This window comes from Prionailurus bengalensis, chromosome E2 (genome assembly GCF_016509475.1).
Source record: "Prionailurus bengalensis isolate Pbe53 chromosome E2, Fcat_Pben_1.1_paternal_pri, whole genome shotgun sequence".
Lineage (NCBI taxonomy): Eukaryota > Metazoa > Chordata > Mammalia > Carnivora > Felidae > Prionailurus > Prionailurus bengalensis.
Window position 1 is genome coordinate 20,897,691 of NC_057352.1, and position 72,089 is coordinate 20,969,779.

The window sequence follows — 72,089 nt, forward strand, 5'->3', positions numbered from 1 at the left end:
AAGCCTTCAAAACGGTCGTGCATTGTATACTCACCGCATGCCAGTCGTATTTCAAGTGCTCACTGGAAACAGCGGCTAACCAACTGCAGCCGATGTTCTAGAAGTTCCATGATGGGATTTCTACAACTAACCTGGAGTTTAGTGACAAAGTGTTGGCATTTGGGTCTTAAAAGATAGGGGGTATAATTACGTTGCCTCTAGGGAGACAGGACAGCGGATTATAGCTGTTGGGAAGAAACACTTGGCCTCTCGACTCTAAGCTGAGGTGGCCCAGGATAACCAGACCAATGACACAGTGAGACGATGTCAGCTTTACCTCTCAATGCAGCCAACAAAGCTAACTGGAGAACGTATCTGATGTAGACCACAAAACGATCCGGTGTGAACACATGATTGTCGTTTCGGGCCTTCCATAAAGAATGCTAATTGTCATGAATACAGCTAGTCTCCAGCACTGTCACTGTAGTAGAACTGAGAGCACAGAAAAATGCAATTCGGGAGAGAAAATGAAGAACCGAGTAGTAAGGGCAAAAAAGCTTCAAAACCAGAGTGAATGTTTACAGTGATTAAAACAATCTAAATACTTTTTCAGTCATCTCTGTGTCACAGAGTTGCATGCTAGCCAGCAATAGCTGAAGAAGTCACCAAAGGGTAATCAGAAGCCATAATCGTAAGTTCAACCCTTGGGAGGCTCTTCAGTATTTAAACCCCACTTTCCAAGTGACCAAATCAACATTTCCAAGATAAAAATGATAAAAACCTTTGGTGATAAAACTTCAGAGGCGAGTGTTTTTAACAAAAAATTTATTACCAAAATACAATATTAAAGTCAATACATGACAAACTCCTGTAAAGCAAAATAAATTATTCTAACATTGTACAGTATTTCCAAAGGTAGTTAAAGAAGCACTATAGACCTTGCTTCACTGTTTGTTGAACAGATGAACTGTTCTACCATGAACACGATCCTAGAGTTTTAGGCTTTAAGGCATGCAGCTCGATGTGCAGGATAATTTTACAAAATGCAAATCATCCTATTTTAATAAGATACAGTGTCAGAATTAACTGTAGTCTTTACATGTCAGTGTTCCAGAAATTTTTAGACTTTGGCTATAGAAGCAATGCCATAGTGTTACACAATACTTATTTCTTAAAAAAATACATGTATTCATGTCCATGAATATCAAACTCAAATTTCTATTAAATATATTTTATAGAATATTACTTAGAGCACCTTGCTGTACAATAAAAAAAGATTAAATAAGTGTCTATGAAAACTAAAAATATAATAAGTCTCAATAGAGAAGCCTGCTTGTCTTTGTCAAGCCAAGTACATTGTGGGAAGATACAATGTAAACATGGGTGCCCACCATCTGCTTTGTGAGAAAAGACAGAAAATAATAATGAAGCCACCAACAGCTACCTCGAATAGGATGAGAGGATCTAGAACAAAAGCTTCTGCCAGTGTCGTTGCAACGCACTGGCTGCACACAGAACTAACGTCTAGGGATCCACTGGAGTACAGGCATGGGACTGTTAGAACGCTGGGGACACCAACCACATTCTGGACTAGTAGTGAGTGAGAGAAAATGTTGACCCTTGGAAAGTATTACTTGTGATGATCAGAACGCAATGCACCGTCTTCCGCCCTCCCCGCCTTTGCCTTATCCAGTCAGTTTCTTTTAAAAACTAGTTTTACTATCAAATCTTACAACTGGTAGGTGTTCAGAGTGGGAAACAAATACTATGATCTTTATATGGCAAAAGATCTAGTACCACTAACTAGTTATTCCTATGAAGGGAGTTCCTGATGATTATTCTAATACCTATCTCTTTTACAATTAACATTGCATACTCAGCCTTCATTATTACTTTTAGAAACACTCAATTGTTCTTGGTGGAGACACTGTTAACTTCAAGCTCGCCACAAAATGGTCACAGGAAGGTACAGAACACCCATGGTATATGGTTCTTCCCAAAGCCCCACAGAAAGCTTTTGAGGGCATTTTAGGCCAGAGTCAGATGAGCGTTGAAAGGTTTGGAACTTCTGGGTGAATTTTTTCCCACAAGCTAGGGAAATTTTAAATTCATGATTCCAAATGGAAAGTTTAAGTAACAATCAACAGAAATGGGTTAGGGAACTGAAGGTTATTTAAAAACTCACTATGAATGCTTTTGGGATTTTTTTTTTTTTTTTTTTTTTGGTTATTAGTATTTTCCAAATGATTACATGAAATTAAAACCAAGGAACCTTTATAAAACAAAATTCTGCTAATAAGGGTTGTTAATTTTCAGAATGAGCGGTAAGAATGGAACCATTTAAAATATTTACTTAAACATGAAATGAAATAGAATTTTCTTTTAATTCTGAAAACAGGAGAAAATGAACATAAATCCACATGCAGTGAATTTGGATAATATATATAATTGGTATATATAAATTCATTTTATGTTTTTAAAAACCACCTATCAGAAACGGATTAACTCTCATAAATAAAGCTACCTAAATCAAACAGCTGGCAATTACAATCGATTGTTTAAATATCATCATCAAAATAAGATGTAGAAAAAACTGAACAATGTTTCAAGATGGCCTGGCCCCACGTAATAGTTCCTGATGCTATCTTAAAAATATGAATTCGTTCAGTCCATACCTGGACTTGGGGAAGGGAATTCTTTCCTAAAATGTGTCTACAGAGTAATCAATGTCTTCTAAACTTATCAGACTCACAGCCTCAGCTCTAGAACATGTTAGAGATCAAGTTCAGAAAGAGCACCATGAAGATAGTGCACTGCTCGGTGCACCAGCCTTTGACTTGTGTGCAGAATTTACTTCAACAAAACAACACAAAAATAAATGATCAGTACTACAGAAGCAAAACCAAAACCACCCCTGTTCTCTTCACTTTGAAATACATTATAATACAAAATGTGTAATTAATGAGATTACATGTATTTGATGGCGAGTTTTAATGCAAAAGCACTTGTAGTTGGTTGTCCATATGTCCTATTGCACACTAACAAAATGGAACATCCTAGATAGGAGAAACCCTGTAGACTTGCGCCAAATCGCCTGTTATTAAAAGTTTTATAAACAACCTGAATTTTTACTATAGTTTAGCCACATTTGATTATACCTCTTATGCTAAGTATAACTAGATTAATAAACTCCAGGCAGTAAAATCTCAATATAGCAGTACTCATTTTAAGGGGCCTCTGAATTTCACCTCTTGTCCCTCAAATGATTTTTATTTAAGAGTTCCAAAGATTTCCGAGGTCTGATGATCAACTGCCAATCTTCACACTTGGCTGCTTGAACAGACCTTTGAGATGAGACACTTGGTCTAGTTCAGAAGAGAGGGTCAGCCTGTGTAACTACGGAGAAAAGTGCGGTGTTCCGTCAAACCTGGAAAGGGCCTCTGGGAAGGGTGCTGTGCTAAATGAGTCCCCGTTTTCACACACCTTGCGATTTGGTTTGAGGCTGGTGGGAATTCACCTATTTTCTCCTTTGCCCACAAGACATTCACTGTAAATTTAAGACAACAATTTACTTCTTAAATGCCTATTTACAATCTAGATCTGGATTCAGAGGTCTCTTTCTGTTTTAGGGAGAAATATATCCTAGATTGAGTATATGATTCATTCCTATCGATTTGGGAAAAGATTTGGGTAGATCATTTCACAGCCCTCTGGTGATCTTTTCCTTGTTGACTCTGCTGGTCACAGTGAAAAGCCCTCAGAGAGCTGCCTCCCGCCCCTCATGAGAGGCCCGGCCCTCCACAGCTGGCGTGTCCGAGTTCACAACAAAGAGAACTAAGCTCTGCTTAAGATGTGACACCTTTGGAACAAGAAGTTTTAGAAGTTCCGGAAAAGCTGTTTAACTCTTTTGTTTGCATTTCTACACTACATTAAGCTTTGAATAATAAATACACCCACCACTAAGCCGAGGTGACAGGGCAAACACAGGGTTACATTTTTGCTTCCTCCTCAACCTACCTCCCCTCACTCACGATACTTGAATAGCATTCCCACTTATCCATTTGGGATTCTTTTTATTACACTGCAAATTTGATTCCAAAGTCACATCTGTCTTTTCCTCAAAACAAACAAACAAGCAAACAAAAACCCCACACCAACTATTTCTTCTGTGTCTAGTAAGTTATCTGATAGCGCAAAGGTGAACCTGTGGTTTAAAGGGTTTCTCTTCTACTGTGTCCCTCTTCAAGGAGTTATTCAATCTAATTTGTGTTTAGAGTTGTGTTGTGGTCCTTACTTAGGATGATGTTTACGATCTCACCCTCATGCTCTTTCATATGATCCAAGAGATTTTCTTTGCTGGTAGATTCAAAACCGCAAATACAACAACAGAAGAGTAAAACACAATACTCCATGCCAGGAGGGGCCAAACTGGAGTTTTTTTCTAAACTGTATGAGGTATTACTCGTAGGGCTCAGTTTCTCGTTGTCGTTGGAACCTACAACTTCGCCGGGGGCCTGGGAAATCAGCTCTGAGGCTGACACCAAGTTTTCAGAACTTCCAGTGACAGGATCGGCTCGATCGGCTCTGTCCTCACTGCTGTTTAAGAGCATCTTTCCAGGGGACCTCCCCAGAACTCTTAAAAACAAAAACAGAACACACCACACCTTGAGTTGGTTATCATGTAAGCCTGGCAGATTCAACCCTCACTTTGGTTTACACACAGCAACAAGGAAAGGGACAGGATAAATACCTGCCGCTCTGTGAAATGGCATCATTGATAGCCTTGTTTACTTGTTCGTAGTTGTAATTCTGGTCACTTGCATGCTTCCACATGTGAGACTTCAAAGAAGGAGGATGGCTGCACACGTACCCACACAGAGAACATCTGAAAGACACGAGTGAATCAGAACCATCCCCAGCATCAGTTAAAGACAATTAAGGAATTCCTTCCCTGAAGCCTTATGAGACATGGTATTTCACTAAACCTAAGATGTTACTGATTGTAAGTGACATATTGATTTCAGAGGCTAACGTGTCCTAGAACAGATATCCTAGAATCGATAAAATTAGGGATTTTATATTGTAAAAAAATTATTAGAATCATGACAAACATCCCAGATTACTTTGGCTATTACAGTATTTGGAAAGATTTCTAATATACTAACATACAAAATCTTTGCTCTAAATTATTTAACCACACACAGAAAGAAAAATACACAAAATCGATACTCTCTATACCACTCTATTTCTCAAGAAAGCAAAAAGGAATTAGATAATTTTAACAAGAACTCTGCTTGTTTACAGATCCACACAAAATGGAAGTAGTAGTCCTGAAAAGCATCAACAATTTAAGTTTCATAAATAAAATGGATAATTAATCATCTTAAAAACGTTTTCTATTCAAAATAACATTTTTTTCCCACATAATTGGCTACGCTTGGTAAAATCTGAACTGAATGAAACATTTAAAAACAAGTAAAAAAAGGAACAGACTCTCTTTTTGAATAGACTCTTCCAGAACGCTTGTAGGTTTATGCCCCCTTTCTCCAGCACCCAGTTCCCCATCTTAGTAACGTCTTGCATCAGCGTGGAGTATTTGATACAAATGGTGAACCAATATGGGAACATCATCCATCATTAACAAGTCTACAGTTTACACTAGGGTTCACTGTTTGTGTTACACGGTTCTCTGTGTTCTGACAAGTGCATAATGTCACGTATCCACCATGATAAATCATGAAGAGTAATTTCTCTGCTTGAAATATCTTCGGCGCTCTGCGTGTTCACCCCTCCCAATCCCTGAATCCCTGGCAACCACTGATCCTTTGCCTCTTCCAGAATGTCCCATAGATGGAATCATACAGTATGTAGTTTTTCTAGACCGGTTTCTCTCATTTAACCATACACATTTAAAGTTCCTCATCTCTTTTCATGGCCCAATAGCTCTTTTCTTATCACCAAATAATACCCCACTGTCCAGATGTACCACAATTTGTTTATCCATTCACCTACTGAAGGATATCTTGGCTGCTTCCCCATTTTGGCAATTACGAATAAAGTTGCTATAAATATATACATGCAGGTTTTTGTATGGATAGGAGTTTTCATCTTTTGGGTAAATACCTAGGAACAGCACTGCTGAATTGTATGATAAAATTATATTTATCTTTTTGGACAACTGCAAATGTTTTTAAAGATCTTATTTTTAAGTAATCTCTACACCCAACTCGGGGCTCGAACTCACGACTCTGAGATCAAGAGTCTCAAGCTCTAATGAATGAGCAAGCCGGGTGCCCTGTAAATACTTAAGTAGAAGCCTAACAAATCAGGTAACTTACTCGAACCCTTCACAGTAAGAGACACGGTCACTGATAATGAAGCACAAAGAAAATAAAAAGCACAATAGGGAATAAATAAGACAACTAAATACGGCAAGGACTAAATTCTTCCTCTAACCCACCTTCCGCTTTACGGTGGGTTCAGCAGTGTTATCTTTTAATACAGGTCCTGAGACATCAGATCCAAGGCCAGGGAAGGGCCTTTTACCTCAGCAAACACCAAGCTACTTAAGGGCAATAAATGTGCATTTCTTAGAAGAATTTCCATAAATTCAAACATAAAGAAGATATACGATTTTCATTAATACGCAGACAAATGCATCACACCCATAAGCCTGAAAGATGAGTAAGCCTGATAATGCCATTTCTGTACAGGTGTGAAGAAGGGGAAACGCACAGACGGCGTGCAGAGTACAAACTCTGGAGAGCAACCTGGTAGCATCTGTTAAGGCTGAAGAGGCACACACCTGTGACCCTGGATTTTAGTTCTAGGCAGCTACGTGTTCACAAGGACACATATACAAGAAGCCTCGCTGTAGCCATGAACATTAAAAAAAAAGACAAAAAGGATGCAACTCACAACCACTGTTTTGCCACAGCACAGTGGAAATAAAATGGTTTATTTTCATATAATGGAACATCATGCTGTGCTTAAAATAAAAGAACTGGATGTACACTTATTACCATGAACTGATGTCAATAATGGTCAGTGAGAAGAAAAAGTGAAAAAAAAGATTTCTTTGGTGTATCATTTAAATAAACTGTTAAAACATCAAACCGGTATGTATTATTAATACATACATACATGTGTAAACACACACACACATAATAAAGTTTTAAAAAACGGTAGGAAATGATATATATTAGCATCAGCACAACAGGAAGGAAGGGCAGAACAAGTTTTAGCTGTCCCTGTTTTATTTCTTCAAAATGTGGTAAAATGTTTGAAATGTTTTATTATTGGAAATATTTTTAAGACTGTTATCCCATTCTCTTCAAGACTCTGTAGCCTGGGGGCGCCTGGGTGGCTCAGTCGGTTGAGTGTCTGAATTCGGCTCAGGTCATGATCTCGTGGTTTTTGAGTCCAAGCCCCACGTCGGGCTCTGTGCTGACAGCTCACACCCTGGAGCCTGCTTCGGATTCTGTTGTCTCCCTCTCTCTCTCTCTGCCCCTCCCTCATTCGTGCACATACTCTCTCTCTCGCTCCCAAAAATAACAAATAAATAAACATGAAAAAATCATTAAAAAGAAAGACTTTATAGCTTGCATACTAATTTTATTACTGGCCACACACAGAAAACTAATTTTAATTCATTTTATTTTGCCCATTTATATATATTTTTGGACCCATCCATCTCAATAAATCTGTTTCACTAACATCTAGAAAAGGGCCAGCAGTTGGTGATCATGCCCCCCTCCGTGCCATTCAGCTCAGTGTCCCTATGCGGCTGCACTAGTTACACCATGTGATGAATGTGCTGAGTCCCTGGCTCAAGCGTTTCTGCACTGGTCCCTTGAAAGCAGAGACTGCCCTTCGGGGTGCCTGGGTGGCTCAGTTGGTTGAGTGTCCGACTTTGGCTCAGGTCACGATCTTGCGGTGAGTTCGAGCCCATGTCGGGCTCTGTGCTGACAGCTCAGAGCCTGGAGCCTGCTTCAGATTCCTTGTCTCCCTCTCTCTCTCGCCCCTCCCCCACTCATGCTCTGTCTCTCTCTGTCAAAAATAAATAAACGTTAAAAAAAATTTTTTTTTTTTTAAAGAAAGTAGAGACTGCCCTGCACCACAGTGGCCTGGCACTCAGGTCTACACTGAGCAAGTAGGAGTGAATAGTCAAGGCCAACAGATGCCCATTCGTTCCTTCCCCCTCAGGACTTTCACCAAGTACAATGCCTTCATACATGTCAAACACCTACGTGGTAACTGATAATACGAACACCTTTATGTTTATATTAAAGAAAGGAGAAATATAAACTCTTGACTCTTCAGATTACTTTGGATTCAGGATCTGCCCTGAAACCTCACTGGAAAACTCTGTACCCGGAATGAACCACACAATGCTGCACATCAAAGCGTCCTCTGAATGGAAAGTCAGGCTTATGCAATGAGAATTTCATACTTCTGAGAAAAAATGGGTCAAAAAACAAATGTCAGAAATTGCAAATTTATCCCACGGAACATCTCCATTATTACCCAAAACTTTTCAAAGTAAGAGTAAATTGTTCAATTAAATAATTATCTTTTTTTTTTTTAAAGCAAACTAACTTCAGAATAGTTTTAGAGTTTTATAAAAAAGTTGAGCTTCTCCTATTATTAAAATCTTTTATTGCTAAGGTATATCTATCATAAACAAGGAGCCAAAGTTGATATGTTATTATTAACTAAAGTCCATACTTTATTCAGGTTTCCTTTGTTTTGTCCTTCAATTCTAGTCATCACATATCCTTAGGATCTTCGAGACTTTAACATTTCTCTGACTTTGTTTTTAATGACTTGACAGATTTGAAGAATACTGGCTAGGTATTTTGTAGAATGTCCCTCAATTTGGGTATGTCTGAGGTTTTTCTCATGTTTAGACTAGGGTAATGGGCTCCTGGGAGGAAGACCCCAGAGGTATAGTGCCATCCTCGAGCCTCGGCACAGAATACCGTCGCAACATGACTTAGCGCTATTGATGCTGATCTTGAGATCGAGTTTCTCCACAGGAAAGTTACACTTTCTTATCCCCTCTTTCCACACTGTATATACTTTGGAAGAAAGTTACCACCTACTGACAGTAGAGTTATCTATATAAATCACTGGGAATTCTGCATAGGGATTTCCTCTATTCTCACCCATTTATTATTCAATCATTAATGTCAGTATGGACTCCTGGATATGTATTTTACACTTTCGGATATAATTTAATACTACATTATTTATCTTATTGCTGAGGTTACTGAGGGCTCCTCCAGGTCCCATGTCCTGCTGACATACTCCCATCTTTTGTTTGTCGAGCACTTTCCTTACTTTCTGGCACCGTAAGATGTTCCAGGTTCACTTATTTACCTAGAGATCAATCATTTCTCTAAGCCATTTCTCTTGTTACTTTTATTAGCATTAGAAACCAAGATTTAGGTGCTGAATGAATTGCTTTATTTCTATAAATAATTTAGTTTCCAGATTTTAAAAATTCACTGTAGGAAATTAGAAATCTACAAAGAAAACAAAAATCACCTATAACCTAACCACTAGATGTAACCAATATTATCATTTTGATGTTTATTTCCCAGTCTTTTTTTTTAATGTTTACTTATTTATTTTGAAAGAGAGGGAGAGTGAGAGAGGGAGAGGGAGAGGGAGAGGGAGAGAGAGAGAGAGAGAGAGAGAGAGAGAGAGAGAAGACACATGCATAGGGGAGGGGCAGAGAGAAAAGGGAGAGAATCCCAAGCAGGTTCCATGCTATCTACCAACATAGAGCCTGACACGGTTCTCGATCTCACGAACTGTAAGATCACGGCCTGAACCGAAATCAGAAGTTGGACGTTTAACTGACCGAGCCAACCAGGTGCCCCTTTCCCAGTCTTAAAATGCATATATTTATAAAACTGTGATCATGCAAGTTGACTATTTTGTTAATATTCCCCAATGTAACTTAAATTTTCTATGATAAAATATTTTACAGCTGCCCACAATTCTATTCCTGGAAGCAATTGGTGACATTCAATCCACAATTCCCTATAATTTTATGCAGAAAAAAATATAATTCTAAACATGACAATCAGGAACTTCTGGTTTCTGGTTTAGCATATAAGACTGGAAACTGCTACTCAGTCCTAACAAGTAAAACACTGAACACACTGAAAAGTCAACAACCCATCTTAGATCTGTAAGAAAACCGAGGTTACAGGACACACCCCTGCACCCCAAACTGGAAAGACCTTTTACTCCTACAGGAAGTAGGGCCGGAACAGGGCGACCTGAACAGTAATTGATGATTTGCTGGCAGCTAAGTGTAGACAATTAGGGGAAGTAAACATGTGAAGGGAGGAGCACCTGGGTGCTGGCTCAGCTGGTTGAGCATCCAACTCTTGATTTTGGCCCAGGTCACGATCCCAGGATTGTGAGATCGAGCCCTGTGTTGGGCTCCACGCTGAGCATGGAACCTGCCTTAGAGTCTCATTCTCCCTCTCATTCTCTCTCTTTCTCCCTCCCTCTCCCTCCCCCTCTGCCACTCTCCCCTGCTCTAAATTAAAAAAATAAAAATTAAAAAATGTGAAGGGATGCAATCATAGAGGATCCTCCACACTTCTCTGAGTTTATCTCCTATAGTTCTACCAAATTCTTACTGAATGTTGGAGAAAAATCCAGGTGGAGGGATAAAACAACCACTTTGAAATATGCTACAGCATTCTGTCTTTAACAAGGTCTACCCCTAGGACAAACATTTAACCAGAGCCTAACCTGCTGGAGTTTATTGGAGCCTCACCGACCTGAAGAAAAGGAAATGCCCAATTCCAGCCCATTCCAGCTGTCTTGTCTCACCAAAGGGATGGGGGACTCAGTAGCACAAGTAAAGTTCAGTCTAGAGGCACAGACTCACTAAAATGCTGAGACCTACTAATCACAGGACAGTAGACTACTTGCTCTCCCCTCACAGGTTACCCACTACTAAAGTGCTACTCACAGCAGTGCCTTTTTTTAGCTAATACATCATGCCTGGCTATCAAGAAAAAATTACAAGATACATTAAAAGGTAAAAACCAAACTTTAAAGAGAGACAGCAAGCATCAGAACAAGACTCACATATGGTAGGATATTGGAATGATCAGATTGGTAATATAAAACAACTAAGATTAACAGGCAAAGAGTGCTAATGAATAAAACACACAGTGTGCAATAACAGATGGGTAATGAAAACAGAGATGGAAAGTCTAATAAAGAACCAAAAAAAATGCTAGAGATAAATATGTAACAGAAATGAAGAGTGCCTTTAATGGTCTTATTAGTAGACTGGACTTGACTGAAGAAAGAATTTCTGAGCTTGATGGTATCTCCATAGAAATCTCCAAAATTGGAAAGCAAACAGAAAAAAGACTGAAATACAAAATTTACAACCCAAAGGGGCATAACATATGTGTAACAGGAAGAAGAAAAGAGAAGGAACAGAAGAAATATTTGAAAGAACAATTACTGGAAATTTCCCCAAATTAGTGTCAGATACCAAACTACAGGTCCCGTGAAGCCCAGAAAACACCAAGCAGAATAAATGGCAGAAAAACTACACCTAGACATATCATTTTTGAACTACAAAAAATAGAAGAAAAAGAAAAAAATCCTGAAAGAAGCCAGAGGGGGAAAATACTTTAGATAATGGAGCAGAAAGAATTACATCTGACTTCTCAGAAACCAGGCAAGCAAGAAAGAGTAAAATATTTCAAGTATTTTACTTGAAGGGGAAAAGTATTTTACTTGAAGGGAAAAAAACAACCAACCTAGAATCTGCAGCCAGTAAAACTATTCTTCTAAAGTAAAGCAGAAATAAAGACTTTTTCAGACAAACAACCTGAAACAATTTATTGCCAGTAGACCTGTCTTACAAAAAATGTTAGAAGTACTTTAGAAAGAAAAATGATATAGGTCAGAAACCTGGATATACATAAAGAAAGAGCATCAGAGAAGGCATGAGAAGATTAAAAAAGAAAAACTTTCTTCTTATTCTTAACTGATCTAAGAAATACAAGTTTGTTTAAAATAACAGCAACAATGTATCCGATTACTGATTACGTATGCTCATGTATGTGTACACACACACACACACACACACACACTTATGTTTAAATGAAATTAACGGCAGAAATGATACAAGGGATGGTAGAGAAAAATTAGGATTATTTTAATATAAGGTACTTGTACTACCCACGAAGCTGGTATAATGTTACTTGAATGTGGATCTGAACTAGTTGTAAATGTACACTCCAAACTCTAGGGAAACCACCAAGAAAAGAAGTGTAACTGATCCGCTGAGAAAGGAAAGAAAATGAAATCATATAACATGCTCAATTAAAACCACAAAAGGCAGAAAAGAGCAGAAGAGAAAAACAGGAACAAAGAATGAGGGAAAGAAATAGAAAATAGTATCAAATATGGTAGATACAAATTCAACTGTATCAATAATAATTCTGAATGTCAGTAGTCTTACAACACCAATTAAAAGACCGAAGTTGAAGTGGATTAAAAACAAGAACTACATGCTATCTATAAGAAACTCATTTTAAATATAAACACACATAGAGATGAAAAGTAGATGGATGGAGATACGTACACCACACTAATATTAATCAAAAGAAAGCAAGAGTAGCTATATTAATTTTAGAGTAGGCAGACTTCAGAGTATGGAAAGTGATCAAGGAAAAAGAGGGCCATTACATAATGACAAATAGGTCAATTCTCCAAGACAGATGATACTTAACATGAATGTGTCAAACAACAAAGAATAAAACTGTATGAGGCATAAATAAACTGACAGAACTGCAAGGAGAAACAGATGAATCCATTATTGTAGTTGGAGACTTAAACACCTCTCTATCATAAATAGACAGATCCAGCAGACGTAACTGAACTCAACACCACCATCAATTAGCTGGATATAACTGACAACTGTAGACTACTTCACCCAACAACAGAATACACATGGAATGTTCACGAAGAAATACCATATTTTGGGCTGTAACACAGCTGAACAAATTTAACAGAAGAAAAACCACGCAATGTCTGTTCTCAAATCACAATGGAATTAAGGTAGAACAACACAGATAGTAGAAAATCTCAAAATACTTGGCGATTAAACAAATACTTACAAATAACACATGGGTCAAAGGAGAAATACGAAGAAAAATTTTACTGTATTTTCAACTAATGAAAAAACAACCCATCAAAATGTATGGAATGCAGCAAAAGCAGTACTTGAAGGGAAGTTTATAGAACTGAATGCATATATTAGAAAAGAAGGAATATCTAAAATCAGTCACTAAGTTTTCACCTGAGGAAAGAAACTGGGGAAAAAAAGAGCATATTAAATCCAAATAAGTAGGAAAAAAAAGAAATAAAAAGAGCAGAAATCAATGAAACTGAAATCAGGAAGTCAAGAAATCAATTGAGAATATCAAGAAAACCAAAAGCTGATTCTTTGAAAAGATGGATGATATCAATAAGCCAGTGAGTAACTAGGCTACTTCACAAGGAAGAGAGGACACCACTACAGATCTCACAGACATTAGAAGGGTATTCAAGGAATAAGTGAACCGTGCTATGCCCATAAATTTGATAACCCAGGTAAAACAGACCAATTCCTTGAAAGACACAATCTGTTAAAACTCACACAAGAACTGAAGAGGTTCTGAAGAGGTTCTGGATCTATTAAAAAATTAAATCAATAATTTGGAGCACCTGGCTGGCTCACTTAGTAGAGCACATGACTCTTAATCTCAGGGTCATGAGTTTAAGCCCTGCATTGGGCATGGAGCCTACTTAAAAATAAATAATAAAATTAAAAAAAAAAAATAAATTAAATCAATAATTAATAATAACTCTTCCAAAACAGAAAGCACCATGTACACATGGGATCACTGGTGAATTCTATCAAACATTTAGGAAGAAATTATACCAACTTTTTTCTTTTAAAACAGGTTTTTATTATTTATTTATTTATTAAAAAAATTTTTTTTAACGTTCATTCATTTTTGAGAGACAGAGAGAGACAGAGCATGAGCAGGGAAGGGGCAGAGAGAGGGAGACACAGAATCTGAAGCAGGCTTCAGGCTCCGAGCCGTCAGCACAGAGTCCGACGCGGGGCTTGAACTCACGAACTGTGAGATCATGACCGGAGCTGAAGTCGGATGCTCAACCGACTGAGCCACCCAGGCGCCCCTAAAACAGGTTTTTAATGTTTATTTATTTTTGAGAAAGACAGCATGAGTGGGAGAAGGGCAGAGAGAGAGGGAGACACAGAATCCAAAGCAGGCTTCAGGCTCTGAGCTGTCAGCACAGAGCCTGACGCGAGGCTCAAACTCATGAATTGCGAGATCACTGAGCCGAAGTTGGATGCCCAACTGACTGAGCCACCCAGGCGCCCTGAAATTATACCAATTCTTTACAATTTCTTTCAGAAGATAGAAGCAGAGCAAATACTTCCTACCTCATTCTATGAGGTCAGCATTACTCTTAATACCCAAACCAGACAAAGATATTACAAGAAAAAGCAAACAAAGCGATAGGCCGGTATCTCTCATGAACACAGATGCAACAATCCTCAACAAAGTATTAGCAAACTGAATTCAACAATGTGTAAAAAAAATATTCTAGACCACAACCAAGTGAGACTTATCCCAGCCACGCCAGCCTGATTCAGCATCTGAAAATCAATGTAATCTACCATATTAACAAGTAAAGAAAAATCTTATGATCGTATCAATAGATGCTGAAAAAGCATTTGACAAAATCCAATACTCATTCATGTTAAAAATTTTCAGCAAACTAGGAACTTCTTCAAATAAATAAAGAATATCCACAGTAAATATACAGCTAACACCATACTTGATGAGAAACTAGAAGCTTTCCTACTAAGTTTAGGAATAAGAGATGAATATCCCCTCTCACCACTCCTTTCCAACATTGTACTTGAAGTCCTAGCTAATGTAGTAAAAAAAAGAAATAAAAGATACACAGATTGGGAAAGAAAAAACCAAACTGTCTTGGCAGACGACATTATTGTCTATATAGAAAATCCAAAAGAACTGACAAAAAAATTCCTGGAACTAATAAACAATTAAAGCAAGACTGCAGGACACACAGTTAATATAAATAAAAGTCAATCACTTTTCCATATTCCTGTAATTAACATGTGGTATTTGAAATTAAAAACACAATCCCATTTACATTACCACTCTCCAAATATAATACCTAATTTTAACAATATATATATATATAATCTGTATGAGGAAAACTACAAAACTGTGACAAAAGAAGTCAAAGAAGAACTAAATAAATGGAGATATTCTATATTAAGGAGACTCAATATTGTCAAGATGTCAGTTCTTTCTAACTTGATCTATATATTCAATGTGATCCCATTAAAAATCCCAGCAAGTTATTTTGTTGTTTTTGCCTCTCAAGTTTATATGGATAGGCAAAAGATCTAGAATAGCCAACACAATACTGAAGGAGAAGAACAAAGCTGAAGAAGGGACAATACACAGCTATGGAATCAGTAAAAAGATGAGTGGTCACCGGGAGTCTGGATGTGTGTATGGGAGGGATGAACAGGTAGAGCACAGGGGGTTTTGAGGGCTGTGAAACTACTCTGCATGATACCATATTACTACAATGGTGGATACGTGCCATTATAAATTTGTCCAAACCCACAGAACGTACGGTACCCAGGTGAACCCTCATGTAAACTATGGACTTTGGGTGATAATGATTCGTCAGTGCAGGTTCATCAACTGTAATGAGTATGCCACTCTGGTGGAGAATGCTGATAACGGAAGGAGCCATAAGTGAGTGGGGTAGGGAGTATATGGGAAGTCTTTGTACTTCTGCCCAACGCTGCAATGAACCCAAACTGCTCTAAAAAAATAAAGACTGTTAAAAGTTGACAGTCATCTTATATAATAAGAATTTTAGGCACTTAAAGCTTTTGATGCAAAAAAGTCATTGAGAATACTGCCCATAAGCTCTGATGTTTGCAACAGTATATGTTCATTCTTTTGGAAGACACTTAGAGTAGAAATTAGGAAAAGAAACGAGTTATCAATGTTTTCAAAGGACTATCAGTGGAATATTTAAAGTGCATAGAAAATAGCCAGTTTCTTTGTATTCAAATTAGCTTGTATCTTCCAGTTCCAGGGAGTTTAAAAGAAAAAAAGTCGTTCTAAGTCTTTTTATGAAGTTAGAATTACACTGATACTGAAACTTGGCAAAGGCAACAGAAAAAAGAAAACTAAACACCAAATCTCAGTTACGGATATCAATGTAGATTATCCTGAATAAAATGCTGGCAAAGAGATTCCCAAGTATATTAAAGAATAATATACCATGACGAAAGGAGGCTTATTCTAGGAATACAGAGAATTCAGTGTTAGGAAATTTATCATGATGATTCACCATTTGAAAGGATCAGAGAAGTCATATTTTCACTGTTATTGCTGAAACTTAATCTAAAATTCAATATCCATTTAAACAAAGCTTTTTACTATGGCAATCTCTTTTTTTTTTTTTTTTTAAGAGAGTGTGCATGTGCAGAAGTTGGGGAGGGGCAGAGAGAAAGAGAGACAGAATCCAAAGCAGTCTCGTGCCATCAGCACAGAGCCTGACCCAGGGCTTGAACTCACAAATCGTGAGATCATGACCTGAGCTAAGATCAAGAGTTGAATGCTTAAACGACTGAGCACCCAGGCACCCCTACTATGGAAATCTTTAAACAAAGACCAAAGTAGGAAATTATAATGAAATTCCATCACCCTTCAATTATGACTGACACTTTACCAGTCTTGTTTCATGTAACCCCCACTTAAAATTTCCCTAATTTCTGCAGGAATGTTTTGTTCAAATGAGGATCAAAACAAGATCTATATATTGCATTTGGTTGGTATATATCTTAAGTCTCTTAATCTGTAACAGTTCTTTCTTTCCCCATCCCCTTCATGTGTTTATGTGCTAAAGAAACCAGGTCATCTGCCTTGTAGAATTTTTCATATCATGTGCTGCACTGATTACTTTCTGATGTTACAGTATATGTTCCTGTATCCCTCACATTTCTTATAATCTGACAGTGAGACCTAGAAAAGGCTTTCTCAACCTCAGCACTCCTGATATTTTGGGCTAGATAATTCTTCATTGTGGGAGCTGTTCTGGGCACTGTAGGATGTTTATCTGCATCACTGGCCTCTACCCACTAAGTCTTTTTTTTTTTTTTTTTTTTTTAACGTTTATTTTTGAGACAGAGAGAGACACAGCATGAACGGTGGAGGGTCAGAGAAAGGGAGACACAGAATCCGAAACAGGCTCCAGGCTCTGAGCTGTCAGCACAGAGCCCGACGCAGGGCTCGAACTCACGGACTGCGAGATCATGACCTGAGCCGAAGTCGGACGCCCAACCGACTGAGCCACCCAGGCGCCCCTACCCACTAAGTCTTAGTAGCACCTTCTCTCCCCCTTGTGACAATCAATAATGTCTCTAGACACCGTGAGATGTCCTTTGTGGGGGGATGAGGAAGAAAAGCCTTCTCCCTGGTTAAGAACTACTGACATAAAGGTTTCATTAGATTCAGGATCAAATTTTTTTCCTCACTTTTTCTTTTTTGCAAACATACTTCCTAGGGACAGCTGTGTATTCCCTACCACCGTATTTTAGGAGGCACTTACATCAGGCTGACAATACCTATACCCGATATACATTCTTTAAAAAAAAATTTTTTTTTAATGTTTATTTATTTTTGAGACAGAGAGAGACAGAGCATGAACAGGGGAGGGGCAGAGAGAGAGGGAGACACAGAATCTGAAACAGGCTCCAGGTTCTGAGCTGTCAGCACAGAGCCCGACGCGGGGCTCGAACTCACGGACCGTGAGTTCATGACCTGAGCCGAAGTCGGCCACCCAACCAACTGAGCCACCCAGGCGCCGCTACCCGATATACATTCTTAATAAAATTTCTCCACAGAATAGGGTAGGTGAAAATTCTTCATGAAAAAACATATCTATCTTAACCCCAAAACTAGTCTAAAGCTTTATGAGAAAACACCAGAAGCATATCCATTCAGCCCAAGAGCAAAATAAGGATTTTCACTATCCCCACTATTATTTAGTATGTGGCAGAAACACTAGCCAGTAGAGTTAGGTAAGAGACAGAAATAAGAGGTGTAAATATCATATAGGAAAGGTTGAGAAAATTATTTGCAGATAATATAATTATATATCTACACAAACACCAGTTAAAAACTGTTAAAAGTAATAAGAAGTTCAGTAAGAGAAAAAAAAAGAAATTCAGTAAGGGCATAAAGTGAACGTTCTGTATAGATCAACAGCTTTCCTATATAAAAACAATATTGAATTGAAAACTAGGAAAGGAAGGGAAAGACCCACATTATAGCAGCAACAGAAAAAATGAAATACATAAGCATATGCCTCACAACCAGTGTGTGCGTGTGGGGGGTGAGCAGGCAGTCCTTGCTTTGTATGGTTCTGCCATGCACGGATCCTGGTTACTATGGTTTAGTTAAATGTCACCACTCCCCCCTAACAACTGTTCAAATTTCAGTTATCAAAATATATTAACTGTGTAATTGTAGAGTACAGACTTCACTGGTAGCTTTTGAGTCCACTAGGCAAAGACATGCTTCAGGATCAGTGACCAATCATGTTATTTCTTTCATTCGGTCAGTAATTGGTCACTCACAGACAGCAAAGCATTAAGTTGTGGTGCCTCCTAATCTCCCACTGATAAAATGTCCCGTGTGCCTTTTTACAAAAATGTAGACTCCAAAAGAAGGAACTGGCCAACAAAATGGAAATACAGGAGAAACCTGTAACCCTGTAAGTGAAATCAGGCTCAAATGTAAATGCATTTATAGAACAAATAGGGGACCACAGGAATGTTGACACAGCCACCACTGAAGAAACTCTGGATATGCAGCCAGAGGATCTACATGAAGGTGAACTTGATGACATGCATGAAGAAAGTGGGTTCCCGGAAGAAGTTACTCCTGTGAAAAATATCATTACAGAAACTCTCTGTAATCAAATTGAATTGAAAGAGCAAAGGATAAAATGGTGAAAGCTGATCCATACCCAGAGAGGGAGTATAACAAATGGCCAAGACATCGAAAACATGCTCACCTATAATACTGTAAGGAGAAGCGAGCACTGAGCAGACTATTCTGGGTAAGTTTCCCACAAAAGAAGTAAAACACTTTAATTCTTAATGTTTTTAAGCATTAAGTTACAGTGTGCTATATATCTTATAGTATTTTTCATTTCCCTATACATTTATAACAGTAAGAGAGTTTTTAAATGCTTTAAGAAAAAAAATTAAGGATCACAGAACAACTGTGATTGACTACCTGCGTACTTCTATATACACAAATGTGTGTGTGGATTTACACACATATGAAAACAGGAAATGTACACAATATACAGGGACAAAACTTAAATGCTACTGAGGAACACAAGAGATGATTTTTTTTTTTTCAACGTTTATTTATTTTTTTTGGGACAGAGAGAGACAGAGCATGAACGGGGGAGGGGCAGAGAGAGAGGGAGACACAGAATCGGAAACAGGCTCCAGGCTCTGAGCCATCAGCCCAGAGCCTGACGTGGGGCTCGAACTCACGGACCGCGAGATCGTGACCTGGCTGAAGTCGGACGCTTAACCGACTGCGCCACCCAGGCGCCCCCACAAGAGATGATTTGAACAAATGAGTAAAGTCCATACCTTGTTTGTAGAAAGTTGTGAATTCTCTCTAAATTAATCTAGAAGCTTAACATGATCCCAACACAAATAAGAGAATTATTATTACTTTTAAAGTTTGAAAGTGTGCATGTGTAAGTGAGAGAGGGGTAGAGAGAAAGAGAGGGAGAGGGAGAGGGAGAGGGAGAGGGAGAGGGAGAGGGAGAGGGAGAGGGAGAGGGAGAGAGAATCCCAAGCAGACTCCACACGGTCAGGACAGAGCCTGATGTAGGGCTTCATCTCACAAACTGTGAGATCATGACCTGAGCTGAAATTAAGAGTCAGACACTTAACCGAATGAGCCACCCACGTGCCCCAAGAGAATTATTTTTATTTTATTTTATTTTTTTATTTTATTTTTTTCCAAGAGAATTATTTTTAGAGGAAACTAGATAAGCTGATTCTGAAGTTCATATGTGTTACCCAATTAAAACAACAAATAAAAAAATGAAGTACCTACAAAATCCACACACTTAACTTCATTTCCTTACTATGACTTCTCTCATAGAATGTGGTTTAATTTGTACATTCAATTGAAAAAATGTTTTTGTGTGTGTGTATGAAACTCATCACATAAAAGGAGAATAAGGTGCATACATGGAATTAAAAAAAAATGTATCCATCATACTTGCTTGAGAATGTTCCCTCTATCAAGCTCTTTGTGTGTTCCTCCAAGATCTCATCTTCCTCCCCAAAAGAAGCATCATGTTTCTGAATTTTGTAGTGTATTCCTAAATAATTGTTTATCTGCATGATTTTGAGCATATAAATAGAATCATACTTTATGTATTCTTGTGTGACTTACCGTACCTTAGTTCAGTGTTTCTGAGATTCATCCATGCTGACAGGTACAGCTCAATTACCTCACCGAGTACCTGATTTATTGTTATCTGTAAAGTTTCTTGATTTCCCTGCTAGATGAGCTATACGTTTAAACACTGACCCAGCATGTTAGTTAACTTCACTGGGAGACTTATTCAGGCTATCTAGTTCGCTGTGCTGTCTGAAATAGGGGCCCCCTGCTTAAAGATGTTTAAACTGCTATGCCAATTTCTGTCTTACTCAACTGGTGAGCAAATGCTGTTTTTATTTTAAAATTTTTCCTGATTATATAAACTATATATATATATATATATATATATATATATATACACACACACATACATATATATATATATTAATTTTATTTTATTTTATAGAAAAAGAGAGCATGAGCAGAGGAGGGGGAGAGAGAATTTCAAGCAGGCCCCATGCTTAGTGCAGAACCCAACACAGGGCTCCATCCCACGACTCTGGGATCATGACCTAAGCTGAAATCAAGATGCTCAACTGACTGAGCCACCTAGGTACCCCTATAATCTTTATTTCTCTCTTTTTAAAAATGTGTGTTTACTTTGAGAGAGAGAAAAGGAGGGAAGGAATGAGTGGGGGAGGGGCAGAGAGAAAGGGAGAGAAAGAGAATCCCAAGCAAGCTCCAGGCTGGGCATGGAGCCCAATTTGGGGTTCAGTCTCATAAACCATGAGATCATGACCTGAGCCGAGATGAAGGGTTGGAAACTTAACTGACTGAACCACCCAGGCACCCCTATAATAATCTATATTCCTTATACAAAGATGGAATTTACAGGTAAGTACAAATACAAATTCTAAAAAATTATCTGAAAAATTTCCAGTCTTTTTAATGTACGTATGTAGATCTGAAGCAAAAGTGGAATCTTATTAAAGATTTTTCATCGTATTTTTGACAGTGCTCCGTAAGTATTTTCTCAAGTTAAAAGTTATGTATTTACAGTGGGGCATGATGTTCCATCCTATGCAAGTATCATAAGTTAATCGCTGTACTATTATTATTAAGAATTAGAATATTCAAAAATAAAGTAGAACGTTTTTGTATCTTTTTAACATTTTAAACAATCTACATGCATCACTGATTATTCTGTAGGATACAGTCTATTTTCCTCCACCAGAATCTTTTAAGAGAGAAGAAAAAATAAACACTCACAGTTAAGACACAGAATATAACCAATACATCTTTGAAACTCCCTGTGTGCCTCTCGATTGCCTCTTCTTCCTCTCCCAGAGGTAAGAACATTCCTGAACTGTGGGATACAGCCATTTTTAAGGCTTTTGAACTGTCATCATTTACTACTCGAGGTAGAAATGAGGAATGATAAAGTACATTTAAATTAATAATGTATATTTATGTAAGCAGTAAATCACATATTCCAGAAGTAAATGCTAAAATTATTTTTAGAATAGTTTACAGAGGACAAGGCCACTTTGAAGAGTTTGAGAATAGCTAAAATTTACAGTGAAATATTATTCACTATCAGAAATGCTCTTTCCTTTTTTTTTTTTTAATGTTTATTTATTTTGGGGAGACAGAGAGAGAGAGCGTGAGTGGAGTTGGGGCAGACAGAGAGGGAGACAGATTTCAAAGCAGGCTACAGGCTCCGAGCTGTCAGCGCAGAGCTTGACACAGGGCTCAAACTCACAAACCAAGAGATCATGACCCGAGCTGAAGTCGGAGCTTAACCAACTGATCCACTCAGGTGTCCCAGAAATGCTCTTTCCTAATACAGTGATCTAGAAGCTCACCTAGAATCTATCACTTTCATTAGTTCTCCTATGCAAACAACACACACAGATGAAGCCTTTTTGCTTTCCTGCTCTATCTAGCCTTTTAAAATTGCTCTCTCCCATCCTATTGGACAAGAACTTACTTCTATAAATTCTGCTGATTTGGTTACTCAATATCTTTTAATATGAAGAACTCCTTAAAATCTTTCCTGACAGAGGAAGATAAAGAAAGCAAGAGCAGTATATGGAACAACTGAGCCCTAATTCTAGGAGCATCAAACTTAGCTTGGTAGAAAGGTTATTCTGAAGAGGCACTTGCAATGCAAATTATTCACTAAAAGATCTAAGTGTGAAGAGTGTGGAAAAAAATTGACAAGATTAAGCACTTATTAAAGTGATTTTCAACTGAGTAGAGGACAAGAGATACTATAAAAGAACCTCAACTTCAGAGTTATGTAAAGGCGGCTTATATGTATTTCTACTTCCTTTTTCAGAGTAAGCTTCCTTTAGCTGAAGCATTATTCTCTCACCTTCCATTCCCTCTGCATTCTCCCTTTACAATTCCATGGAGCAAACCAAATTCTCTTAGTTTAAAACGTGAGAGTGAACTATTATTGTACCGTCATCTTGTTTTATTCACCTTACTATACACTTATTTTCTGAAATTGTTGTTTGTCCATCTTCTTTCATGAAGGTATTGTTAACCTAAATAAAAAAATAAAGCTGCCAGTTATTTTATCATCAAAAAAAAAAAAAAAAGGGTTTATTGCAATCTGGGACAAGAAGTTTGGGAAAACCACTGGCAAGAGTTCCAAACAAAGATAGGAATGTTCTTTTACAGAGGAAAGCAGGAGGTTAGGAGGGCTGTTACAAACAGTCTCTGACTGGCTGAGCTGTTGGAAGCCTGTAAGCCTTTCTTTCTCCTGCAGGGATCGTTAAGTAGTATCCACCTGGTAGTGTTAGAATAGGATTAAATTTGCAGGACCCCCAGTTAGTGTCTGCTGATGACTGAGTCAACTGCTTGATGGTGGAGAAAAAACATCAGAAAACTCAGTGCTTCTCAAACAAAGAAACAAACAAACCAACAAACAACAAGAAAACCCAACGCTTTTCTTGGCTAAAAAAACCCCCTAAGACTGAATTTTTCTATAGGCTTTCTCCTACTGCTCATGGGTCAGTTACTTTATAGTCCCAGAACCCCAGAAAAATAGGAATGTGGCTCAAACACCCTATTCCCCTGACCTGGGACCTTACTTGGACCTTACTCCAGGTCTCTTCAACTGGGAATGACTGCCTTGGGGGATCAGGTAAAAGAAAGCAGAACCTGGATGTTCTGTAAGATCTGAAGTGACCTGAGAAGGATTTGAACGTGCATAAAAAGATTTCAATAAAAATTCTGCAGTAAGGTTTGTCTTACCACATTTAATTTGTTTTCTGTGCTTTCAAAGGAGTAAATAACTAAGGTCCAGAGAAATGGCCACTTCAGATTTTGTGAAGAACCCAAGAAATCTTTGTGCCACTGTGAAAAACAAACTCCTTTGGTTCATCCCTTAGAAACAACACATATTGTTTTCCTCCAAATTAAACTATCTGCTAAACTGTTTCCTTAAAATAAATTCAAGTTTTTCAAAGACTTGAGTTTTCCCCCAAGCCAAGAAAAATAACCGAAATTCAACATGACTCCAGATTGAGAGAGACTTAAGAAATCTATAACTATGGTGGAAGTGATGGTATGTGGCTTCCCAGAACAGGTCATAAGAGGTGATACAGTGCTTGCCTACTTAATTTTTTTTTTTTTTTAACATTCTTGACTACCTTTTTTTTTTAAATTTTTTAATGTTTATTTATTTTTCTGAGACAGTGAGTCCACACACACGCCCGCTCGGGGGAGGGGCAGAAAGAGAGGGAGACAGAAGATCCAAGCAAGCTCTACACTGTCAGCACAGAGCCCGCTGTGGGGCTTGAACTCACGAACCATGAGATCATGACCTGAGACAAAGTTGTACGCCTAACCGACTGAGCCACCCAGGCACCCCAGTGCTTGCCTACTTCTAATCCAAGCATTCACTTTGGGGCACTAACGTAGCTGGAAGGACCTCGTGGAGAAATGGTGTATGTGCTCCAGCTGAGATCCCCAGCTGAGGGTCCGGCCAACAGCCAGCATCAACCACCAGTCAGGCTGGTGAGGGAGCCTTCAGCCTTCAAGTCTTCCCTGTAAAGGCCCAGACCTTATGGAATAGAGACAAGCCATCCCTACAGTAGCCTTCCTCAATTCCCGATCCACAGAAACCCTGAGCTTAATAAAACTTCTGCTGCATTATAATATACCACTAAATTGGGGATAGTATGGCATGCAGTGGCAGTAGGCCTCACAAAGAGTTCTTTCTGGCATAACAGAGACACACAGCCGGTAGAAGCAAAGGTTCGAACCCTGGCTCTGCCATTTGGGAGACCTGGGGAAAGTAGTTTCATCTACCCAGTCTCTCTTTCCACATCTATGAAATTGGGATAGCAACATTCCTAAGTAACGGTTAAGTAAGCTGATACAAATCAAGTGCTTAGCACACTGTCTGGTCCATGCAGAATGTCTAAAAAATGTTAACGGTTATTATTACTTGTAATATTTTTTATATTAAACAAAGACTAGACTTTATTTAATGACTGACCACACTGAGTGGCAACCCCTGTCATTCCAAAATGTGATTCGTGCTGCTTAAAACTTTTCTGGATTTTTAACATTTTTCTCTTAGTGTTTGTGCTATATTAGAACAAAATATAGGCTCATTAACATATAAGCACACAATATTTTTGACCCAGCTGATGTGCATCCCTAAAATCAGAATCCTTACTTTATAAGCACACATTTTTACTTCGAATCATGTATCTTACAAGGGTATTTCAAAGACATCAACATCAGTTTCAGAGTATAAAGACACAAAAGCCATAATCACAAGAAAAAGATTCATAAATCTGACTACATTAAATATTAGAATTTCTGTTTGTCAGAAACATAACTGAGACAGTAGAAAGACAAACCATAGTTCAGCAGATACGTGCAATATTAATAGACAAGGAACTTGTATTCAGAACAGACTGTTGCAAGTCAGTAAGAAAAAGGCAGACAACCAATAAGGGAATGGGCAATAGTACACAAACAGGCAAAAAAGATACTCAACCTCATAAATCATCAGGAAAAGGCAAATCAGAACCACAACAACATACCTCTATACACCTACCAGAATGACCAAAATTAAAGACTGACAATATGAAGTGTTGGTCAGACTATGAGCTGGTATAGTCACTGTAAACTGGTATAACCATTTTGGATAATTGTTGAGATCTGCCAAAGCTGAATATATATGCAGGCCCTATTACCCAGATATTTCACTCCTAGGTATAAACCCAATGAAAATGGACTCAATTTCATATACGCACCAAAAACACGTAAAAGAATGTTCAAAAGGCATTATTCACAATAGCGGGAAAATCTGGCAATAATCCCAATACCTATCACTAGTAGAGTGAATGAATAAATTGCCAGTCTCGCAATGGAATACTATATGGCAATGAAAAGGACGGTGTTAGTTCTACATTACACTACACACAATGATGATGAGCCTGATATAAAAGAATATGCACCAGGGCACCAGGCTGGCTCAGTTGGAAGAACATGTGAACATGTGACTCAGTCTCAGGGTTGTGAGTTGCAGCCCTGTGCTGGGTATACAGCTTACTTAAATGAATAAACTTAAAAAAAAAAAAAAGACTATGTACTGCATGATATCATTTCTGTTAAGTCAAAAAAAAGGCAAAATCATGATGTTAGAAGTCAAGATGGTTGGAGGGGCAGAGGAGAAAGGGAGCTGGTGCCTGGGGGCCCCGAGAAGAGTGCTGCAGAGGGGCTGGCAATGGCTTATTTCATGGTCTGAGTAGTTAAGAGGAGGAGTGAATGTGACCCATTGGCCAAGCTGCACACTTATAATTTATGCAATTTTCAGGACATATACCACCTTAAATTATAAAGTATTAAAAATTTTAAAGAGAGAGAAAGGCTTAAGAGAGTTTTCAATCAAATGCAACATTTGGACCTTGTTTAGCTTCTGATATGAACAAACTAACTCTAAAAGTATATTAAAAATGTTTTTTAGGGGCGCCTGGGTGGTTCAGTCGGTTAAGTGGCCGACTTCGGCTCAGGTCATGATCTCGCAGTCCGTGAGTTCGAGCCCTGCGTCGGGCTCTGTGCTGACAGCTCAGAGCCTGGAGCCTGTTTCGGATTCTGTGTCTCCCTCTCTCTGACCCTCCCCCGTTCATGCTGTCTCTGTCTCAAAAAAAAAAAAAAAAAAAAAAAGTTAAAAAAAATAAAAAAAATGTTTTTTAATGTTTTTATTTATTTTTGAGAGAGAAAGAGAGACAGAGCACGAGCAAGGGAGGGGCAGAAAGAGGGAGACACAGAATCCAAAGCAGGCTCCAGGCTCTGAGCTGTCAGTGCAGAGCCCAATGTGGGGCTTGAACCCATGAACCACGAGATCATGATCTGAAGCAAAGTTGGACACCTAACGCACTGAGCCACCCAGGTGCCCCTAAAAGTACATTTTTGAAACATTTAGGGAAACATTGGGTATTTTTGGCCTAGGTATTAAAACAGGACTCTTAAAAAATTCAACATACTTATGTAGGTAGCTTTTCTACTTAAAGAAGAAAAAGTACAGTAACACCATTATACATTTTTTTTTCAAAGTACAAAAAACTTACAGAACCAGAGCTATTTCCTAGATAAGGCAAACTGAGGTATACAGATAAGTATCAGTGACCATTTCCTGAGCACCTAATACATGCCAGGTCATATACCAAGTGCTTTACGCCAAAGCCCATTTCCTTCTTCGTCATGTTGTCGCACCTACCCCTCACCGTGCCATGGTGGAGTTTCAGAACGGAAGTACCAACACAACTGTGTTTCTAAGGGAAAATGGTTCAATGTCATATAGTTAGAAGGAAACTCGGTAACTAAGGGAAAATGGTTCAATGTCATATAGTTAGAAGGAAACTCGGTAACTTGAGGAAAAAGTTTGTCATCCCATCTTCCATCTCCAGCCAGTCACAAAAGTGATACTGGGGGATGTAAACCAGGGGGAATTCTAGAACTGCAATATTAACACTAAACTGAGGATGATCTAATGTTTGAAAATCTTGAAAGGAACCTTTTAGTAACTGTGGGGCCAATGTCCTAAACATCAGGTATAACTATAATGGGTATGTGCTTTACATAGAACGTTCCTTACTAACGTACTGAAAAACAAAGTTTGCTGATTTGGTAGGACTGAGGCGGGATGATGCCTTTTTCATCTTTCCCTGTCCTCACACAAGAACGGAAAATAGCTCTCCTTCTGTAATGAGGACAGAGTTTCTGAGATGCCTGTACAACTGCATGAGCAGCAGGGGAAAACCAGCCCCTTTGATGCACCGGGAAATATGCTGGGTGCTTAATACACATAACCTCATCCAATCCTCACAGAGCTTCATGAGCGAGGCAGTATTCTCCCGTTTTGTATGGGAAAGGAGGCTTAGCTTGGAATAACCTCCACAAGGTCATCCAGTTGGGCAAAGGAGGTCCGTGGCCCAGGCCTGAGACTATAAAGCAGAAGTGCTACACAGGACACTAGGTTGCCTTCAAGGCAGGCAACACGGCACGGGGACCTCAGCTGTGACAATACTTCTACCTGGGGATAGCATCCCTTTTGTAAAATAAATAAGCTATGTCTGTCTGTCCAGGAACAGGATTATGCTTTGTTTTCCAAAATGAGAGGTAAACAGCATTTTTAGGGGGTTGGTGGGGGGTGGTGTTAGACAATGAATCAGTGGGAGGGGACGAGGACAGAAGCCAGGCCAATGAGTATTAGATGGCCACCACTTACTGGGTGCTTAGTTTGTGCCAGTACATCGCGTATGCTGTTTAGTTTAGTCCTCATATCTACCCTGTAAAGCAGGTGTCTTAATTATCCTCATTTTAGAAAAGACAAGACCAAGCATAGCAGGGTGAAACTGTTTGCTCAAGGTAACAAATGCCATAAGTCAGAGAGCTCAGATTCAATCCCGAGACTATCTGTCCCCAGAACCAGGGTTCTTATACATGAAAATGTACTGCCCAGATCACACCATAGGTTCTGTGAAGGATTGGAATGGCAACATAAAAAGTAAAGGCATGAGCAAAGAACAGTTATAAATATTGCAGAAAATCTATTACAAAGCAGGCACATTCAAACACACACCACACCTGTTCTGCCTTTGTGCAAAGACTACAAGTTGTGCAATAAGGCACTCTAACTCTGAGGAGTTCACCATTGCTCCCGGTGAGTATGTTCCTTAACAAAAAGTAGGTAATCAGAAATGTGTAGGGTATGGATTCTGAGAAAAATAAGCCCAAACTCTGACCAGTAAGTGTACCAGGCAGCAAAACTGAATGAAGCCTATGTGCAATAAGCCAGAAAAACTACTGTGATAACTTAGATCAAATTAGATCTCAAGAAGGCTATGCTTACTAGCTTAGCTTAAAACGAAGTTTATGACCAGGAACAGAAAATCCTAGAAGCATACTGGAATACAGTGTGTTAATTCACAGTGCTCTGTAGACTGCAAATCCTATGTGGATTTAAAGTATTTAAAAAAGGAGTCACAAGATTTGACAGTTGGAAAATAAGACTTATGAGAAAAAGCTGGTTATATTTACAGGGAAGGGGGATGTATGACATTTCTTCTGAGACATAAACACTCAGCCAAACCCAGTGACAAAGTGTAGTGTGTATAAACTTGGAAAATAACACGCTGAGACTTCTCTGCTTTAAGAGGAAAAGGGTTCTCAGAGTGCACTGCCCACTAGCAGGAAGACTTTAGGACAATTATAACCAATCCTAGGAGTCTGTGAATATTTTAAGAACATAAGAAAACACAAACCCCAGGGCACCAAAAACTGTCAAGATAAATCTTTAAGCTATAAGACTAATCTACTCAAGTAGATGTGAGACTTTCCTCTACAGACTTGGAATCAATCATTAACCTCTTTTATCCTAATTGTATTCTTGAGAGTTTACTTGTTTATTGTTTGTCTACAGGGTTCATGACAGAGGGACGATATCCCCTTTATCATGACTACAGTCTAAGAGCCTAGCACAGCTCCTGGAACACAATTATCTGCTCAATAAATTTTTCTCAATGAATCTGAATGAAGAGTCTATATCTAATTTTATTCTTGCCTGGATCACATGAATTGGCATGGTATGTCATTGAATTTAAAAATAAAGATACCCAAAATATAAAGGCAAAGCTTTCTCCTATCAGATGAACTAGCATCCCCTGTTTTCATAATGTTCTCCTAAATACTTTCTAGTGCAAATCATAAATGATACATGCAAATACCACCTATCACTCTCATATGTATTTACTGGCACTGAGTTACTGTTAATAATGGTTAATGGCCTTCATTGTACTCTGGGGAAACTAGGGATCCTAGTTTTAAAAGCGTTTGAAATAAACACAGACACACTGAGGGAAGGCCAAACACCTTCCACAGAATTATGAGTCTTTGCAAATGGACATACTGTCTGAAGAAGAGTGATTATAAACAAGTCTGCTGCTTAGGAAATTAAGCACATGTTATATATTAAAAGCCATATATAGAGAGAGATACACACTTAGAGCATCAAACAATGGCATTTTCAGGCATTGTCCGTCAAGTCTTCATTTAGCTACTAATACTGTGACTCCCCCACACCTACTTGTGTCATACCCATACCATGGCTGGGGACACAAGTTAAAATGTGAAGCAGATTTTGATAAGCAGTTCAAACAGTTCATGCCCGTGGCCTAGCACAGTTAGTCATGGTGACTATGTCAGTTTTGAGTAGGAACCTGACATTCCATCATGGCTGCAAGCGCAACAGATTGCTCTGTGGCAGCTGGACACACTTCCGCAGAAACGTCTGTACCTTTACCAGACATAAACAACACGCAGTGCATTCTCAAGAGGCAAAGTTTACTTAAGAAATGATTTCTACTTTTCTATTCGATCACCTGACAAGGCCTGTATTTCCTGAAAATATGTGTTAGAATTGGCTTTTGTGAAAAATCACGTAACAAAATTCTATTAAATGACAGTTTAATTTTCAAACACAGAGTTTTTCATAGGGAATTTTGGTTTTAAGCATCTTTTCTGAAATATTGACTACTTAACCCACCAAATTACTGAACTGAAAATCTGCTATGATAATTTATACCCAACTGAAACTGAAAACATATCTGACAGAAGCAGATATTTTCCTACATTTTAATAGACAAAATGCCTATTGTCCTAAGACCCAAGCTTAAAGTTCATGTTCCTTAACAAACACTCATGAAACCAGTAGTGAGTTTCTTTGCACACAATCTGTGTTTAAATAAGTGTTATCAATCTTTAAGTATTTCTACTTGTTTCCTTTACTATAAGATATTCTAACACAAGCATTAAAGCTCTATGACCGTCACACTTACCTGTATGGCTTGTCAGAGTTATGGATTCGCCGGTGGTTTCTGACACCAACGTAGGTTGTACTTGTATAATCGCACACGTCACATCTATACTGTTTCTGTACTGAAGACTTACTCCCTAGACAAGGGATTGGAGAGCTTTAGTGACATACTTTGATTAGATAGAAATGACAGCATCTCCACTGTAAATGAATATTTACAGCGCATTGTACCAACATTTCCAACAAGGCTTTCTCTTTTAATAAAGTTAACAAGTTTGAACATGGTTTTCCAGTTTCTCCTGCAACTGGACTATCAGCAGATACAAAGTGAACATCATCTCACCTGCAAATATAGATACACTGGCTTGGTTTCTGCATGACCTTGTACAAAATGCTACAATAAAATAAGCTGATGCCAGATGCCCTGTTGACTGTGCAGCAGCTGAATTAACCAGAGATATGCTGTTAATTTGAAAAGTGTTAGTCTAATTGATATTGGATAAACTGTCTTAAGGAAACACTGATTTGCCAACAAGCTGTGATCTAACACTGTAAGACAATATTACACAGTACGGCTACATAGCATATATAACAAACTCAACATAAAAAGCCTAAAGCTTGGGGCACCTGGGTAGCTCAATTGGTTAAGCCACCAACTCTTGATTTCGGCTCAGGTCATGATCTCATGGTTTGCGGGATCGAGACCGGTGATGGGCTCAGCATGGAGTTTGGAGCCTGCTTGGGATTCTCTCTCTCTCTCTCTCTCTCTCTCTCTCTCTCTCTCTCTGCCCCTGCCCCGCTTACACTCTCTCTCTTAAAATAAATAAAAGCTTAAAGCTTTTTCACCCTATGGGTTTCCTTTGTTTATAAAAATGTCAGGTACCAATGCAACAATGGAAGGAAAAACAACTGCAAATTATTAAGCGCTATATAATGTAGCATATGCCTGGCAAACTGACACATTACAAGGACAAATGTTATCACTAACATGAATCTGCAGCCCTCTGAAATTCAGAATATATGGATCCGATTGGAAATAGGCCATGTCACCACACTTACTCTGCACCAACAAGGCTGGGTAATTTAAATCAGGGTAAGCCTGAGACAACACAAGCTGAATGATTTGATCATGTAAAACTGTTCCTGAAGATATTCAACATCTTCTTTACTCTTCTGTAAGCACAAAGTCTGTGGGCCATTCACAGGCCGATGGCTTTACATTCAGAAACAAAGCAAGCATGGAAACCTGAAGAATAAGGCAGAGCCGCAAGGAAGCTTAGGTAGAATATTAGCGCACAGTGCATAAACGTAAAATTGGTGACAGAAGAGAATCCCACGCTGAAATTTTAACAAAGAAAATTCTTAAGTTAAATTTAAGCTTTCTAAAACTGAAATTCTCTTTCGCCTGTAACTACTTTTGTCAGGCAGAACAAAATGTCCTAATTTCCTGGTATACGTCTACAACATTAATATACACTCTAATCATAATTATAATGTAAGTATCGCTCTTAATTGCTAGGTTAAAAACTTGGACTTGATTATAAGTGGCATTGTTCCAAATACAGTTTTTTTTAAAACCCTGAAAAAAATGAGGTGTGAAATATTGGATAATGGTTTTGTGTGAGAAATATTACAGATCAATGACAACTAATAAAAATGACAGATGGAAAAACTTAATATAGCACAGAACGAGAGCCTGTGCTACTTCGAGCAACTGTTTCCAATGGAAAGAATACACGATTTAAAGTTCAACGATTTGGGCTTCGTCCTTGCTCTTCTACCTAGTACCAGGATGATTGTGGGCAAAGCATTTCACCTCCTGAAGACTCGGTTTTCTCATCTACAGGATGGAAATTCTAGAATCTCCCAGCATGGTTTATTGAGTAAGCTTTAGGAGAACTCTATTCTTCTTTCGCTGCAGTCTGTACGTCACATGCAGGTCTGTGTCAGGCCTCTGACCTGTCCCTTGCTGTAGACTCCCTGAAGACAGGGATCTGTGCGTTTTGTCTACATTGCATCCCCCGGGGTTCATGAATCGTATGTTTGCAATAACGAATGATTTCATTAATGATGTCTGCGAAGGAACATCATATGAGAATGCTTTGCCCGTGGCTCTAACACAGCACGTGTGCTCTCTGCCGACACAGCCGTCACACGGTTCTGTCTTCCTCCGGGGCTGGGTTTCTTACAGGCAGTGAGGCCTTCCCCGTACTCCCTGCACCTAGCTTGGTATCCAGCTCGGAATGGGTGCGCCATGCCTTCTGGCAGAACAATGTCTGAAGTGCTGTTACACTGGGTCTCTGAGTCAAAAACCTGTCCCAAGTTATCTGTGCCATCATAATGGGCAGTGGCTGGGGACCACTGAGGCACACTTCCCCCAACTTGTCCAGTAAGTTTACTACAAGGCTAAAAAATCTAGAGTAAAACACGAATTATTCTGACCTTTTTTGTGAGCTAGACACTTGTTTTTTGGCTCAACCAGATTTCAAAAGTGCTAATACTGAATTCATCAAGTATCGGTGTAAGTGTGCAGGCGGTAATCAGTCACCTGAATTGTTGGACCACTATGACAGAGAAAAGCAAACGGAGTGAAGTGAGAGAAAAACAGACATGGCAGCAATTTAAAACCCATACATTCAACCACAAGAAATAGCAGGACGCACAAAGAAAAGATGCCGTAAAATGGAACATGGTGGGCAGATGCCGTCGCGGTAAAGCTCAAACTGGTTACTTTAATTTTGAGCTGACATTTTAATCTTTTTTATTAAAATTGTGAGTTCTGATTTGTTAACCCATTTGGACAGTTTTATAAATTACCGCTTTTGAAGACGGTGCTAGAAAAGACACATTCCGCTGCTAGTGTTAACCGCACGCAGGTGGTGCCGCTGAGTAGTATTTACTTTATTCCTTCATTAGGGATTTATGGTCCAATGACATCAAATGTTTTAATGTCTCCTTTAAGGGGATATGGAAACATAATGAATTAAAATAAAAGGAGGCATTTAGGGCTATTTTGTAAAAAGGAAACAAAACGGTTTTAGCTCAGCCATCTCTTGCAGAAACAGATGCTATGTCATAAACTCCTTTTGTTTTGGGTAGTTTTACAGGGATGACATCTGTCTGACAAGGGAATTTTGGTGCTACAGTGGTGTCAAAATCAGTTCTTTCAGAAACATTCTTGAATCAGTTATGCTTTCTGGGGTATAATTTAATGAACCATTATGGTAAAACATTTTACTCTGCAGTTGTTTCTAACTTTAATTCTTAGGAAATCTAAAAAGGAAAGTCACCCCAATATGTTTTATTTCCCATAAACACTATGTACCGCACTTGAGACATTTAGAGTATATCAATTTAAGAGAGCTGATGCAAGGAAGCACAGCTTATTACACTTTATCCCTCATTCTCCGGATGTGGCATCCGCTTTTTCATGGAACTCTAATTAAATCTTTTGATTCTAATATTCCTATTAGCAGAAACTCAGCCGACTGGTACCTAACTAGTATACAAAAAGATCTTCTGTTTTTTTGGCTTCTTTTTTTTTTCTCAAATAATGCAGATGAAATCTGGCAGTCATACTTGGATAAGAATAAGATCACAGCAGGAAGCCTCACTTACAGTTTGAGGTGGGGGCCCTGCCATCTGCAAAAGCTGCTATATTCTCAGTGGGTCAACTGGTACTGAGAGAGGGGAGGGTTTGCTTTCCACACTGCAGCTTCCCTGGCTTGCTGGGGTGTCACCCAAGGGTTCGTGATGTACTTGGCTCTTATAGGGCAGCATAAATTTCGATGTGCTATCTACCTACACAGTTGACTACTTACTAATATAGCATTTCATTTAGTGCTCAGAATTACCTCCGGAACACAGGTAAGATTCATTCACATCCACAGTATGAAAATAGAGAACATATGCAGCTTTAGTCCTGAAAATAACCCACATGACAACTAAGGGCTTTTTAAAAAACCTAATACGCTAGTCAAAAAAATGCAGATACCTTCTTGAACACCTTTTCCATCAGCTGTATCACTGGAAATTCTTGACTCATTAGAAGCTGTTACTGACAAGGTATCTGGAAGGCTGTGTTGCTCTCTCTCATGGTTCCTCAGTTGACTCTAAAAAATTGAGAAACAGTCCCACGTAACTTTCAATAAATATACCTGCACTGTTACTAAGAGACTGCTAAAGCAGTTAATTGCTTTCATGGCCTGGTACCTAGAACACATTACCAATATTTTAAAACCAAATGTGCTAAAAGATTATCTGATTTATTTGACAGTTTATGGAAAGAAATACACTGGAGAAATCACAATCTCATCAAAAAGGCAATTCTTTTTGCATTCTCCAAAAGCAAGCCCCCTCTATCTTCAGAGGGGTTTCTGCACGGCACGTGCGTGCTTACTGAACCACTGGCAGGCCCGGAGGAGGGAAGAGCAGAGCGATTGGAATAACCCGATGCTTTCACAAAAATAAATCCAACCAGTAACTGCTGGACTCCTGCTAATTCTTGCCTTTCAACACCAGCTAACGTGTTGATGGATATCTTCTTCCTTCACCACCACCCCCACAAATCAAGAGTGCAGGAACAAAAGAAACTTCTGGAACTTGCTTTTACAGCCCATTTGGATGTGCTGCTTGTCTAGCAGCCTGAGGCCACGTCAGAACACCATGAGGGCAATCCAAGGAGGCAGTGAATCTCAGACTCAAAGGCTGAGAGAAGTCTACATCCCAGTTAGCCTTTTAGGACACTTTTTTCTTTTTTTTTTTTTTTTGCCCTCCAGACAGTCAACTGGCAACACTGGAGAAGAAAAGTTCTAAACTAATGATTCAATGAATCCTGTTTCCTTTAGGAAAACAGCATTTCATGCTGGTTGTTGGTTTTAAGGTAGTACATAGGATGAAAATCACGGTCAAAATCCTTACAGTGCCTTAAACTGCCCATTAAACACATGTGGCTCTATTTCCACTTTACTGTCTGTCATGAAGCCCAACATAGCACACTTTCCCTCTCGCAAGGACACAGATTACTGTTGGCTGGTTGTGTGGCTGAAGCGAGCAACCTGCATTTTGGGGACATGGAAGATGGAGTTTGTTTGCATCGATGTAGGATTACATCTGGGTAAATCAACTGTTAAGTCCTTCCCCTGTACATTCTCTTGAAATTACCTCGCAATTTAAAATCAACACGTTTAAAAAAAGATACACATGCTAAAACACTACAAGCGATAAACACAGACACTGTTAAGGAGGAAGCTGGCGGGAAAACAATCCTACACCAATCCTGATGACCTAGATTTCAGTCCCAATTTTAATACTAATTAGTTGGGATCCCCTGGGCAAATTGCCAAACTTTCCTAGGCCTCACCTCAGTTTCCTTATCTATAAAATGAGATGGCTGGACTCTCTGCCAAGTTCCCTCTTTGCTCTAAAAAGCCTAAGGTTCTCCGAACGATTTCACGAACCGATGCTTACCTTATAATGAAACGACTCTTCACACTGCTTGCACTGGTATATTCTTGTTTTGCAGTGGTTGATCATGTGGTTCTCCAAATCTTTGCTGTCGTCAGCTATGTGCTCACAGATAGGACACTGATAGGGCTGTCTCTGTCGATGGACCCGCAAGTGCTGCTTGATGTAGCCCTTGTTACCACTTGCGTAGTGACACAGGCGGCAGCGGTAGGGTCGATCAGCATTAGGGATGTATTCCACCACGTTGCTTCCCGATAAACCTGCGTCACTGTTGGGTTGGCACTGGGCGTTGTCCTGCAGCTCTTTCAAAATGTCATCGTCGGAAGCATTTTGGTCTGTCCTTTCCCTCAACTTTTCGATCACAGTCAGTAAGGACATGCTGATACCCGTCTTCACTTGCCCATCTGACAACTCCTGCCTACCCTCTGGGAGTGCTACCAACGTAGAGTTGCTTTGGTCAAAACCAGTTAATCCATCTGAAGAGTTTTTAAGTGGCGACATCATTTTAGAATAAGCCGCCAACGTACTGTCCACTTGCCTTTGTCCGGTATCTGGATCTAAAAGGTTTATATTCCCATAGTGCCCAAGGTTGGCCCTTGTCAGTTCTGCAGCTCTTATGGGCATTGTGACGAGGGCTTCTGCAGCTAACGAGTGTAGTCGGAGAGACTCAGAATTTGTCCTTCTACGGCCTGGTGGGGCATTCTCATCAGTAGCCAGTCCTTTGGTTATTAACTCACTGTCTTTCTTCTCTGGATTGCTCCAGCCTATGATCAGCCCCCCAATATCAACAGTACACTTATCAGCATGATAAACTCCATCTCTTCCTTCACCCCCAATCTGGGATTCTGTCGGGCTCAGGTTTTTTCCCTCTTCGATTTCAGCATTCATGAGGAAATGTTTCTGTGAAAGAGTTTCTTCAGCACTTGGCAAACGTTCTACTATCACGTTAACGTGACCTTTTTTATTGGGACTACTACTAATGATTTTCTGTGCGGATGAAAGCAGACTATCAGCGATCAGGTTCTCCTCCACATCAGATATCACCTCTAGCATCTCTTCCTCACTGGGGTCAAGGGTAACTGACTGGGTCAGATGAACTCCACCTTCTGCACTCTGTCCTAAAGGAGACGAAGAGGATAACGGTTCTGAGCTGCAAATCTGTACTTGTACTGAAGGCCCATTGTGGATACTCAGTTCGTTGTCTCCAATAGCAATGACGACTGCATCCACCCCACCAGGTTCAGCAGCCACTGAAGAATCCAGCAGGCCTAGGGGCTCATTTTCATTTTCAAAGATCGGATAGGAGCAGTCGACCTCCCCAGCATGTTTCCAAGCATGTGTTTTCAACATTCTCTGCTGGCCACAGGTGTAACTACAAAACAAGCATCGGTACATGCCATACTGTTCATACGCATACCATTTCCTCTTACCCATTTCTGCCACGGGTGCGTTTTGGGCAGTGTGCGTTTGCGCACTGTCCACACTCACTTGGACATCAGAAATGGGTTCATGGTTTCTTTCTGTGGGCCTCTGACACAAAGAGTTGGAGGGGCTTACACACTGCTGGGCTTTGGACTGAGTATGACTGTTGGCATCGTTTTCGTGGTCATTTACCACGTGAGCTTCAAGTTCCTCTTGGCTTTTAGATGTAATGTGGCACTCTGAGCACATTAATATCACTTCATTTTGCTGACCATGCTGCTTGATATGATCTTTTAACACAGAAAACGATGATGACAGAAACTTGCAAAGGCTACACTGGTAAGACATAGTCTTCCCATCGTTCTGGGCAAGAGAGCCAGGGGTAAAATGTATCTGAGACATCTCAGCCCTTCTGATCCCAGCAGGGGACTGGGTTACTTTCGCTGGAATCTCACAAAGTTCTTGGGTTTCAAGAGAGTGCGTTGCAGCACTTGAACGTGAGCGTTTTTTCCCGATCAAAAGACATTTTTGTGACTTTTCATGTTCTACTATCTTGCTTAACTTCTGGATAACATGGATCAATGGATCTGTTTTAACTTTTCTTTGTTCATCAATTTCCAGTGATGAACTGATGACAGTTTCAGCAGTCAATATAGCTTCCTGTTCCCCAATATCTGGCACCAACATGGCAACACTGCTGCTTTCTTCCATATCTAGAAAGGATAATATACAACAGAAAGAAATATCGGGTTAGAGGTATTATAAGAATGCAATTATAGGAAACCTGAGCTACTCTTAGAGTTTAAGCTAATCTCAGTTATTTTCTAACCTGGGAGCTCCATGATCAGCATACCTGTATCCCCAGCAGAGACTTAAACTGCTTGGAACTTCTCTAGAGAATGTCATCCCCTATCAAGACTGAGGATGATCTTTCCATCTATTTCTTTCTTTGGAAATGACTTTAAACAATATGCATATCCTTTTTTCTTCACTTTCTTTCCCCCAGACATCTAGCTGGACCCAATTAGTATGCCCTCTCTTTTGTGCAATGCCAAAAAAACACAAAAAACAAAAAAACAGGACTGCTATTCCTTGACTGAAGGGACACAAGCATTCCCAGGGTATGTGGAACCACCTCAAGTTACCACAAAACCAACAAACAAAACTGACACATGACTGACACAATTCTTGGGAGACAACTACTTATATCAAAAATAATTATAGTCTTATTATTAAAATCATAAATTTGTTTTTTTCACTCCAAATCTTTGGAGTTATGAAAAGATAGTCTGGTAACCTCTTGTAAATGGCAGAGTGAATTTTGAGAAGTATGATGCAAACGAAACTACATAAAAGCAATGATCCAGTTCCTTCTTTTACTTCCTTTGATTGATTTCCCTGAAGACAAACCACAAACAACGCTGTGGTTTTTTCCTAGAGGCCATATTAGTGGTCAACTATTACTCATGCACGAATATATGTAATTTCATTTTCCTGAAAGGGAAAGGGGCATCAGAGAAGGAAAAAGACCTGACATTCTAGTTGTGTTTCAGGTCTAAATATTCAGAGTCCTTAAAAGGGGTTCTCTGTAAGTTCCAGCAATGCATTACAGCCAAGGAAGTCACAAAACAAAAAATACTCACAATATCTTTCTCCCTAAATCTTGAATCCTCTATTTCCTGGCAGTACTTTCATTTCAAACATTTCCTTTGGCTCAAAGTGAGATTAATTTGTTGACTTGGATCACATTTTTCAGTTTAGGCTTTTTTCCAGCAACAAGTTTTGTTTTTCCACATTTTAGGTGCATTCTGGAGTCTTACTCACAACATTCAATAAATGCCAGCAAAATTTTTAGTGGCACCAGCTATAGACCAAAGACCATACTATTCTTAAACCTCAATCACAGGCTCTGAATTCTTATTTTAGGAGGTGAATCATGGCTTCCCTCCCCCCAGGTGGCTGAATCAACATGGAAGGGCCCTTGCGCCCCTGCCAAGATCACACCGAACTCCTGCTGGACCTACCAGCACTCTGACCAGCTGCAGTGCCAGCCCTCCCGTATCTACTCTTGGCAGCAGTTAGAGCTTTTCCTCTTATTTTCTGCTCTTTCTGGCACACAAACTTTCTATATCTAGGGCCACATCAGGCAAAAATGCAAACATTTTACTCTCGGCTTTAGTACTGCTTCTTCCCTCCTTCTTGATACTCTGTCCAATGGGATCAGCTTTCGTTTCTTTTCCGTGTCCAACTGCGCTCGTGGCAGGGAATGCACCCAACAGCCATTACAACGATGACCACTACCCCAGCTCCCACAGACCTAGAAGTCTGGGTGACTGCGGCCCTTTAGCCGCTCTCTTCTCTAAACAACCTGAGGTCATTACCTCTCAAAAGACTATGTAGTTCCTCTCCATCTTTCTCAAACAGAAAAAACAGTATTTTTAAATCTCTACACTCAATCTTAAATCACTAAAGAGGGACCAGTGTGGGAACAACATGTTTCTTTAGGAAAATCCTTTGTGACGTCTTAAGTCACCTTATTGCCTGAGAATTCCACAATTTTTCGGCCAAGGGGAGCTGTGGCTGTTTCTGTGACTAATGATTTCACTTTAGGACCATTCACTTAAGGCTTTATTTCTTTCAGTTCAATTGTTAAATGGGAATTCGTTAAATCATTGTTAATAACAGAAATCCTTGAGCATTCAATTTCTTGCCCAAGATTTGGTGGTCTACTGTAGATCTAAGGTCTCCTCCTCCACGAAATATGACATCCATATAGGCTGATTGATAGTCCGCAGGTTAACGAGTGAAGATTTGCTCAACAGACTTTGCGTACCCAGAGGGTTACAAAGGTGACTCATGTGGTCCCTCTTTTACCTAATGACAGAATAGGAAAGAGAGCAGTGCAACTACTCCCTGTGGATATTTCAGTGCACACCTTAAAAAGAGTGTGGAATGAAGAGGAGGAGGAGTTCAAGTTATCTCAAGAAAAAAACTAATACAAACGAAACTGACAAAACATTCAGATTTGAAAAGCTGTGTCTGCTCAGGCATTAAGAGCTAATGGAAATTTGCAGCAGATGCTCCAATTTTCCCCGAACATTTATGTAAGTATCTCATTTTAGAGGCTGCATACATTTGGGGATAAGTACAGAAATGGCAGCTATAAAACAGATATGACAACATAAAATACATCAAGAAACACCTGAAAAACCAGTTTGGGTCCACATGGCAGAATCGATATATGAGTTAAATCTCATTAAAACAAAAGTCTCTCTTAGAAAGGGTTAGATGAACAGTTCATAATAAAGTATACACAGGGAGGAAGGCCTGTGACCTTAAGGCCAACTCTTTAAATTTTCACAAAAATTTCTCTTAGGCCACCAATGTGCATATATACGGGATCCTATGTCAAGTGAAGTAAAATTTATTTGGAAAAAAAAAAGACAGAGAGATGAAAATAAGGGTACAAACACAATCCCAGTGGCTCAATAATGACGACAACACAGATTATGATCATCGGCATACTATCGATGGCCTTCACGTGATCAATACAAGTACATGGTCAGGGTGGGTGGAGAGGGTAGGAATAAAGCAAGAATAGCAAATTTTGTAATTAAAGTTTAGTAATAAGTATCTAGGAGTTCCTTACACTATTCTTTCTACTTGTGTAAATATTTACAACTTTTCATACTAAAAAGTTACAGAAAAAATGGTTATGTGTCAGGGTGCCTGGGTGGCTCAGCCGGTTAACTGTCGGACTTTGGTTCAGGATGTGATCTCACAGCTCATGAGTTCAAGTCCTGAGTCGGGCTCTGTGCTGACAGCTCAGAGCCTGGAGTCTGCTTCGGATTCTGTGTCTCCCTCTCTCTCTGCCCTTCCCCTGCTTGTGCTCTCTCTCTCAAAAATAGATAAACATTTTTTACAAAAACAGTATGGAAAAAAATTTTAAATCACAGTACTAATGGTTTAAAACGGAGTTGAATAGATAGGACAAACATGTTTAGAAGTTAAAAAGAAGTTAACAGCTTTTATATACTGTAACAACAGTACACAAAGTAAAACAGAAGGCAACAGTCAATGACCAAATCCTAACAAACCGAAAAGCTAGTTTTGGTCTAGGAAAGTAAGCAAAAGGTTTTTGAAGAGGTAAGACGTATACTGTATTCTAAAAGACGGCCGCGCCAGATGTCAACCATTTGTCCCTCTGGGCTCACTGCCTACTTTCCTCCACTCTGCTCTCTGCCCCAGGAGGTATATTACATCAGTAGGCTCCTATGCCCTCTGGTTTCTGATTGTGTTATGCCAATGGGGAGCCATGAGAGGAGATCAGAAGGAGGCAGCATAGTGAAATCAGGATATTCATTCCCCTAATTCCCTCCCTCTAGGTCAGCTTGGACTGGCCATGTTTCTCAATGGAAGACCATTCTCTTCAGGCAGGGGGCTCTACAAAACTCTCCTGGTTCTGATACCTCTCTTCCTTCTGATGCTGCTACCTCCAGATAACTGCATTATCCTTGTGGTTTGTCTATACACGTCCAACGCCTTTATTATGAGTATTTTTGTAAATACGTCCTCCTTGAATTATCTTAATTAGAATGCATCGTTTTCTCTTTTGGAATTCTGTCAACACAAGGGTAAGACTGACAAGGAAAAGAGCCACAACATTATCACGTTTCCAAAAGTGAGAATAAACCTTCCATCTAGCAGTTAGTGAAAAGATCAACATGGCTGAACAAGAAGGTTTACAGAAAGAGTAAAGCCTAGAGGCATTACCAAAGTAGGAAGCTTCTTATTTGGAATCTTTAGACATAACCACATTACACAAAATATATCAAACTATTACAAATAAATAAATATAAGTTGTATCCCAAACCAGAAAAGTTCTAGAATCTTTCCCACTGAGTCTTAACTCTTTCCTAGACAACAGGACAGGTTTCTCTGGCCATCTGAAAGTAGAACCTTCCTATGGAATCTTTCAGAAGCTGAAATGATGTAAAGTGAAAAAGGAATTACCATGTATTTATATGGAAAAAAAACCCCAAAATAACCTTTCTTAGGCTTTTCTGATATTTTAGAACACATCTTGCTAATAATGAGCGCACACGATAAAATGAGATAAAGCACAGATGCTCACAGACACAGTTCAAAGCTCTGGCGCCTTGGTGCAGAGATTCCGAGTACAGTTCCTGGGCAGGAAAGGAGCTTGGTGGGGCCACGCTTGCTGCTTGGGTTACGTGCTGCCTCTATTAATGGCTCGCTGCAAAACAAACATTGGAAACTATTTTTGCCTTTGGTGTAAGACTGAAATCTTTAGATTTCTTTCAGTTAGAGAAATCAGGTTCTAACGTATGTCTTTCATAAAAGCAAAGTGGCAGGGGCTACCTGGGTGGCTCAGTTGGTTGAGCGTCTGACTCTTGATTTTGGTTCAGGTCATGATCCCAGGGTTGTGAGACTGGGTCCTGTGTCAGGCTCCATGTTCAGCATGGATTCTCTCTCTCTCTTCCCCACTTCCCCTCTCGTGCTCTCTCTCCCCCACCGCCCCAAAAAAGCACAAAGTGGCAGAAGGCAAACTGTAAAAAGTGGGGGAGACCTGTATTCCAAAGGCAAAAGCTTATAATTAATGTCTTTCCCAAGAAAAGAACCAAATTATTTCAGTTGTCTTTATTTCCTGATAATTACTACTAGGTTTCTTTGTATATCTAATTAGTTCCTTTCAGTTATAGAGTATGGTTATCATAAGTAAAATCAAGTTGAACAATTCATGTGAGCCTGAGTAGGGCTGGAGAAAGGCTGTAATTTTCTGTGCATGTGCAAAGGCAGTTCAGTGTTATAAAAAACCTTTTCTTTCAGACTAAAAATTTGTTCTTTCCCAACTAGGCAAAGATATGAACTGTTATGTCCCTGAATTGTAAACTGCCTACAAAAAATCACCTTGAGATTGCTTACACATTATTTATAGATTTATCTTATTAATGTCAGCTATGATTCATTTGAATTAAAATCTCCTTAGCTTAATGTGATTAACTGCCACTAAGAAAAATATAGTGTAAATATCGCAAGAACATGAATTTTATAATCTAAAATTTCTTAGCTGGCATCTAGCCTGGGAGAATATTCTAATTTGGCAGACCACGAAGACATAAGGTCTAACTAACATTAACCAGTATTAAGATTTAACATTTATTGAGCACCTATAATGTGCCAAGCACAGTGCTGGAGACTACACAAGTAAGAAGGAATCCTTGTCCTTGAAGTGCTCCCCATCCAGGGGGCAGTGCCTATGTAGACTTTGTGTATTATTCATGAATTTCTGGTAATACTAGCCTCTTTTTTGCAGGTAAGGAACCTGAGGATCACAGATGTAAAGCAATAACTGGTTTAAGAACTGGAATCCAGGACTATCTGATTCTAAATCCCCTTTCTTAATACACCAATTTCTTTCCTATATCTCAATGAGGACAAATACATAAAATCAATACTGAAAAGAATTGGCCCCTTACAGCCCGGCTATATCAAACGTTTTAGCCTGTTTGATCTTCATAACTCTGGAACAGGCCAGGTGGGTGTTACACAATTTTACAAATAAGGAAACACTCAGTGTGGTTTCAGTGACTTACCCAAGGTTACATGGCTGTTAAGAGGCAGAGCCAATGTCTTTCAAATCAATTCCTGAAATTAACACAGTCCCTTGGACCAATCTTCAGAATTCAGCTGTGGCCAAGAATGAAAGTACATAGTATCAAACATTTCTCTTTCTTGGTGAAACAAAGTAATGATTTCTTTTGGCAGTGAAAAATTCCCCAATATTCTATGTCAAAAAGACATTCAGAGGAATGTTCATGCAACCCAATCATGTGTTGCAATTTTACATAATTTATCTAGCAAGCAGACTTTACCACTTCGTACAAGTTAGAAAAAAAATTGCTCTGGAAACTTCTCTCAATAATTGTGTTTTGTTTTAGCTCAGAATTTAATTGACTCAAAATACTACTGTTTACTGATAACACTTTCTAATGAATAAGGAACAATAAATTGCATATCGCCATTTTAATCTTAACCCAAAATGCCATCTAAAGGATGATTTTGCAAGCACAGTGGGCAGGAAAAGATAGGACACAGTAGCTTGACCTATATATCTTCCAACGCAGTTTCCTGCTCTGGTCTTACATTTCTTTGCAGTTTCCTATACTAGCTAGGATGAATCTAAAAGATCAAATAAAGCCTATTCCTTTCACCTAGAATGCAGCTATCTTATCGATTACGGTTAAGTAAACAGTTCGTTGCCAGGGCAGAAAGCACGTCTTCGGTCCTCCCTTCGAGTTAATTTCAAACGAGTTGGTAAGGTAAAGGAATGAAGGGCCAGGCTCTCTCTTTTAATCAATAACGCAATCCAAACACTGAGTCAAAGCGGAGTACTGAAGAAAGTACAAGCTCAAGCAGGTGATAAATCCAGTAATTGCCTGATAAAAGAGATGCAGACTGATAGTAAATTACAGCCCACCACAGTAACTAAAAAGATCGCCTACGGGTTGGGATGACGGCCTCCGCCTAATTAATCATCCAAGCCTTCCACACAAACCATTCCCTCCGGATGCCCGTAGGTCTGAAGAGTGGAGATTTTCCCACTGATGTCAGTGATCGAGAGACCGGTTCATCGAAAAGGTTCGCAATAGGGTCAGAAGGCTAGGATTTTCTGCACTAGCTTTTCCTACATCAAGAATTGGTTAAAGGGCTGGGGCGATCGGGGGTTGAGAAAAGTAACCAACAGATGCGGTGAGGACCTAAGCGGTTGGCCTAAGCGGTTTCACAACTGCAGAGGAGAAGGAAGCAACGCCTCGGCAGGCCCGCCTGCAGACCAGGCTGGTGACAGTATGCGGAGAGCGGCAGGTTCCCCCCACCCCCCGCGGCAGGGCAAGCCAGGGGTCTCCGCAGGCCTCGCCGTGGGCTGCGTGGGCTGCGCAGAGCACTGGAAAGGGACGCGGAACTTGGGGCAAGTGGCGAGCCCCGGGCGGTGTCGGCCCGCTGAAGAGGAAGCAGGCGCCGGTAGAGGCCTGAGGGGAGGACGCACATGGCCGGCGGCGGCGCTACCTGCGGGCGGAGGGGCGGCCCCGGGGCGCTGTACCTGCGGTCGGGCGGCGGCTGCTGCTTCCGCGAGCCTCCTTTGGCCGGCTAGGAGCCCGGCCGTGCCCTCGCCCTCGTCCTCTCCCACCTCTCTCCCGGCTCTTTTCCCTCTTTTCCCCCGCTTTTCCCCTCCTCATCCGGAGCTCCAAAATGGCGGCGCTGGGAACGGATCACGTGAGCCGCGGGCAGGTCAGGTGACCCGAGTGGCGGGCGGCGGGGCGGGGCGATGCTCAGGCCCCGCCCATGGGCATCCCGGGGCTCTCGGGCTGGGCGGGCACGAAGGTACCCCAGCGGTCCGGGCTACCCAGTCTTGGGCGGGTACGGGTCTGGGTAGACGACCTCCCAAGGCCTCTCTGCGTTGCCCTCTCAATGGTCACCTGGGCCTAGAAGTCAGTGTCTCTCCCCACGTCGCCCAAATCTTCCGTGGGCTAGCTTCTTCACCCCATCCCCTCCCTAACTGGCTTTTCACCTACAGCACTGGCATTCTTTCAGCCTTATGCTCAGGAATATGTTACTGTGCTTGTTGGGCATGTTTTTTGTGGTGTTCTTGGCTAAAATGTAGAGGTCCTAGCTAGGTTTGTGACTGGACTTCAGGTGTGACTGGTGAGGGGCAGGGCTAGCCTTGTTTACTTGAGAGCGAGAAGATTTTCAGGGAAAGAATGCATCCTAGGGGTTGTGGCCTGACACAAGCTCAGTCTTTCTGAGGGCACATCGTGTTGATCGTTTGGCTCTTGTTTTTATGGGTGGCATACACACCAGGGTTATAAGCAGCCTTGTTTGAGTTCCACTGTGAACAGAGTAAAATACAAAGGGAGGGAAGCATTTCGTCCAGCTTCACAGAGAACACTGGACTGTTTGGTACATTAAGAACTACACAGCAGGGAGTTTGGGTCTGGACTCACTAGGTGGGCCAGGAGCAGTAGGAAGGGAGCAAGCCCAATGGAGATAGCCCTTCATTGTTCATTGAGATAGCCCTTGGGGACTTCCAGATACATTTAGAGGCTTTTGCAGCAAGCTGGGCTTTCACTTATCAAGTGGGAGAAATATCTAACAAAACTTAGTCACTGTTGAGACAGGTCAGTAATTCTTACTGTGTCTCAGGATTCAAATTCACCTGAATTGGGGGGTTGGGAAACCAGCAAACTTAGCATTCTGCTATTCTACAGACTCCTTTGCTGATTGGGCCAAAGAGCTAAGGAGAAGAAAAAATAAAGCGTTGAGCAATTTTTTTTTCAATAAAAGAGATTGAATAGGAGACTACCATGGAAGGGTGAAAGAAAAAAAAAACCAAGGAAAACCAGAAATACATGAAAAGGGGAAAGCGAGAACAAGCAATTAATGTGCAAATTTCTTTCCTTTCCTTGAGCTATACATATAATCTTAGTTTATAACCATCTGAAGAGGACGTTTTCTTCAGCAATAACTGTAATGTCCATGAATCTGGAAGTGGACACAAGTCAGGGAATTATTTGATCGGGGAAGAGTTTAAACGGAGGAATTGTAATCTAGGGAAAATAAGGAACTTCTAAAGAAGGGGAAGAAGATAAACTGGTTTGTCTGAAGTTTCTGTGGTATTCTTTTCCAGTATACGCCAGTTGTTTCCCAATGTCCCTCGTGCAGAGCAAGGTTCGATAGAACTTCCTGGCTCAGAGGTGTGGCCAGTGACTGGTGCCGTCTAATGAATTGCGTGTGGTGGATGTGTCACCCCCATCCTGGAGCATTTAGTTGCCAGTGCACTCACATCCAGGGCACCATTTTCCTGCTGCCTTGATGACTGGCAATGTTCACAATGGTGGCCACCCTAGCAGCGTACGTTCTAGAGTAGCGATGATGAGCTGAGCCCCCAGCCGCCCCGCAATGGATATGTAGGGTGAGGAGGTCACTGAGGTTTGGAGCTGTTTGTTACTGCAGCATGATGTAGCCACACTGCTGACTGGCATTCTTCCTCCCTACACCGAAGTAGCAGGAAGAGGCAGAACCAATAGAAAGACACCATTACAGTCAGACGGCAATGCTGATGAAAGAATTAGAACCTTCATTCCTGAAGACAGAGAAGATATGAGACGCAGAATCCAATAGGAAAATGTGGGCAACTTCAAAAAGCCAGTGGAGCAAAACCTCAGTAGTTTTCTTTCCTGTGCGAGAGCTCTCCAGAAAATTACAGGGGACGTTTTTAAGTCAGAGGACTGCAAAGACATTCAGAGGTGGTTCCATTGAACTTGTGGTCATCCCACCCAACTCTTTTGAGCACCTTCCACTTGCCACGGGATGTTATTTATCATGATTTAATTAACCAGTCCTAGTAAGATTTGGTGTTGCAGATAGGAAATTTGCTCACTCAGTTCTCCAGCGCCTACTCACTGGAATCGGATTCTGTCTCCAGGTGAGAGATGACCCGGATAACTGGATCTTATCTCTACATATCTCATTATTCCACTTTGTGATTGTTAATTAGTGGATGAGGTTAAAGGTTTTGCTTCTAACAAGTAGCCTGGGAAGTGACCAGGGAGTCTGCTTGACAACTTACACTGGAGCACCATTTAAACTTTGGGAGAGCTAAGGGCAGTGCAGTAGTGAGTTGCCGAGGTGATGACTGGTTGTAAACTGAGTGAGACACGGAACCCATTGAAACTTGAGGAGACAGGGGCATCTGCGTGACTCAGTCGGTTAAGCATCTGACTCTTGGTTTCAGCTCAGGTCAGGATTTCACGGTTTTGTGAGTTTGAGCCCCACGTTGGGCTCTGTGCTGACAGTGCCGAGCCTGCTTGGGATTCTCTCTCTCCCCTTCTCTTTCTGTTCCTCCCCTGCTCGCGTTGTCTCTGTCTCTGTCAACAATAAATAAATAAACTTAAAAAAAAAAAAGAATTTTGAGAAGACCAACTTGTTCCCAGCCAGGATACTTACAAAGGACACCTTGTCTTTGGTGTAATAAGATTAGATTAGATTCCTTTTGACAGGATTAATCGTGTAAGTCTTTGGCACAGCATAGAAAATTGGAGGAGATGTGTTAGCCTGTATTTCTTTTAGTCGTAATTTTTATCATGACCTTAAAAAAAATTCTTTGAATATACTGCCTCAAAAAAGGAAGGATTGTGGAGGTGTGGCGGGGGGCTGAGAGGAGGAAAAATCAGAGTGGTGGCGTGAACTGAGATAAACACAAACATTTCCCCTGACTTTCTGTTTAGCTCCACTGGGACCATGGGCAGGTGGGCTCCATGTTTCTGATGTGTTCGTCCTGCCCGTAAAACAAGTTCAATTTATCTTTTTTTTTTTGAGCTTCAGATGTCTGGTATATGGAAGTATGGAGTTTAATTATAGGAGTCCTCTGGATTCAAAATGGGACTTCATCATTAAGAATAATGGCAAGGCTTGATTTTATTAATGAATGAAAGGATTGCTTGATGTAAGTCAGAAGGAATGTAAGATTAAAAGACATGATAGATTATTATATATACAGCTGTCAGTAATAAATTAACATTAGCTCTAGGTTCCTTACACTTTGCATCCTGAATATACACCTAGAAATACTTCATAATTATAGTTCAGATCTCAAGAATCATCATAAATTATCTATCTGTCATTCATTCTCTGCTAAAAGCCAACAGACCTACATTATTTCCGCAGCACATTGACATCTAAAATCTCTGGTGCTACGAGGCACACATATTAATTTATTTCTTCCTGAGGACCTGAAAAAGCCAGATGGGTACCCAGTGACCGATGGTGGCTAGGAAGGATTGGAGGTAGAGGGGGGGGCATCTGTCATGAGAGTGAGGAGTGGCTCTGGCTAACGTTGTCCACACTTTGCTTTCGGCTCGGCTGTTTGGGGTCTGAGCCGCAAACTGGTTTCGGAGAGGCCCGCTGAAGGAGCTTCAGACTGCCCCGGCATCTAAGGCAGCCATGAGGTCCCAGTGGTGGTGGTGGAATTCGGTATAGACTTCCCTTAGCCCCTGGGACTGCCTTATATGCAGGACCTGGGAAGAAGGACAAGAATCAACGGTGGTGACATCTAGTGGCTTACCTGGAATGTGCAGTCAAGCCACAGAGCCCTCCAGTGGGAATGTCGAGCTAGCCCAGGTCCCACCTCCAGGCCCCTGAATCGGTCTGTGAGTTTGGTTTCTGGCAGAGATTGCCTGAATTCATGTTGATTTATGGTTGGGATCCAGGAAAGGCCCCAGCCGGCTGGGAGTGGAGGTGGAGATGGGCTGCGTTTGAGGACGTCTGGAGGCTCCTTCCAGTCTGGTCCGCATATGCACAGGCTGGTGAGGCGGCCCGGCGGGGCTCGATGGAGCTGCCGCGGAGCAGGGAGCTCGCCTCCGCCACACTGTCTCTCTGCTTCAGCGCAGACTGGGTATTGGAACGCTCAAGCAATTTTCAGTCGTCTTTGTCAATAAAGTCAGTCTCTTTTCCACAAGGGGAATGAAAATGAGATTTTGAGGCCTCCAGAGGGCTGTCTCCTTTGGTCACTTTATCTGCCCGGGAGCCTCAGCTGAGGTGGGTGGCAGTTATTTGCTAAGTCCAAAACCCTGTTGACAGGTAATACCACCTGCTTCTGAACAAGACGATGTGATTATAATAGGATACTGTTAAATTCTTCCCAGAGAAGCGGTTTCCTTGACGCGGTGACCTTTATTGATGAGAGGGGCAGAGGAAGAAAATGAAAAGAAGGGGAAGAAGATGAAGAAAGACACTAAGAGGAAAAGCAACTGCTAATCAAACCGAGAGGGCCTGGCTAAGGGGTAATCCTGTGACCTAAAAATGTGTCGTTTGTTACTTTGACAGCTCCTCTTGAGGTGATAGACTGGGGGAGGCCACTGGCATCGTCATTAGCTGGCTGGGAGTTCCGCGTCTTGCTTCCTTAAGTCATCAGTACGTGGACGCCCATAGATAGCGAGTAGTCTACCTTCTAGGCCCTTCCAGCTCTGAGCTCCTCACGTGCTGGGCAAAACCAAGCATAAAAAACATCGTTTAGTTTTTGAACTCCTGCGATGTTTCTTTCATCGATGAAGCGACATGAGCGGGAAACCGAAGATGCACGTGGCACCCGGGGATGGTCTACGCTGCAGTTCTCATGCCCTTTCTGGCCACGAACCTCCAGCAAGTCGTAAGGTTGGGAGGGCCCGGTGGAAATCTGTTGTGAGTTCGAAGCCACACATCCAGAATCAGGCACGAGTGGGGCTTCAGTGCACGTGCCAGCTCCGTCCCTCTCTCACAGGCACCTCTCCCTCAGCTCACACGTCTGGGCCACACAAGGAGGGAGATCCCAACGACTGCCTGAATGGGGTGGGGGTGGGGGTGGGGTGGAAGCTTGAGCTAAGTCTATGAATGGATCAGCTTGGTATGTGGAAGGAGATGGACCGACGTGGATGGACGTGTGGAGTGAGAGTGGGCACTAAGCGTCTGTCTGTGTCATGGAGACAACCCTGCCTGGCATGGAGGCCTGGCCATTGAGGGGCAGGGAGAGCTTTGGCCAGAAAGGCAGGCCGGGGCTGGGGCTGGGGCTGGGGCTGGGGCTGGGGCTGGGGTTAGGGCTGGGGTGGGACTGGGCTGGGGCTGGGGTGGAGGTGGGGCTAGGGTGGGACTGGGGTGGGGGTGGGGCTGGGACTGGGGTAGGGGTGGGGCTGGGGCTATGGTGGAGGTGGGGCTGGGGTGGGGCTGGGGGTGGGGCTGCGGCTATGGTGGAGGTGGGGCTGTGGTGGGGTGGGGGTGGGACTGGGGTGGGGGTGGGGCTGGAGCGGGGGCTGGGGTAGGGGGTGGGGCTGGGGCTAGGGTGGAGGTGGGGCTGGGGTGGGGCTGGGGGTGGGGCGGGGGTGGGACTGGGGGTGGAGCTGGGACCGGAACAGTGGTGGGGGTGGGACCGGAACAGTGGTGGGGGTGGGACTGGGACTGTGGTGTGAGCGGGGCTAGGGCTTGCCCAGGCAGAGACAGGCATCCGGCAACTATGGAGGGCCCTCCTGGTGCAGGGCCCTGTGTTATGGACTCTGCTTGTCTTATTTCGCACATCTTTGTGGACTTAGCTCTCTGGTCATTAATTACATATGTAATCCCTGCCTTACCATCTGTCTAGGCTGGTGGAGAATGAGTTTCAAGAGCCCAGGGATCTTGCGAGTCTTGTTCACTGATATTCCCCCCTGGCGTCGAATAGGGCTGGGAATATAGGTACACTGAATAAGTTTTCATTGATGGGATGAAAAAGCGATTTCACTCAGCAGACACACTTCTAGGCGTGGACTTTATTTAAGGAGCTACTTGAAAGCAGTCTTTTGGGAAGATCCAACATCAGATTGAGAACGGAGGGCTAGGAGGTAGAAGAAAGATGGCATCCAGTTAAGGACCTGAGAGCTGGCCTCAGAGAAGCCCTAGGAATCCAGGCTGTAGCCTGGGTTTCACCCCAAGCTTCAAAACCCGTTAGTGTTCACTAGCTGTGTGTGTTAAGGCAAGTTACTTAGCCTCTCTGTGCCTCTCTGACTTCATCTGTAAAATGTGGGTAATGACACCGATCTCCTAGGGCTGTTGAAAAGTTTAAGGGGCATGATGTATATGAAGCACTGATACACTTGACCCATAGTAAATGATTAACAGATGATACATACTATTTATTTGCTTATTATTTTTTTAAGTTTATTTTTATTTCTATTTATTTATGTTTATTTACTTTTGAGACACACACACATACACACACAATCAGAACACACGCAGAATCTGAAGCAGGCTGCAGGCTCTGAGCTGTCAGCACAGAGCCTGATGTGGGGCTCGAACTCCCGAACTGTGAGATCATGACCTGAGCCAACGTTGGATGCTCAACCGACTGAGCCATCCAGGCGCCCAGCGAGAAATATTATTATCGCAAAGGTTCAGATTGGAATGGTACAAAATGGAAGGGAGAGAGGGAGACAGGGACACTGAGCAAAGAACATGTAGCTTGTGGGGCTAATTGGAAACAGGGTGCGAAGTGGAGGGCCCGCGAGCATCTCTGTTCATTCAGTGTGCCCTCGATGGGAGGCACAGACAGCTCTTGGCTCCAATACCAATGACAGAGGCAAGCACAGAAGTCAGGGGACACACGGAAAAGATGAGGCCAGAATCATCCAGCTACTCTAAAATCAGCTCATCAGTTGTGGAAGTTGATGTGAGCCCAGTTAGTCATGTCACATATGACTACGTGGGTTTTAAGCCTATTTTTCCTAAACGCGGATTTTCTTGGCAACTGAATGCGTGCTAACACCCTAAGTTTTAGTTACATTTTGGTTAAGAAGTCCAGAAGACTTTGGACTTGGCTTTGAAAAATTGAAAGTGAATTGAATTTGCATTATTTAAATGGCTTATTCAGATTAACACTGCTATCTCTTCAGATTTAAAATTTCAAAGACTCAAAGATTTGATATTTTAGCAGCAACAATGACATCTAGGGGTTGGTTTCTACAGGTTTAATCTTAGATATCTATCCTCTGCATTTTGAAAAAATAAGGGTGCTAACATGTTGATTCAATCCAAAATGTCTGGACTGTGTGAACTTGGTTGAGGGCTAGGGCAACATTGATGGATCAGAGAAAAGAAAAATCTGGAAGTGGTTTCTGCTGTCATCTAAGAAAGCTACTTTCCTCCTAAAATTGCAAAACCTCTCATTTTGCTTAATATACTCATCTATATATTCATTTCCCTCCCCGCCACCCCCCCCGACCTTTTCACCAGAAATATGCCATATTCCACTCTTTCTGTGGATGACAGAATTGCCTCTTTGCATGGAGAGGGGCTGGGGTCTCAGGTTCTAGCTCCTTCCAGTTTTTTCCATTTCCTTTCGTTGATGAGCCAGTGGAAAGAATTTTTGACAGTTCACCTCATCTCCACCTTATGTTTTTACCAGATTCTTTTAAATGAGGGCTACATCATTCTCTTGACTATGGCTTTGACTGTTAGATTCAGAGGCAGCCTTTTGTCTGTTGTCAGCCAGTCAGTCAGTCAGTCAGTAAACTAATGCTGTTGATTGAGCACCTTCTGGGTACGGTCTTGTGTGCACGCGCGTGTGTGTGTGTGTGTGTGTGTGTGTGTGCGCGCGTGCCCCACTGGGGTTCAGGTGGGAATGAGAGGGAACTGTAAGGCAATATACATAGGTTTAAGCCCATGAAAAGCAATTTATTTAGAGGACACCAAACATACATGTTAATAGGAAATAAATTATACATGAAAACATCTATGAACATACTGGAAAAATTCACAAATATTCAGATGATATTTAAAGTTCCTTTCAGCATGAAATTTCTGTGATTTTTGTGCAGATCAAAATTAGTACCCTGTTATACTGATGCATAATAATGTTGGTGTCAGCACAAGAATTATAGTTTTTTTTTCTTTTTTTTTATGTTCGACTGAAAGTAATGCAAATAGAACCCATTCCTTGCATGGGTACGAGTTGACCCTCAATGTTACCAAGCTGTAAGGGTCATTTCTGGTTTGCAGGATTGTACAGAGTGGCCTGAGGATAGTGAGACCTAACTGTACCCCTCTGGGGACAAATGCCCCACCATTTAACTTTCTGATCATCTTAAGATGGGCCAGGAAATCCTTTTAGTTTCCACCCCTGCTGTTGTCCTTTCCTTTTCTCTCCTTAGCATGTCTGCCCAGTTTCCTGCCTTAGCCAGCAGACTGAACAGAAGTAATGCGTCGCCAGGCTGTCAGTGTCACCTTCTGAACAGTTCTTGGATCTTTCCCTTTCTGGTGGTGTCCAAAGTCTCCAATGTCTTCTAGCAAAGATCACGGGCCTCTGTGGTCCAGCCTGACATTCCTGCATTCCTGGCCGCAGCCCCAGCCTCAGCCCCTCCCCCCCCATTCCTGGGGGTGCTTTTCGGTTTCCCAGTTGCACCAAGCCTGGTGTCCTCCTCCCTCTTCCCAGGCCTCTCTTGGTCTCCGCAGAGAGCCATTTTCTCAGGCAAGCCTTCCCTGACCTCCATGACCAAGTGAAATGCCTTTGCCCTCCCTTTGCTGACTTGTGCCCTCTGGCCACAGCTCCTACCATGGCTACAGGGTATCTGCGTGGTTATTGCATCAACGCCAACCCCCTTCCATGAATGGCACATTCTGTGAGGTCAGCTGATGCGTGGGGTCAGCGAGGTGCCTGGTGCTGGTAGATGCCGATGAGGAAACAGACAGTGGATGGATGAATGAGTGAGTGAGTGAGTGATGAATATAGGGGGGTTTGTCTTAGGTGACTGAGATCAAATCACTCTGTGACTTAGTGGTTCAGGCTGCTGTAACAGAAACCATAGACTAGGAGGCTTATAAGCATCAGACGTTTATTTCTCACGTGTCTGGAGGCTGGGATGTTCCAGATAAGGTGTTGGCGGATTCAGTGTCTGGTGAGGGCCTGCTTCCTGGTTCATAGACAGTTGTCTTCTTGCTCTGTCTTCGCATGGTAGAAGGGGCGAGGGAGCTCCCTGGTGTCTCTTCTGTAAGGGCACTAATCTCATTCACGAGGGCTCCACCCTGGTGACCTCATGACCTCCCCCAAATCGCACCTCTTAATACCATCATCTCGAGGCTAAATTTCAGCATATGAATTTGGGGGGTAACATGACGTGCGGTTTGTAGCATTGTGTCTGATTGTGTCATCTGTGTAGATGACAGACAACATGGGTTACGTTTCGGTGGGTTCTAGGACCTACTGAGGAGATTTTGATTTAGACGAATACTTCCAGTTACATTACTGGGCCCTAGTGTTGAGTATAGGAAGTTCCAGTTCTTTGAGTAGTCTCATTAGCCAGAGGTCCTCCTGCACATTAACACTGAAATGATGTACAATGAAAGATGGGGCGCCTGGGTGGCACAGTCGGTTAAGCATCCAACTTCAGCCAGGTCATGATCTCGCGGTCCGTGAGTTTGAGCCCCGCGTCAGGCTCTGGGCTGATGGCTCAGAGCCTGGAGCCTGTTTCCGATTCTGTGTCTCCCTCTCTCTCTGCCCCTCCCCCGTTCATGCTCTGTCTCTCTCTGTCCCAAAAATGAATAAACGTTGGGAAAAAAAAAAGAAAGAAAGGGCCCCTGGTGGGGCCCATTTTGCACTGATGGAGGAGTTCGTCTATGTTAGCTGTATGCTCTTATAATCCAAACCCAGGCAGAGCCCCAGAATGGGGTTGCCCTTCTCAGCTCTAGGCAGGAACTGTATTCCACTCTCCCACAGAAGGAATTTTCTGAATCATTTGCCTCACTATCCTCAGGTAAAGTATAGTCTTGATGTTTAATCTATAAGGGAAAGATTATCAAGTGACATCTTGATCTGGAGCAGAGGTTTGTAATTTGTAATCTAGTTTGAATGAAAAATAGGAATCAACTCAAGGAGACCTAGTGTTAGTGCCCAGAGACCTCTCTCGAGGTATTTTTCTAATTATTTTTTGTACTTATCCTAGATTCCAAAGTCGAGAGAAATAGCAGAACATGGAGCACAGATTCTGGGCTGGACTGTCTGTGTCTCTTTCCTGGCTCCCTCACTTACTTAGCTGTGTGACCTTGGGCTTATCACTTTACCTCTCTGTGTCCTAATTCTTGGTTGCTAACAGGCAAAGAATAACGTTCCAGACCCACAGGCCAATCGTGTGGGTTTTATGGATGAATACCCTGGAGGGTCGTTTGAATAGTGCCCCTGCAGAAAGCACTATTTCAATGCTAGCTCTGATTATTCCTTGAAAAGTGGTAGGAGATGTGCTTTTGCCTTTTCCAAGGCAGGGATTGGATTTGTGGCTTGCAACCTCTCTCATCCACTTGTGCAAGTTCTAAAGCACCTAAGGTGTATTCAGTGCTGAATAAGATGCCATGGGAAGCATCCCTGCACTTGGGGATGTTATGATCTAGTTGAGGAGAGGAGGGCCCTCTAACCACAACTGCAGAATGTACCGACTTGATTCATTCATTCAGCGAATACTTCTTGGGCGCCTACTCTGCTAGGCACCAGGAATATGGCGGTGGGAAGGGTAGACCAGGTCTCTGGCCCTGTGGACCTCAGAACTGAGTGAGGGAGACGGAAGCAGACAGGTAATCAGGCAGACCGGTAGGTAGCATGGCTGTGCTAGGAAGGAACCAGAGCGGTGAGGGGGGCGGGGCGGTGGGCAGAAGGTACGGAGGCTGGGAGTCAGTCACTGCTTTAGAGAAATGGGGTATTTAGGAGAGGCTGCCTGGCGGAAGGCGAGAAAGATAAAATCCAGGAATTGGGGGACCACAAGGTGAAAGAGCCCAGGCCGAGCTACATCCAGCTCAGGAAGGCCGAGAGGCAACCCAGAGAGTCTGGAAGAAAATGAAGGGCATGGATTGGCAGAGCGAAGGAGGAAGGCGTTCACTCCCCTCTGGGTGGGACCCAGAGGAGGGGCCTTCAGGTGGAGCAGGTCTGCTTATTGAGTGCACCCTCCCTTTCGTGAAGGGCGTGGTGGGGACCGCATAAGGTGTCTACTGCTCATGCCCTGGCACTTGCCATTTTCTGCAGCCGGTGCCATGTCAAGCTAAACCCCTGCTCTTCTCCCTCTCAGTAGTGGGAGGCTGAAGCAGGTGCGGTGACGCCAGCCGAGAGCCCAGGAGCAAATGGGATTTTAAAGTTGTTAGGGCGTTTTGGCATCCAGTTCCCCGAGATGAACAAAGTGTCTTGTCTGGTAATTGCAATTAATGGTTCTGCTATTCAAGCATATCCGTCAATAAATCTCCTCTAATAACCGATTGGGCACAGTCGTTGCCATAGTTATGTCTCTAAATTGAGCCCAGGGTAGTTGGCCACGACACTGACCTTACTGGGGTCAGGCCTGCTTCCTGACTGTATGACTCCATATCCCAGGAATTAAAGTTACCCTCCAAATGATTGGCTTTGAGCCAGCTGAAAGACAAGCTCAGCCCCTCTCCTTAACTGCCTGGAGATTTCCTGTAAATCTCTTAAATGCTGAATAAAAGTCTTCGAAGCCCCATACCGTCAACAGTTGTAGTAATTAATCCTGTCCAATCCACTTTTGTACAGTGACGGGATGTAGTCAGCAGGGGGACCACACGTCAGATCTGTGATCACTAGTGTTATTTGTGGCAGGCCTCACCTCAGATTCCCTGGCTGACGAGGTCAGTGCTTCACCCTGGAGTCCTTGACTTCCCTTCTTCCCTTCTAGAGCATTCCTTCCCCCAACTCCAAGTTCTGTCTTCAGGAGCCTTTGACTTCTCCCATGGGCCGTTATTCTGCAGCCACCAGGCTGGCTCATTGGTTAAGGGCTCGGATTCCTGAGACTCCAGCTGTTACTTCAGAAACCAGATCTGCTCCTTTTCCTCCTCAACTCATGACACACCTCATGTCCTCAGGAGATCTTGGCTTTCTAGAATGCCATCTCGAAACCAAGTTGGGAGCACCTGATGTGGTGGGGGTATTTTTAAATGTGCCTATTTATATATTCGAGTTGATTGCAGGTAATTACATAGAAGATGCAAGAAGGGATCTGGAAACAGAAACACTCCGTAAAAGGGTCTCGCTTCATTTATATCTGTGTAAAATCCCCGAGGGAAGGGGGGAGAAAACAATGGAACCTTCTTTCCTGACTCTGGCTGGGCCCAAGGCTTGACTTAAGCTTTCCAAACTCTTGTTTCCATTTCTTTCCACGTTTGCTTCCTCCCCTGCCTTCACTATTTATCTCAGAGTGAATGCTAGAGACTTTTAGAGCTGAAGGGCCTCAGAGACCTGAGGGGCAGGGAGGTGGGGCCACCGTGGGGGCTCAAAGAGCAGATGTGAGGCTCTGCACAGGTCCTGCCCCGCCTTCCTTCCTGGGGGGCTCCCTCTCACACGGCAGGCTCAGCGTGTTCACCCTCTCTCCGTGTGTCTCTGTGAGGACAAGGGAGAGGGATTTCCATATGGCATCCCTTTTTATATACCCCCTGCTTATCATTTGGCCTATAGCTTTTCCATAACCTCCGAATATAATAAAAATGATGGTGTCTTTTAAAAATGGGTGATGTTGGGGCACCTGGGTGGCACAGTCGGTTGAGCGTCCGACTTCAGCCAGGTCACGATCTCGCGGTCCGTGAGTTCGAGCCCCGCGTCGGGCTCTGGGCTGATGGCTCGGAGCCTGGAGCCTGTTTCCGATTCTGTGTCTCCCTCTCTCTCTGCCCCTCCCCCGTTCATGCTCTGTCTCTCTCTGTCCCAAAAATAAATAAACGTTGAAAAAAAAATTAAAAAAAAAATTAAAATGGGTGATGTTTGCAAGACTTGCTGCGTTCGTGCAGGAACACCCCTAATCTCCTGAACATTTCGAATTATTACCAAAAGAAAGCTAACCCGCCCACAAGTGGCTCTGGATGGGAAATGTGCATGCTTTTAAAATGCTGCCACTCCGTGGCTTAGTGTTTTGATGGATGTTTGATGAAATTTGAGTGATTAAACAATGTCAAATAGAATTCTGGCTTCCCTGTTAATGATGTGTCATTGAAAGGAGTTGTAAAAATAGCAAGAGGTTTGTTTTCATAAAAGAAGGAAAAGGGAAGGCAAATTAAATCCAATAAACCCATGAAGCTCAACGTTGGAGGCACCCACTTCCTTTCTTTGCCTCTCTTTTCTCTAAGCTGAGGGCTCCACACTCAATCAACTGAGGTATCGACACGGCCAGCCAGTTAGTACAGGGCAACCCCAGTCCGTATCCGAGAGATAGCAGGTGGACGCCCCACCCCATTGCCTTCTCCCAAGCTGTGAAATAGCTCCAGGTTTCCAGACTCTGTCCCAAATGTGTTTCCTCTGCATCCTGGCCAGGGCTGTTTAATGGGCTGATAGAGTGTTCATTGTTGCGGTACCTGGGCGTAGGGAAGGAGCTAAATGCCCACAATTCTCTGCTGAACTTTGAGTTCCAGTAGAGGGCAGATGGCCTCTGGGGCCATTCACCGCGATGCTGCTTCTTCACCCTGTGTACCTTGAGTGCACACAGCGTGGACCTGGCAAGCCCAGTCATGTACTGGCACCGGGAAGGAGAGGGCTGGCTCTCATCCTCCTCATGTTGGGGACCATGGGGGACCAAGGGGGGGAGAGGATCCCTAGAAAGAGACAGGAATCACAGAGCAATTGAAATGAGAATTGTCTAGAAGAGTCAGAGGAGAATGAAAGGAATGAGAAGACCAGGGAAGATGGCAGGTTTGGGCTGGATCAGAGCAGGGATCAATGAGGGGGAAGCAGTGCCTCCAGCAAGCCCCTGGCCCCAGTGCACCTTCCCTTAACCGCCCTTTCCTTCTGGTTCCCTTTCTCCCTCTCTCCTCGCCCTGGGGGCCTCCTTTGTCTTTTCCTCCTAGTTTTGGCTTTCCTTTTGAAGTGCAGTCTAAAACAGTTTTTAAAACATTTTATTTCTATTTACACATTTCAAGTAGTTAATACATAGATACAGTATAAAATTCAAGACAAAAATGGGTACAAAGTGAGAATTGTCTCCCCTGCTCCTGTTATTAGCCCCCCCCCGCAATTCTCCCACGAGGGAACCATTGTTAATGGTTTATTGTATTTTTTACAGAGAGATTCTAGGCAAATACACACACACACACACAAAGCATACGGCACATACAATTTTGCACAGGGTTTTTTTTCCCCTACTCAACCATATGATGTTGGAAATCATGCCATATTGGTATGTATAGAGCGCCTTGTTGATCTCAAAGACTGCACAGCATTCTATTTTATGGATTTACTATAATTTACTTTACAAGTCTTCTGTTGATGGACATTTAGTTTGTTTCCAATCTTCTGCTGTAATAAATTCCCTCGTACAGACATCTTTGTGTCCGTGTATGTATATATACGAAAAATAAATTTGTAGAAAGGGGATTGCTGGTCAGAGGGTATATGCATTTTAAAATTTGGGAAATGTCACCACATTTCCCTCTCTTCTAATTTACATACCACCTTGCCAAACCAGTGTGATCAAAAGTTGATCTTTGACAATCTGTTAGGCAAAACATGTATCTCTCTGAGTGAGTCGGCTCATTGGCATTTCCTTCTCTGTAAACTGTTTGTTCATGTTAAGGGTAGTTTTGATAAATCCACTTGGAAGAGACTCAGGTTCACAGAGGTCACCAACTGGGAAAGATTTAAGAAGGAGCGGAAAAGAGCCACGTGAGCTTTATGGAAGAAAAATAAACTCAAGGACTGTTTCTTTTTTCTAAAGAAACCACTGTGTCTAGATTATGCCCTGTCAATATGCCAGTTATGCACAGATGGCTCTTCAGTTTGATGAATTGACATTTCTTCCCCTGGACTGTGATAGAAGAGCCTTCCCTCTCGCAGACCTGGTACTCACAATGCCATCCTCCCATGGCTGGAGGATGTTTCCGTTGCAAATTGCATATAAAACCCATTGTTTCACTGCAAATAAAAGTTTAGATTTACTGTGACGTGACCACAATGTGATATTTTCCTCCATAAAGCCCTCAGTTACTTACTTGCATTAGTGCATTAGACGAAGCGAGCCACCTCGTTTTCAGTGAGTGACCTTGAGGTGGCAGCAACATTCCATTCCATTCTGTGATGCACCAAGTCCATTACAAAGTGAAAGTAAAAATGGCAATAAATCAGAATAATACTGATTGTTATAATTTTATTATCGGAGCATTAAGTCAATAAAACTTATCTGAAATGTCATTTGCATTGTATACAATTTTTACTAGTCATCCAGTATGTCTTAAAAGCATGTTTAAAACAACAAAATGAAGAAATCGGTGATAAATTCTGCAAAAGCTGGAATTTGTCTCCTGTTCTGGTAAAACTAAATTCTCTCTTGATTCCTTGAATTGTAAAATATTCTTTTTCAGGCTTTTACTATACCGTGATGCCTTATGTCTGCCCAGCTGTATTTAGTGCCCTATTGTCTGATTACTTATTTTCCTGCAGGTTGTCTGGCCCTTTTTCATTTATGATTTTATATAGGAAGGTCATCTAATATATGGTATCCTTTCAGGAGAGGAGAATGTGGTTGTTTTTTTAAATAATGAGGAATAATGAAACTTATTTATGAAGGAAGTCAGAAAAATTTATTGAAGAATCACTATAAGAGAAACATGCAAATTAAAAAAAGCTGCTTAATAGCATATTCATTACCAGGGAGCTTCCCAGTAATGAAATAGTTGTGTAAAAGGCAGGATATTAGGTGATGTACTATTGCTTATATCAGGTACAATACATGATTGCTATGCATTTTTGTCTTGTCAATTGCTATTAGATTATCATAGTATTACTGTGTAATTGCTGAAGATGCAAGGCACTAAGAATGTTTAGGCCTATGTTTTTGCAACTTCTTCTTTTTCTTTCTTTCTTTCTTTCTCTCCTCCCCCCCCCCTTTTTGTTTTGCATTTTATGCCATGGGTTACTGACATATAAGTTACAGGAAGTTGGAAACATCTGAATGTGTTCCTAGTTGATAACATTAATGATGTTGGTCTTGGTCTTTGATTAAACCTTTTTTAAGCAAAGGCAAAGTTGAGGTCCTCTGCTGCAGTGGGCAGACCCTGGGCTGGAAGTCCAGAGGCTTGGATTCCCCCTTCCAGCTCTGCACCATCCTGTTTCATAGCTTTAGTTAGTAGCTTGGCCTCTCTGAACTTCAGTTACTTCGTTTGTATCATGAGCAGGCATTGGAATAAGCGCGTATATGCAACTATTCATTTGCTCAACAGACATTCATGAGTGCCAGTGGTGGGTTGGGAATTGTTGGGGGATGTGGATCGTGAGACGAAGGAGACACAACCCAGGCTGTGAGGGTAGAGGAGCAAAGTGTATAAAGAAAGCCTCATAGCAAGTGTCATGCAGGGTGTGGTGATTGGGGTCTCAGTGGGTGATCATGGCTCATATAACAGAACTGAGCACGTACTCTATATCAGGTGCTTGGTGAGTGCTTTACATGTGTTATTTCTTAGAACCCCCTCCCTTACCCATGTTGCAGAGGAATTATGATTATGACCATCCTCATATTACAGGTGAAAAAAACTGAGGTACAGAGGATTGAACCTTATCAGGGACACAAAGTGCATAAATGATGAGCTGGAGGTTATACACAGGCACTCCTCATCCACGTGCCATACACATGCGCATGTTCCTTCCCTTATATTCTTGCTCAGAAAATGCCCTTTGTCTAAAGAATATGATGGACGGCTGCCTCATTTATTATACAGCACTCCTAGAGAAGGGGCAAACATCCTAGACAGAGGGAAACTGAAGCACTGAGAACAGTAAACAGGAGTCACTTTGGCCTTATCTGGGGACTGGGTCATCTGTTAGGTCCATTCTAGCATGACCCTCTGGTTATTGGCTAACTCAGAGCGGAATGGAAGCTTAGAGACCTCTCTGCTCGGAATTACTCGTGTCACTTACAAGTGGAGACAAGTAGTGGTTAGAAACAGGGCTCGCAAGTCAGACTGGCTGGGTCAAATCCTGGGGATAAGTCACTTAATGTCTCGGACCCAGTTCATCATCCCTACAATGGGGATACCAATCAGGGCTTCCGTGTAGACTTGTCTGAAAATTAAAGTGGACAATCCTAGCGATGGCTCAAGCCCAGAGTCTGGCATGTTACAAGTGCTCAATAAGTGTTTTCCATAACTATTGTTATTACTGATGGTCTTTTCCTCTTGGGCAGTTGGCATAAATAGATATGTCAGAGGAAATCCAAACCAAAATTAAATTAGAAGCTCAAATTTTATCCAAATGCAGCTGAGACAAAGATCAAAGTAATGTATAGTTAATGTAAATAATTGAGAAATGCCTTTTGGTAATGGCAACCAGCATCGTGAATCTCAAATAAGTTGATTATTAGATAAGATACTTATTCATCTTTCACAAGAAGTATTGATTTAATTTTGGTGACAGCATCAATTTGAGGGGGCTGATTGAAGATGTTGGAAAATATTTGTGTGAAATGGTCTAACAAGACAAGTTCTTTGAATTGCAGTGACAGTGGTATGTATTTATAAATTTCAGGATTGACCTGCCCCCTGGATGCTCTGGGAGCTGGGAGTCTGGCCATAACCCAGTCCTATTTGTATTGGACTCCAGGGCAGCCCTTGTCTGTCAATTTTCACAAAGCCACATATTGACCTGATAAAGTTTATGTTATATGTTATGGAACCATCTCACAAACACATCACCAAACAAAGGTAAGTCCCAAGTGACTTGCTAATACTGGGTTCTTTGAGAGGGGAAAAAGGGAAATATCATCTTTTGGAAAGTGACTTTGTTTGCCTGAAATATTAGACCACAGATATTAGATCACAAAACACGTAAAAACAATTCACGGCTCTCCAGGGCACAACTTCTCCATATGCACATGTTGGTGTAAAACCAATGAGCTCTGCAACTTCTGGGCTTGGCCTAAGGGGCCACAGCGATTGGGAGGATTGTCTTGCTGTCCCGGGATCAGAAATTTCACTGTGATCAATTGCCAATGTGAGTTTAATCAGGCACTTGGGGAGGCCCGGTGTGTACTTCCTGAGCTTCCTGCCAACATCTTCTAGCTCGTGGTCATCTTTCTGTTTTTGGTAGTTGAAAGGGACCATGCATCTTGTCAGAAAATCAACGGATGGTTTGACCTCTGATACTTTGAGGGTGTCTCATACACACACACACACACACACACACACACACACACACACCCATGTACACTTACGCATATAACCCTCTCAAACACATGTGTCTATGGGTGCACACACGTTTTTCCTGTCTTCTCCAAGCTAAGAAGGCCTTTAGTTTGCATTATAAGCCAGAAACACTTGTTATTGCCACCCAAACCTTTTATCATGGGCACTGAATTTCACCCATGGATGGAGTGTTGCTTTTATCATCTTCTCTGAGCAGTCCAGTGGTTCTGATTAGCTCTATGCAGTTCTCACTGAAGTAGCATTGCGGCTGACACTCAGAACACCAAGATTCATCTTTCATAGAGACTGTGATCACCCGTTTCCTTGCCCTGACCTTGTGGCGAGGAGGTTCGAAGGTGAGCTATTTTATGCAGTAAGTTTCCCATTGCAAAAGGAGCAGGGACGCCCATTACTGAGCACTTGTTGATATCAAAGCTAATGTGCACTTTTCCCTTTTTTGGAAAGGGGTGGGAGGAATGCGGGGAGGAAAACCACAGACCTTTTAAGTAAGTGGCATGCTCTGATGGAGCTTCAGGGAGCACGCTCAGGCTCACTCTTGGCTTGGTTTTAAGTTCATTTGGACCAACATGAGAGAGTCTGTGAGCAGACTACTGCTGGGGATGGCGCTTTCTCTGTCTCCTACACAAGAAAATTCCTACTTTTCTAGTGCTTTCACTAGTCACAGGATGACTTTTCTTCTATAATCAAGATTAATGCAGTCTGATGTCTTTGTTCCTGAATTTTTACTCGTTACTCTCTACGCCACCGTCTCTGGCTCAGTCTGCCCCAAGCCAGACTCCCACATGTCCTCCTCACTCTCGGGCTCTAAATGATCTTGAGCCCGAAAAGAAAGAAATGAAGAGGTCCACTTCTCCCAACAAGAACAGAGAGCAGAGAAAGGTTGAAAAATAGATTGAGCTCTTGCCTGGAATGATCCAGAAAAGATTAAAAAAAGGCCTATTATCTGGGTCATTTTAGTTCGATGAGTTCAAGATTTCAAGACGGTAACCTGATCGAACTCACTTTCTTTATCATCTTCACTACCATCATCATCACCATCACCATCACCTTCACCTTCTTTTAATTTTAGGCAAAAAGTGTTTGAAGTGCTGTAAGGGATTCTGGCTGTCCACCCAGAACCATAACTCACCAGGTTAACAGGCTGCAGTGCTTAATGCAAAACAAATCGCCACGCTGGCACTGAGCAATGTGAAATCCAACTAGCTAGAAACTGTGTCTCATTAGAGGCCATCCACGCAGCAAGCAAATGCACTTGGAAATAGTCATGTGATTCTGTCACAGGAACCACAGAAGTGATATTTGCTGCTGGGCAGCCAATCGATCCTCTTGAATCTGTTTGCAGTTTCTCTTCTTTGATATTCTGCCTCTTCTAAAATCTCATCCCTCCCCTGCATCCTCAGTTTGATTTTGCCCACTTACCTCCCCCGAACACACTAAAATCCTCCATTAAGTTGGCTTCCAGACCCACGAGGATAAGGGTAAAGTCTGAATTCTCCCCTCCCCCAAAGACTTGACTTGAGGCCTCTCCTGCACTTTACAGATTAGAAACAAACACTTTTCTAGCAGAGAAAGGACCTGCCTTTGGTGGAGTCTTCACAGAGTGGATGTTTACATTTACGCCAAGATTTGTTCCTAACCTCTGCTCAGCATTTGTTTTTCTGAAGAAGTACGGGAAAAATCATCATATGCAAACAAAAGCTAAAAAATTTCTCATGTTGCAGAGTTGAATGTAACCACACTTATATTTCTTATGAGTTAGCGCCTAACTTCCTAAAACAACAAAAACAAACAAACTTACAAACCCCCAGTCTCCCTCCCAAGGATATGGGAAAGGGTTATCATTAATCCTGACATACTAATAACTCAAATTCCATCAAAGAATTGGTCAAGCAAAAAAACTCCAGGAGTCACCCTGAATTTCTTTCTTGACATCCCACTTCACCCATTAACAGGACATGTTGGCTCCCATCTAAAAAAAACAAAAACAAAAACAAAAGCAAAAACAAAAAGCAAACAAACCCAAGTCCAGTTACTTCTTTCCACCTTCACTGCCATCATCCCAGGCCAGCATCATCAGTTACCTAGCACCCACGAGATCCTCCTCCCTGGTGTCTCTGCTGCCACACCTGCCCCCTGCAAACACTCTTCAGACAGTGGCCAGAACCATCTTTAAAAAGCATAAAGTCAGATCATGTCACTGTTGTGCTTGAAACACCTCAGGGCTTCCTGACGCCCTTAGAATAAAATCCAAACTTTTTGCCAAGTCTCCTACCTCTTACTAATCTCATCTGGTATCCTTCTCCCCTGTGCTTTATCCACACGGACATTTTTTCTGCACTTGAAGTCACCGATGGGCCTTTGCACGGGCTGTGATGGATACTTGGAATGCTCTTTCCTTGATCTTTGCATGGCTGGCTTTGTCTAAGCCTGCACATCTCCATTTATAAGTCTCCTGAGGCCTTCTCTGACCACCCAGACTATTCTAGAGGCCTCTCCAACCCTACTGATGTCTCTCAATCCTGTTTTATTTTCTTCATAGTATTTACAGTTTTCTGAGTCGTCATGTCTGTGATATGTTGACACCTTAATTGTTGGTCTGCCCTTACCAGAAAGTGCCAGAGGAGCAGGGACCTTGTTGGTCTTTCTCCGTTATGTGGTGATTCAGCACCTAGGACAGCTCCCAGTCCTTTGTGCCACCAATGAATGAGTCATCCCAAACCACTATGCCAATATATCAAGCTGTTGAATCTTCTTTGTGTCCCCCCCACAAGGGACCCCCACTATGGTTCCTGGACTTATTTCTTGCTCTCTTGAAAGTTTTTAGATGAGTCTGTCCTTTTTTCATTCCTATAAAAAAAATAGCCTTGGAGTTGTACACCTGTTTGCTCTGTCATGGAAGTCATTCCATGCAAAGCCACAGCAACAGTTCCCCAATGTCAGAGTCAGAGTGGTGTCCAATGTTAATTTCCTAGTGTTTGTATTTTGAGCTAATGTGCCCAGGGATGATAATGAATCAGAAGCAAAATGCTGAAAAGGGATCTCGGTCACCTGGACAGCCCTGGCAAAGTCAAGAGAAGCCTCCTTTGTTGGAAAACCACCTTGTCTGCCCTTCTGGAGAACTGGTACCACCTAGAAACTGCGCATCCCAGTTACTGCAAAGAAACATGGTCAAAAGGGAAAAATTGGTGAGATAGTGGGTACTGGAAGAGTCTCCATGGAGAAGGGCTGCTCAGCACTCCCCAGTGGGCAGCCATGGTAGAAGCAAAAAGCATTCGTGCTTTAGCAAGATAATTTTTCATAAAGAAGTTACTTTCCTTAGTATGTAAGAGCAGTGAGTATTCATGCATGATTGGTTCTTTACATTGCCATTGGACACCTAATGCTGTAGCTGGAGAAATTTCTGTTGGCTCCTGGAGGTCAGAAACCATCATCTCTCTGGAAGGAAAAAAAAAATTCTATCCAAACCAGTCTACTTCCTCAGACTCCAAAGTTCTGAGATTTTATGAACTGAGTGCTAGGAAGAAGAGGCACATTGTTCTGCTGGGTAAAATCAAGTTGGGGGATGGTTGCAGGGAACTCAGGGATGGAGAAAACGAAAATAATGAAAATCAATAGTGCGTCTGCAGTGATCTTACAGTTCAATCTAAGCAGTTCTTTGCACATGTAATTTGTGAGAAAATTCATTATGCTGTTGTGGCAGCAAACACATTCCATATGAATGCACAAATGCTCTGCTAATAACCACCACTATCCCACGTTGTGTTGTGGAAAGTGTGGAACTAAAATCAGAGTCGTAGAATGTTAGGGTTGGAAGGCTATGAGCCCATTTTAAGGTTGAGTAAATAAAGCCCACTGTGGGGAGTTTTTCCATGGTCTCAAAAATCATTGGTTGCAGAGCTTGTCCTGCACCCAAACTTCTGTCTCCTGCTCTGTGCTCTTTCTCCAGCCCAGATATCAGCTCTGCCTTCATCCGCTGGCTCCTGTGTCTAGGCATGCTGTATGCGTTTTGCTTACAAGTCAACTTAGGCATTGCCTTTACACTCCAAAGTCTTCACCCATGAAGGCACTCATAAGCATTGGGATGGCAGAGAGGATCGTAACACAAAGAGCTTCTAGCATCCTCAGTAGGAATTTCTGCTTACCAATGACCACTACTGGTCATTTGCAACTTCCCTTTATGCAGTGCCCAGCCACCTGGCTCTTCATAGCGCCAGGATGCAAAATCTCCCTCCTCTCTATGCCAAACTGCTCAGGTCTTTTCTCAGTCCTTCCCTCAAACTCCCTAACCCAAATCCAATGACACAAAGCATCCTCCAGTTAACAAGATACTCTTTAGTAGGCAGTTTGCTTGCCATTTTTATTACTTGAGAATGCTCCTGGAGTTTTACCCTCAAACCACAGGCAGCTTATCAAGTATTTCCTTTACATAGATACAATTTTTCTCCAGGAGGAAATCTGAAGTGAAAAATTTCCCTCGTGTCCTATATTCCCATCACATCATGTAGATTCCTGAAGTGGCTTCCAGAGGTCACTTTCAATTCTCTTTTCTGCTCCGGAAATCTTACTGGCAACTTCCCCATTGTGTGTTCAATCCGACCTCCTGAACCAGAACGATTGATAATGATAGTCAACATTTCCAACTGCCTATGTGAATGTTCCACCTTGGGACACCAATGTCCTCTAAGCTGGTCCCCACTCAGGGTTGGGACTCCTCCCTATGACCATACTTAGGTGTCCAGGGGTCCCTTTGGTTTTATAGTAGTCTTAGAAGATACTTATAGAAGATACTACAGATACTTATAGAAGTCTAAAGAACTTGTTCTTTAGGGGGAGCTTGCTGGAGACTTGCAAAGGGCTGGTTCCCACCCTCTTGGTGACTGGGCGTATGTGTGGGCTGGTCCCCACCCTCTTGGTGACTTCTGCTGCTGAAGGCCCACCATGTGAAGATTGAGGGGTGGAGACCTGCCGGTGAGGGCTCTGTCCTCTGAGTCTCCTGGGTGCCTCAATACCATCTGTCATGGTGGTCACCATCAATTCCTCTCTTTTCTAGCTGGGGGTGTGTGATGGGCATGCTTAGCATAGGGCTTTCCTCCTTTTTCCCTCAACCCAGGCCTCTGATTCTTGCCCCACACAACTTTATCACCTGCTCCCACTTCATATGACCCCGACTCTTCCTTTCCATGGTCAATCCCAAGGCTATGATCCTTTAGAGAAGCATACTGGTCTGATCTCTGCTTCCTGGAGGGTCCTGGTGAAGGTTACCCTGCAGCAGAGGAAAGACCACAAGTAGATTGTTTTCTTACTCAATGGGTGACCATTAGTTTTCTCCTCCCCTTCCATGTGCTACACTCCTATTGGATACTAAGTGTTTTATATACATTGTCCTTAATCCTCACAACACACTGGACGAAGCAGATGCTATCATCCCCAATTTAAAGATTAGGAAATCACGGGGCATCTGGGTAGCTCAGTTGGTTAGGCACCCAACTTTGGCTCAGGTCATGACCTCATGGTTTGTGAGTTTGAGCCCCACGTTGGGTTCTGTGCTGACAGCTCAGAGCATGGAGTCTGCTTCGGATTCTGTCTCCCTCTCTCTCTCTCTGCCCCTCTCCCACTTTTGCTCTTTCTTTCAAAAATAAATAAATAAACTTAAAAAAAAGAAATCAAAATCTGAGAGGTTCTGAAACCTGCTTGAGGTCACCCAGTGAGGTGGTGGAGGAAGAGGTTGAACCCAACCCCTGTGCATTGCCAAAGTTACATTCTTTCTACAACACCTTGCCCTGGGCTCAGTAAGAGTCCCCAGGAAAGACAGCTCTTCTTCTCCTTTTTTTTAATTAAAAATTTTTTTAATGTTTATTTATTCTTGAGAGAGAGAGAGAGCGCGCATGAGCGGGGCAGGGGGCAGAGAGAGAGGGAGTCACGGAATCTGAAGCACGCTCCAGGATCTGAGCTGTCAGCACAGAGCCTGATGCGGGGCTTGAGCTCACTAACTGAGAGATCATGACTGGAGCCAAAGTCAGTCGTTAACTGACTGAGCCACTCAGCTGCTCCTCTTCCTCTCCTTTTAAAAACAGACAGACACAGGTGACCTGAAACAGTTCCAGAGCTGCCATCTGGTAGAGGTCCTGCTGTGGCACTTGATGGAAGATGAAATGGGTGAAAATGTGGGTCCCCCTGGAGAAGCAGTGTCAGCTCTGGGATTCACGCCTCAAGGCGCTGCCCCTCTAGAGACCAGGTCTGTGTTTTCTTTTCTTTTTTCTTTTTCTTTTTCTCTTTTTCCTTCTTTCCTTCCTTTATTTTTTATATATATTTTTAAATTTTATTTTTTAAATTTACATCCGAATTAGCATACAGTGCAATAATGATTTCAGGAGTAAATTCCTTAACGTCTCTTACCCATTTAGCCCAGCCCCCCTCCCACAACCCCTCCAGCAACCCTCAGTTTGTTCTCCATATTTAAGAATCTCTTATGTTTTGTCCCCCTCCATGTTTTTATATTATTTTTGCTTCCCTTCCCTTACGTTCACCTGTTTTGTGTCTTGAAGTCTTCATGCAAGTGAAGTCATATGATATTTGTCTTTCTCTGACTGACTAATTTTGCTTAGCATAATACTCTATAGTTCCATCCACGTAGTTGCAAATGGCAAGATTTCATTCTTTTTGATTGCCGAGTAATACTCCATTGTATATCTATACCACATCTTCTTTATCCATTCATCCACCAATGGACATTTGGGCTCTTTCCATACTTTGGCTATTGTTGATAGTGCTGCTATAAACATGGGGGTGCATGTGTCCCTTTGAAACAGCATACCTGTATCCCTTGAATAAATACCTAGTAGTGCAATTGCTGGGTCGTAGGGTACTTCTATTTTTAAATTTTTGAGGAACCTCCATACTGTTTTCCAGAGTGGTTGCATTCCCACCAGCAATGCAAAAGAGATGCTCTTTCTCCACATCCTTACCAATGCCTGAGTTGTTAATGTTAGCCATTCTGACAGGTGTGAGGTGGTATCTCATTGTGGTTTTGATTTGTATTTCCCTGATGATGAGTGATGTTGAGTATTTTTTCATGTGTCGGTTGGCCATCTGGATGTCTCCTTTGGAGAAGTGTCTGTTCATGTCTTTTGCCCATTTCTTCACTGGATTATTTGTTTTTTGGGTGTTGAGTTTGATAAGTTCTTTATAGATTTTGGATACTAACCCTTTATCAGATATGTCGTTTGCAAATATCTTCTCCCATTCTGTCAGTTGCCTTTTAGTTTTGTTGATGGTTTCCTTCACTGTGCAGAAGCTTTTTATTTTGATGAGGTCCCAGTAGTTCATTTTTGCTTTTGTTTTCCTTACCTCTGGAGACATGTTGAGTAAGAAGTTGCTGCGGCCAAGGTCAAAGAGGTTTTTGCCTGCTTTCTCCTTGAGGATTTTTATGGCTTCCTGTCTTACATTGAGGTCTTTCATCCATTTTGAGTTTATTTTTATGTATGGTGTAAGAAAGTGGTCCAGGTTCATTCTTCTGCATGTCGCTGTCTAGTTTTCTCAACACTACTTGCTGAAGAGGGTGTCTTTTTATTCCATTGGATGTTCTT

At 41.9% G+C, this 72,089-nt stretch overlaps 1 protein-coding gene across 1 annotated transcript; it reads right to left on the reverse strand.

The window, feature by feature from the left end:
* Positions 1-787: 787 nt before the first annotated feature.
* On the reverse strand, positions 788-46,061 carry ZNF507 (zinc finger protein 507). Its single transcript, XM_043599117.1, has 8 exons — positions 45,884-46,061; positions 44,379-44,472; positions 42,896-43,018; positions 36,343-38,474; positions 34,868-34,985; positions 30,896-31,010; positions 4,730-4,864; positions 788-4,614 (listed from the first exon to the last, which is right to left on the reverse strand). Exons 4-8 carry the CDS (start codon positions 38,470-38,472, stop codon positions 4,239-4,241), a joined length of 2,874 nt encoding a protein of 957 aa, XP_043455052.1. The 5' UTR covers positions 38,473-38,474; positions 42,896-43,018; positions 44,379-44,472; positions 45,884-46,061; the 3' UTR covers positions 788-4,238.
* Positions 46,062-72,089: the final 26,028 nt, after the last annotated feature.

Coding starts and splice junctions, on each gene's coding strand:
- ZNF507 (XM_043599117.1), bottom strand. CDS start 38,472: ATGGAAGAAAGCAGCAGTGTTGCCATGTTGGTGCCAGATATTGGGGAA. Junction 34,986..36,342: donor AAGAGTCGTTTCATTATAAG/GTAAGCATCGGT, acceptor TCAATTTTTTAG/AGTCAACTGAGGAACCATGA. Junction 4,615..4,729: donor GCCATTTCACAGAGCGGCAG/GTATTTATCCTG, acceptor TTTGTTTTTAAG/AGTTCTGGGGAGGTCCCCTG.